Consider the following 64118-nt stretch of genomic DNA (forward strand, 5'->3'; position numbering starts at 1 on the left):
TTGTCACTGTCTGATTTTCATCTTCTTTTTCCATCCACAGATCATCGGCCTACTAAATGTATTCACCCCACAGAAAACTTTAGAAGAATTCCAAGACGTGTAAGTTGGCCTGCTGCATGTCAGATACAGTGGAAACCACTTATATTGTAGTGACCACGGTTACAGTGATCAACCGATATGGATCAAAAAGAAGAATCATTCCTATACAAATACTGTTTAAATAATTTGCTTATAGTAATCAAATAATCCGTTAACAGTGTTCATTATGGGTCTTTTCATACATGACAATATTTGGAAAACATGGAAAACTATGATAAAATTCCCATGATAGCCTACTTTGCCTGGTGGTAACCCGCTTGCTTTTGGCTGGCTAGTGCTGTGTAGCCTGACTACAGACCCTTTTCAAAATGCAAAGTTAAACCAAATGGTAATTCAGTCTGAGTGCCAGGCTGTACAGTAGGTGCTGCATGTACTGAAATCATGAGGGGAAAAATGATTTCATTCATCTCAATTTCATTTTCTCTCAATGAAAACCGTCTCCTCTCATCAAACTGCCAAGAACGAGCCAACGAGATAGAGCAGCAAAACTTTCTTGATTGCGCACCTGTGGTTGATCAACTTGAGCCGCTCTTTCAAGTGGATTGATAATTCCTGGTCACTTAATGCCCCCTTGAGCCCTTCAAAGGCAGAATAGTTGGCAGAGAGCCTGGGAGAGGACGTTTCCATAAGATGGTTTGAGCGATTTATAAAGAGAGAGAACGTTATTGTGTTTCTGCACCGGGAGGAGGCTGACGCGGTGTCGCGATGTAACATTTGGTTATAACAATCAGCAAAAGGACATGATCACTATAAGCGGATTCCACTGTAAGAGAGTTGACATAAACATGGTAAGAACCGAGTAGATACAGTCAAATAGTCCAGCGTTAGTTTGAGCCTAGCGCAGCTGGGTGTAAGTAAGTAGCCTTGAGAACCTATTGGCCCATAGGGCAGGAGCCCATCTTCTGATTCCTTGGCATAAGGCAGCTTGTGCAACAAGTACACCTCCCTGGACAAGACGCTAGTATGTCGCAGGGACCTACCCCCAATCCAACCCTTGATGCCGAGTGCCAAGAAGGGAGGCATTGGGTACCATTTTTTATAGACTTTGTATGACTCAGCCAGGGATCGAACCCCCAACCTCCCAGTCTCAGGGGAGACACTCTAACCTCAAGGCCATTGAGCTGGTATCCCAGCTGGCTGTCCACTGTGTGCAATTATTTGATCAGTCATTTTAGTGAGGCAGGATAATCTATACAGCCTTTCTAATCTATGAGAGAATGACTCAGCCAAGGAGAAGATAGAATATTCCAAAGTAACCTTGTGGGCGCTCAATTCGCTTTTATCAAACTTGTCAATCTACATTACCAGACTGCTTTCACAGTTACTGCATGTGTGTGTGTGTGTGTTCATCTCTCTCTCCCCTCTCCCCCTCTCTCTCTCTCCCCCATCTCTCTCGCTCTCTCCTCCCCATCTCTCTCTCTCTCTCTCTCTCTCTCTCCCCCCCATCTCTCTCTCCCTCTCAGGTACCTGGTGATGGAGCTGATGGATGCTAACCTGTGTCAGGTGATTCAGATGGAGCTGGACCACGAGAGGCTGTCCTACCTGCTCTACCAGATGCTGTGTGGCATCAAGCATCTCCACGCAGCCGGCATCATACACAGGGTGGGTTGGAAGTGTAACACACACACACACACACACACACTCCACATACACTCAACACTTACACACACGCTCCACACACACAAAGACCAGTGACCTATCTCCCCTACAGGACCTGAAGCCCAGCAACATCGTGGTGAAGTCAGACTGCACGTTAAAGATCCTGGACTTCGGGCTGGCTCGGACCGCCGCCACGGGCCTGCTGATGACGCCGTACGTGGTCACGCGCTACTATCGAGCGCCCGAGGTCATCCTGGGCATGGGCTACCAGGCCAACGGTCAGTACCTCCCAGTCAATCTCGCCGTCCCGTCAAGTCAAATATCCTAGTGACTTTGAACGATTATGCAGGCGCTGTCAACATAGTTGCATGTTTTAACACGCATGCTACTTAAGGGGCAGAAAACGGTGCTGTGTTTTAATTGTGCGGTGCTAACCTGTCGCTGTGTCCCCCACCCCCTCTCCGCTCTACTTCCCTCCTCGCGGCCAGTGGACATATGGTCAGTCGGCTGCATACTGGCCGAGATGGTGCGCCATAAAATCTTGTTCCCCGGACGGGACTGTATCCTTGTGGCTCTGCCGGTGGCTCAGTGCACGCACACGCACACACGCGACTTAACGCTAGCTAGCTAGTACGAGCTAAACACTCGGCTGTCACGGTCCCGTCTGCCACGGGACCTCTCTGGAGACCAGCTGCTGCATGCTGGACATGTGTGGACACCTTTTCGCGCCCGACCCTCCTTCTCTCCTCTCCTCCCCTTTCTCTCCTTCCACTTGCCATGTTTGCATGCTGACATCCTTGCCATACGTCATCACCTCTTCCCTCTCTTCCTCCCCGTCTCTCCACCCTACGTTCCCTACCCCCCTCCTCCCCCCCCCCCTTCCAGTGGACGTCTGGTCCCTGGGCTGTATCCTGGCCGAGATGGTCAGAGGCAGCGTGCTGTTCCCTGGCTCTGACCGTATCCTTTCCCCTCCGGTTTAACCCCCTCCGCTGTCCCCTCCGTCTCCCGACGCCCCATCATCTGGTACCTCATTACCTTCTCTCCATCACCTCCTCACTCCTCCATGTCCTCCACTCCTCCATGTCCTCCACTCCTCCGTGTCCTCCACTCCTCCATGTCCTCCACTCCTCCATGTCCTCCACTCCTCCATGTCCTCCACTCCTCCATGTCCTCCACTCCTCCATGTCCTCCACTCCTCCATGTCCTCCACTCCTCCATGTCCTCCACTCCTCTGTGTCCTCCACTCCTCTGTGTCCTCCACTCCTCCATGTCCTCCACTCCTCTGTGTCCTCCACTCCTCCATGTCCTCCACTCCTCTGTGTCCTCCACTCCTCCATGTCCTCCACTCCTCCGTGTCCTCCACTCCTCCATGTCCTCCACTCCTCCGTGTTTTCCACTCCTCTATGTCCTCCACTCCTCTGTGTCCTCCACTCCTCCCTGTCCTCCACTCCTCCATGTCCTCCACTCCAAGCAGGAGCCAGTTGTAGAACACGCCACAGCCCCTAGTTCTACTTCTAGAATGGTCACACTAGGTTCAGAACACCTGGATTGTTCCACGGTTACTCCAGAAAGGTGTGTGTGTGTGTGTGTGAGTAAGAAAGAGAGAGAGACTTTTGCTTAGGCAATGTAAACGTATGTTTCCCATGCCAATAAAGCCCTTTGAACTGAATTAAGCGAGAGAAAGAGAGACAGACAGAGAGAGAGAGAGTACTAAACAGAGTGTGCGAGAGAAAGACAGAAGAAGCGTGTTTCCCTGACCCTGCTGACGGCCAGACATCGACCAGTGGAACAAGGTGATCGAGCAGCTGGGGACGCCGTCCCAGGAGTTCCTCATGAAGCTCAACCAGTCGGTGAGGACCTACGTGGAGAACCGGCCGCGCTACGCCGGCTACAGCTTCGAGAAGCTCTTCCCTGACGTCCTCTTCCCTGCCGACTCCGAACACAACAAACTGAAAGGTAGCGTGTGTGCGTGTGTGCGAGAGAGAGGGCGAGAAAGCACCCAATCTTCCGATCAATTCTCTATATACCTGCTGTTACCTAGTAATCTCCCCCTTCCCCCAGCGAGCCAAGCCAGGGACCTCCTGTCTAAGATGCTGGTGATCGACGCATCCAAGCGAATCTCAGTGGACGAGGCGCTGCAGCACCCCTACATCAACGTGTGGTACGACCCGGCGGAGGTGGAGGCGGTAAGATGTCGTCCGTTCTGCTGTGTTGCCAAGTCGTGAATCCACTAGTCTGACTCCGCAGATGCAGGTTTTGGGAATAAGCCTTGCCGGTCGTTTTATCACTGCCCAATTGGTGGCGCCCCGATTCATGCGGTCGGCCAATCCAGACAACGCCAAACAATTCGGCGCGGCGCTGCTGTAACCTAGCAACCGCCACGCCGAAGACGATTGTGATTGCGATCTTATTATTTATCAGTGTTAAGGATTTTCTGTACTACTTTGGAAACATAGGTTTTGCATCAATCATGCCAATAAGCGTATTTAAATTTGATTGGTTTAAAGAAATACAGCTTTTTTCCTCCTATTCCTGAATGGTGAGTCCAGCCAGACCTTTCTCCAGTGCTGGCACAATGTGGAGATAGGCCTGGCTATGGGAGACTAGGATTCCACTGTGGTGGTTGATCAACCATTTTACCCAGGAAAATATTTCATCTTACCCTTCTCTCTCTCTCTCCCTCCCTCCCTCTCTCTCTCTTTCTCTTCCTCTCTCTCTCCCTCCCTCTCCCTCTCTTTCTCCCTCTCTCTCTCCTCAGCCTCCTCCCAAGTTCACAGATAAGCAGCTGGAGGAGCGTGAGCACACAGTGGATGAGTGGAAAGGTGAGTAAAGGTTGTAGAACTCCTTCTCTTTCTAGCTGTTCTGTGTTCTAGAGACTCTGAAGACACAGACGACAGAGATGCATTAGCACACGTCAACTAGCCTAAACAGGAGAGGTCAGAGGAGGAGTTACTACAAATACAACTTGAAATGGTGCTCGGGGAGCACAGACCTCTGCCCATGAATGCATTCCGTGGCTCTGTGCGCACATGTGCGTGTTTGGTATTGCTGCGTTCGTTGAAAGCTTTATGCCAGTCCAAACCCAATGTGACAATGAATGGGGGGGGGGGGATTTTTCATTCCTGAGCCTAAGTTCCAAAAATGAATGGAAGTGAATGGGCGGCCGTGTTTGGGCTGCCCTATGGTGCCCCCCTTGGGCCGCAGCCGGCGAGGGGGCAGAGCAGTGCACTCCGGGCTCTCCTCCCGCACCCCCCGTCCAAACCCTGTGTCTTTAGCACCCTCACACAGGGAGCTGGCGATTTAATTTGTGGATCCGGCCAGTAATTTGGATCCGCTTTCAAATGTATTGGGTTCTAAGTCGACCCACGCTACACCCCTCCACCGAGTTCCCTGCTAGAGAACCAATCAACACACTGCACTGTCGCTGGGACGGTGGGAACTATGACTTTTCACTGGACGCTTTTCATGTTCTATACATGCAACCAATGTTACCAATATACATGCACGTATGCTTAAATATGCACACACACACACACACACACACTCACTTTCTCTCTGTATCACACACACACACACACACACACTCACTTTCTCTCTGTATCACACACACACACTTTCTCTCTGTATCACACACACACACACACACACACACACAATCACTTTCTCTCTGTATCACACACACACACACACACACACACACACACACACACACACACACACACACACACACACACTCACTTTCTCTTTATATCACACACACACACACACACACACACACACTTTCTCTCTCTGTGTGGAGCCCAGTGCTGTGCAGCAGACTGGGGTAGAGATGGTTTGTCATTTTCGCTGGCCATCATGCCAAGATGAGGTCACGGCAACCCCTGCCAGGCGATAATGGGCCAGTGGCAGCGCCAGCGCCAGCCTAAAGTTAGAGACACCCACACACATGTATCCGTATCCTGTTACTCCCAAGCGTGACAGAATGGTGGAAACGATGTCTTGCCTGCTCGACTGACGTGTTTATATCCTCTACCTCCCCCGCTCTCTTTCTCGCTCCTCCTCTCTCTCCCACCCCTCCCTCTCCTCCTCTCCCTGCCCTTTCGCTCTGCCCATCCCGCCCTGTCTCCTCTCTCTCCTTCCTCCCTCTCTCTCCCTCCCTCTCCCTCCCCTGCTCTTCTCTCTCGCTCCCCCTCCTTCTCTCTTCCTCCCTCCCTCTCCTCTCTCTCTCCTCCCTCCCTCCAACTCCTCGCTCTGTCCCTTTTCTTGCTCTCTCTCTCTCCCTCCCTCCCTCTCCTCTCTCTCTCCCCCTCCCTCTCCTCTCTCTTTTTCTCCCTCCGTCTCCTTTCTCTCTCCTCTCTCTTTCTCTCCCTCCCTCCTCACTGTCCTCTCTCTCCCCTCCCTCCCTCTCCTCTCTCTCCCCCTCTCCTATCTCTCCGCCCTCTCTCTTCCTCCCTCTCCTCCAGACATGATCTATAAGGAGGTGTCCGACTGGGAGGAGTGGATGAAGAACGGAGTGATCAGAGGACAGCCAGCCCCTTTAGGTTAGTTAGTACTGTTTTGCCAGTCCTGTAAAGAGAGAGAGAGGGAGGGAGGGAGGGAGAGATAGAGGGAGGTAGGGATAGAGGGAGGGAGGGAGAGAAGGATGAGGTGAATAATGCAACAGGGCTCACCCGTTTCCTGCACAGCCTCAGAGGTGGTCTTTCGCTGTGAGTTTATGTGTGTGTGTGTGTGCGTGTGTGTGTATATGCGTTGGAGTGCGTGTGCGTGCGGAGTCAGACGCTCCTCGTTTGCGCGGGTGTATCAGCGATCCTGTGCGTTTCTCGCAGCACAGGTGCAGCAGTGACGGACGGCTCCCCTCAGCCCGCCTCCTCCTCCTCCTCGGCCAACGACGTGTCCTCCATGTCCACCGACCCCAGCGACCCCAGCAGTGACCCCAACATGACCTCTGACACAGACAGCAGTCTGGACAGCCACACCTCCCTGGGAGCCCTGGGCTGCTGTAGATAACACACACACACACATACACACACACACATTGATCTCTGCGCACCCCTACCCCAACCCCTACACCTCGGCATCATGGTAAAAGGTTTTAGACCACTTAGATATGCTTTGAATGTACAGCTTTTCTAATGTCCCTGTCCTCCGCCCGGCTGATGTTCACAATGTTACATGCCTGTGCTGATGTCCACACTGTTACATGGCTGTGCTGATGTCCACACTGTTACATGGCTGTGCTGATGTCCACACTGTTACATGACTGTGCTGATGTCCACAATGTTACATGGCTGTGCTGACGTCCACACTGTTACATGCCTGTGCTGATATCCACATTGTTACATGACTGCTGATGTCCACACTGTTACATGGTTGTGCTGATGTCCACACTGTTACATGGTTGTGCTGATGTCCACACTGTTACATGACTGTGCTGATGTCCACACTGTTACATAACTGTGCTGATGTCCACACTGTTACATGCCTGTGCTGATGTCCACACTGATACATGACTGTGCTGATGTCCACACTGTTACATGCCTGTGCTGATGTCCACACTGATACATGACTGTGCTGATGTCCACACTGTTACATGCCTGTGCTGATGTCCACACTGATACATGACTGTGCTGATGTCCACACTGTTACATGCCTGTGCTGATGTCCACACTGATACATGACTGTGCTGATGTCCACACTGTTACACGACTGTGGTTCGTCTTGGTATTCTTTTCTCGGGGCAGAATCAGAGGGTGTTGGTTACCATTGTGAAGCTGCGATGTGTTTGACGGAGAGAGGACGTTTGGAGCACATTCTGCTATTTATCGTAGACGCTTGGCAGTGTCTACCCATACTGCTTCAGCATTACCAAGATGATTTTTGTTATTTTTAATGTTTTATTTATTTATTATTTATCGACAAATATTTACTGTCATGTTTATGTGTGATTCTTTTTTGTGAATGGCTATTGGAACTGAACCTTTGAATGGCACCATTTTCCTTGTAAAAAGTTTTAGTTATCACTGTATTATAGCATTTAGATACAGTACACTGTACTGAGCCGATAGGGTAGTCATCGTTTATTTAATTATGTATTTTGTTGCAGTCACCAGTGTGAATGTACAGTACATTACCTTTTTAGTCACCAGTCTCTACCTTGAATACCGTCTGCTCTTTCTTTAACCGCTTCTATCCAATATGCTTTAAGTGCTCTTACTGTCGTTAGTGATATGAACATGGAGATGAATCTAACTACATTAATCTCTTTGGATTTGACACCCCTCTCCTCTTCCCATCACCTCTCCTCACCTCTCCTCTACTCCTCTCTTCTTCTCCTCTCTCCTCTCTTCCTCTTCTCTCTTCCTCCTCTTCTCTCTGTAGTATACAGTCATGTCCAGCTCGTAGTCCGAGTGCTTGGTTTGGATGAACTACCTCACATTGCACATAGTACACATACATTTCTGGAGATAATAGCACACAACAGCCCACATCATCCAAAAGAGATTGTTATGCATTTATTTATTTATCAATTGAATGCTTTATTTATTTTTTTATTTATTCATGTATTTATTTATTTATTTATTTGAACAATGCTAGGAGACGGCTAGTGTTGTTTGAAATGCATATTTCATTCAATAGATTTATACAATATATGCATTTTGTTTTTATTTTGTTCTCAGTTGATGTGAAATATGATTTGTAGGATATAATGTAGTAGTGCGTGGTTGAGCTGTACATTGTAGATGTATGTATGTTTTCTGGGAGTCTGGTAATCGATAGCCATGTTTACCTTTTATGGCTCGATCCCAAATCAATCCCACAGCCAGTATCCATCTCCCCTATAACTCTTGGTCCCCCTCTTTTGGTTTGGGATTGGTCCCCCCCTCCCTTCCTGACAGACTAGAGTGAGACTCCTGTACAGTTACCCCTAGCGTCAGCCCCAAGAATGCAGCTCGTCTGGGAATATCACGCATGGCCTGTGTCTTGCACAGAGATTGACACAGTATGGATCTGCAGTCTACTGTATTTATCTCTTTGCTTTCTTGGCTGCATCTCGACATGCTCAAGTGGCCTCCTCCTCCTCTCCTCTCCGCCGGAATCGATTAGAAAACAGGGATAAGTGAGGGCATTAGGATTGACGCCAGGCCAGTTTTAATCCATACGGTAGAACGGAGATGAAGGAGAAGAAAACCATTTAGTGAGATGATGCTCTAGTTTAATGGTTTGGCCAGATACACACAGTAAACAGTTGTCCTGGTCTGGGGGTGTTTGTCTCTGGTGAAGGCCAGTAGTGCGTTTTAGTCTTTGGATCTGATCTTGGCCTGATTCCAGACCAATATTGTATACACTGTACAAGGACAATGTCAACCTGCAACTCCTGAAAATAAAGGGTTGAATTTGATTGTGTTTTCTGTTTTGACTTATTTGAGGGGCAAGCAGCGAAGCTACGTGGGCGACCATAGGGATTGTAAATTATTCATTATCATCTTCTGATTCTGATTCAGATCTTAATTTGTCACATGCAACATACAGTGTACAGTCACAGTGAAATGTTGCTACTGGCTCCGAGATGTCCTCATTACAGATAATTACAAATACACAATTAACAGTACAGATTACACAATAAATACAAATCTATACATTATAAAGATATCAGTATGGATGTACTATGCTATAAATAAATATGGATATAAATAACCTGGGCGGGGGTCATGGATGTATTATGTATGCTGTACTGTAGCTACTTAAGATACAGTAAATATCTCGGAGGTTAGATATGTCATCTGCATTTACATGTATGGGGATGTTATATACACTACCTATTCTGGTTCTGTGTATACTAGATATAGTGACACTGTATACACTACTTAGAGTCATTCAGGTGTCGGAAGGCCTGGGGGAAGAAGCTCTTCCTGAGTCTCTCTGTTGTCAGGTGTGTGCAGTCCCTGACTGAGGCAAAGAGAGAGAGTAGTCTGTTGCCTCTGGGCATCTGGGCTTCTTCAGGTACCAGGTTCGATCCGGGCTCCCGGAGTGTGCTGAAGTGTCCTTGAGCAAGACACTTACCCCCAAAATCACTCACGTGCGGCACGGTGGCGTAGTACCTAGTACTGTGGTCTCACAGCAAGAAGGTCTCCAGGTCTTTCTGTGTGGAGTTTTAATGTTCTCCCGGGTTCGCAAGGATTTCCTTCCGAAGAACCCAGTATGAAAAACATGCAGAAGATATGAATATAAAAAGCATGCAGAAGAACAGCACTCATTTCAGTCTTCCTCTTGTCTTTAAGTCTTTCTCATGTTCTCACCATATGAGATATCTCACCTACAAGTGTGAAACTGGCCTCATTTTCATGAGCTCAGTGAGACCACAGAACACCAAAGAACAGCTAGAGGATGTGAGAACAAGATGCATTTTCCAAGGGCTGCATTTTCAATTGCTGTAAATAAGCATGCAGAATCTGGTCTGAGCGGTTTTTCACCCAGGGGTGAATCTATTTTATAAAAGCATATACACCCTATATTCTATACCCCAATCCAGGTTTGTATCCACTGTGCCAACCCCCCTGCCTAACCCATTACCCTTACATTTTATGTGTATGAAGGGAAAAGAGAAAAAAAATCCTCTTCCTTTTTCTAGCGCTGTGACTGCTGATGTCACTGCTTATACTGTATAAGGCTTTGTTTGCACGTTTTTTTGTACTGTTTTGCACTGTCACGTCTTTGCACTGTCCTGTCCTGTCCTGCACCTTGTCCTATGTCGTTTGCAACTGTGTATGTCTTAACCCTAGTCAAATTCCTAGTGTGAACCATATACATGGCTAATAAACAGATCGTGAATCTTGAATCTCACTACTGGGATGTAGTCGCTTCACTTATTCTAGACAATGAGGCCTATGAGGATGATGAAGACTATTGGGGTTGACCACCATGATAGGACAGGACAGGACAATGACTGGCCACGCTAGAGGATGTTTGTTTACACTCAAATCCTCTGTGCTTGTTCATAAAGGCTCTTGTGATCTGGATTTGCAAATTGAGGTATTAAGCAGAGGATAGCTGACAAGTGTGTGTACTGTATTTGTGTGTACAGTGTGTATGTGTACATGTGTGTACACACAATATTATAAAACATCTTTATGCTCAGCTGCATAAGTGGGATGTGCAGACAGATTAGCGCTCACGCTGTCTCTTGTTGCCAGTGCCGACGGAGGAAGACAGGAGCGGTGCCACTGAGAACTGGGGAGGCTGTAGCTCAGGAGGTAGAACTGGGGAGGCTGTAGCTCAGGAGGTAGAACTGGGGAGGCTGTAGCTCAGGAGGTAGAACTGGGGAGGCTGTAGCTCAGGAGGTAGAACTGGGGAGGCTGTAGCTCAGGAGGTAGAACTGGGGAGGCTGTGGCTCAGGAGGTAGACCTGGGGAGGCTGAAGCTCAGGAGGTAGAACTGGGGAGGCTGTAGCTCAGGAGGTAGAACTGGGGAGGCTGTGGCTCAGGAGGTAGAACTGGGGAGGCTGTGGCTCAGGAGGTAGAACTGGGGAGGCTGAAGCTCAGGAGGTAGAACTACGGAGGCTGTAGCTCAGGAGGTAGAACTGGGGAGGCTGTAGCTCAGGAGGTAGACCTGGGGAGGCTCAGGAGGTAGACCTGGGGAGGCTGTAGCTCAGGAGGTAGAACTGGAGAGGCTCAGGAGGTAGACCTGGGGAGGCTGTAGCTCAGGAGGTAGACCTGGGGAGGCTGTAGCTCAGGAGGTAGAACTGGGGAGGCTGTAGCTCAGTTGGTAGAGCGGGTCGTCCAATGATTGTAGGGTTGGCGGTTTGAATCCTGGCTCCTCCTGACGACATGTCAAAGTGTCCTTGGGCAAGACACTGAACCCCAAAATGCTCCCAATGAGCAGCTGCTGCCATTGGTGTGTGAATGTGTGTGTGTGAATGGGCGAATGAGAGGCCTTAATTGTAAAGCGCTTTGGATAAAAGCGCTATATAAGTGCAGTCCATTTACCAACTGTGTGTGTGTGTTGTCATACCCACTGGGGATAACGCTAGTCTGGGAAACAAGCCATGTTTTGTATCAGTTTTGCAGCTATTTTCCAGAACCCTTAAAACAAAACTGACTCTTATTTGTGTCAAATTGTGAATACTTTTTCTTACCAGATCTTCTCAAAAGCAGTCCAGTCAGACATTATCTGTATTTGACCCTCCTATTATGCAGATGGAGAGAGTTTTTGGAATGTTAAATGTGACTCAATGTGGAGGTTCACCACAGTACCGTGTAACACACCGCTATGGGAACTCCTGACCCTCCTGATACTACAATTATAATGAAATAGACTAAGAACTAACACTGAAGGCTGGTGAGGGCATAGCTAGCGATGGCAGCGCACCCCCTGCTCCACCTCCTCTCAGTACCCATACAACTTTGGCTGAGGAGAGACTTATCATTCCTATCCTGGTTGGGGCTCTCTGTGTTTGCTTGTGTGTTTGTGTGTGTGTGTGTGTGTGTGTCTCTCTCTCGCTCTCTCTTTCTCTCTCTCTGTGAATTTGAGGCTGAGAGCCAGCGTCCCGGACATTTCCCTATCCTCCTCGCCCAGTGACCGGGGTGACCGAGTGGGCAAGGTGCCCTCAGTCTTGAGGGGCATCGGCACAATTGACTGTGGTAGTCACTAAACCACGCCCAGTCGTCACTCTACCCCCATGCCATATAGCATTTTAACAGGAAGAAGTAAGTTGTTCAGTTGTTCTGAAATGTAATCAGAGTCACACTGAGATTTGCATCTCTTTTTCAGGTGAGCCCTGGCCAAAATAGCAGCACACACAGCTGCATACAGATGAAATAGCAATATGTTGAAATAAAGCGACAGACATCGGTTAATAGTGCAGAAAATGTGTTTATTAAACAATTGCAAATGTACACATTGTATAAACATATTCACACATGACAAATAATAAATAATAAATAAATAATAAAATAAAATTAACACCTCAGTACCATCTTATCCTCTCAGCCTCCATAAGTGCCATCTCTTTCTTATCAATTGTCTCCCCTTTTTTCATCCTCACTGCTATTTCTTTCCATGTTTTCACGCAGTTTAGGTGTTCTTGATTGGTATCATGTGAAGTCAGCAAAGCCCTCACCTATGGTCATGAAGGATGGGTCATGACCGAAAGAACAAGATCACGGATACAAGCAGCGAAAATCTCCAAATTTCTCCGGAGGGTGGCTGGGGTCTCCCTGAGAGAACGGGTGAGAGGAGCCAGTTGAGGTGGTTTGGGCATCTAGAGAGGATGCCTCATGGGCGCCTCCCTAGGGAGGTGTTTCAGGCGTGTCCGGCTGGGAGGAGGCCGCGGGGTAGACCCAGGACTAGGTGGCGTGACTACATCTCCGCACTGGCCTGGGAGTGGCTAAAGATTCCCCAGGCAGGGGAAGGTGAGCAGGTGTGGAGGAGAGAAGGAGAGGGATCAAGGAGGACAGGAAATGTCAGTTCAGACAAGGCCAGAGCCTCTGGGTTTGAGGCTGTAATGTGTTCAACTGGACAATTGACATCATTAAACATGAGTCCTGTCAGTAATGAGAAACAATACCATGCAAATCCATGATCACAAACATGTCATATAGTGTTCAAGGGTTAACTAGGCCTTAAGGGTGTCATAGCCCTGCACAACAGTGTGATTCCAGTCCTCTGCAGTTTGTCCTCTGAGTACGTAGAAACACCGACCAGAGACTTCACACTCGTCTAGTTCCCTGCATTGCTAGTTAGTTGACCACAACACCTCACCCTTCTTCTCTGTAAGTACCATCGGCTCGACCGTGTCCTTAAATGATTCTTATTTTGATCAATTATTGTTTACTTTTAAAGATGTGATGTTTATGTTGTTGTTGACGATGACTTGTTGCTGTATAAAGTCTCAGGTTGCAGGCTAATAAGCAGTGCAGTACATCTGGGTGAAGGCTGTTGACTATAAAAAATGTACAATTAGGGCTGTCAATCGATGAAAAAAATAATCTAATTAATTACATGATATGTTGGTGGGAAAGGCCTCAAAAGTAAGATAATTCAATTAAAATACATTACATTATTGTGGCAGACGAGTAAAGCATTAAATATACATTAGAAAAGGTGGCTTAAGAAGTCAATATATCGTTTTATTAAATTATTACTTGCAATATCTTATGTGTAAGGCTATCAATCAATCTGAGCAACATATTCAGCTTGTACCAATATGCCTGTAGATTTTCTAAACTATTGTGTCTCTTGATGGAGGCTTGTACTGGAGGATGTAATTTGCAACGCCTCCTTTAAGCCCTTGTCTTCTACCATAGCAACTGACCTGCAGTCCATAGCAATTCATTTTGTGACCAAATTTGTCAATTTGTCAGAGGTAGACTTAAGCCTACCATAGACTAGAAGACTTTGAAAATACTTTTAAAAGATGGGTCTGACACCCTCTCACATCTAAAGAGAAATGTGTCGAGTTTTTGGTCACAGACTATAAGATTTCATAAAGACTGGGATCTTGCAGGGTCATTGTGTGCAAGACGAGCTTCATTTTGAGGGATGCAGCAATTTCTGTCCAATTCAGCCCCCCTAAAATAGGCCTAACGACGTCCCTGGTCCTAACTCTTATTCCCTAACAAATGTATGTCACTGTGTGTCCCTTTCCTCTGTCTTTCTCCCTCCTTCTCCCTCTCTCTCTAGTGCTGTGGATCATAGTACGATCATTGATACGGTTAACCACATGTTAAGCCTGCGCCATCACAGCGTCTTTATTGGTGTCTAGTCAGTCAGGCTTAGAGACACGCAGCATTGGTTGTAGAGAGGGTGGAGGGGTGTTCATGGTTCAGGGTTGGTTGCAGAGAGGGTGGAGGGGTGTTCATGGTTCAGGGTTGGTTGCAGAGAGGGTGGAGGGGTGTTCATGGTTCAGGGTTGGTTGCAGAGAGGGTGGAGGGTTGTATCACCACAAGACCACAAGGTCGTCACTGACAGTCCTTCCTCCTGTTCAATCTTCTCTCTCTATTCTCTCTGTTTCTCTCTCTGCTCCCCCTTCTACATCTCTTTCCTCTCCTCCACTCTTTCTTTATTATTCTATTTCTCTCACTCTTTCTTTCTCTCATCCTATCTCCACTATGCTCTCTTCCTCTCTATACCTCCGTCCAAGGGCGTAGGTTTGCGTATGGACGGTCGGGACATGTCCCTACCAACATTTAGGGAGGCCCAAATTGTCCCTACCAACATTTAAGAAACCTTGTTCGCATTATCTTTGGAGTGCAGATTAGATCATTTAGATGGCCATCCCATAGTTTGGAAGGATAGAATTGGCCGTACCATTTTGAGTGAGTTAGTTTGCATTATGTTCGGAGTTACATTACACCGTTAACTCATGTTTGATTGGCTCATTTGGCTGAGATAGATTTTTGCATTTTCGTTGGATCTGAAGATCAGCAGCCTTACAGACAGACGCTGACAGCAAGCCATACAGTTGTGATTCTGACAGCCGTTTAAATACATCCACCACAATGTCGCCTCCCCCTCAAAAGAGGATGAGGGATATCAGGAGCTTTTTCTCCGCAACTGTAAGTAGCATTAGCTAGCTACTGGTAAACTAAGTATCTAACGTTAGGCATTAGCCACATGAAAACCAGCTAGGTTGGTGCTAGCTAACTTTACCTTAAACTAACATCACTTGTCTTTCCATTGTGGCAAATTATCAACTGGTGATATAAGCTGGCTAGCTAGCGAACTGTTGGCTTCTATCATCCTGTAACATTAGGATAGCAGCAGCCATTACATTATTATACATTAGCGGCCCACCAGAGATTTAATTTAATGGGATATCACGGCATCCTCACAACTAATGACCGTTATAGCGCTGCAGATAAGTTCATATATGGAAAGTATTGTGCATTTTATGACTAAAGCATGAAACTTTCAGAATATGATCTATACACACCAAGGATTCATTTCAGACGTAGAACCACTTCAGGAGGTTGGAAATCTAAGAGGCTACAAAATGTAACGAAAAAAAAATCTAGTGGGGCCTCCTAAACTCCGGGGCTCCCGGTACGCCAGTGGTTGTGGAACATATGATGCTGACGCCCGGAGAAAACATTTCTGTTGAAAAGGAGTTTTCACAAGTTGCAGTAGATGTCCTCAAAGATAAGGAAAGGGTAGATGACAATGAGTAACCTCAACTCCCAACTGAAATCACACGTGTGGTAACCGCTACATTGACATAACTTCCTTTTTCAGTACGGCGGCCATCAAACTAAAAACACACCACTGCATTTATGCCTACAAAGTGAAAAAACGAGTTGATGATGACCCAAATGTGTTCGTCCTCTGACAAGTTCCAGAAGTCCCTCTTGAAGTGGTTCCACATCTAAAAACAGACTTCATGATGTGTAGAAACATGTATAGAAACACTGGAGAAAGTTTCATGCTTTAGTCATAAAATGCACAATACTTATCTGCCGCACTATAACTGCTCCACTAAGGTGGCGCCCATCTTGAAAAATGGTCGCCATCTTGAAATTTCAAGTGGCTTCTTGTCAAGTGACCCATGGAGACAGCTCATCACAATTTTCGTGCTTGTATCACCACAGCACCACTAGGCCTATATATGCCCCCTGCAGTCAAAATAGACTGAAGCGCCCACCATTTTGATGGCCATTTTGGGAAAATGGCTGCAACACCCGTAAAAGGTCATCATATTATCATCATATTAAAGAGGCATGTGAAAACCACAACAATCCCTCGCCCTATGGAAGCACAACTAGCGATTCATAAAAATAGATTGATGAAAACAACCGTTTCGCGGCAGAAAATATTTTTTTTAGAAGCTGCATTCTCGGTACCCCGTCCGCTGCCATCACATGGATATACTTGGCTCGCGCTGGATTTTAAATTTCTTCTACAGGCCTCCGAATTACACCAAAGAGCCTCCTTTCCTCTCCCTCTCCTCGTCCCCAGCAAAAATTGTGTATGCAGGCTACACTGTTATATGGTCCCTACCAATGTTGAAACCAAACCTACGCCCTTGCCTCCGCCTCTCTTCCTCATCTTTCTCTCTCTTCCTCTCCCTTCTCTCTCTCTCTCTACCTCTTGTGGGTTGGAAATTCACTCACAATTCATGTTGCTCTTTTATTGATTCTGTCTGTCGTAAAACTACTCTACAAGTGTAAATGACACGTATGTTTTTATTGATCTCTCTCTTTCTCTCTGTCTCTCTAGCTCCCTCTGTGTCTCTCTAGCTCTCTCTCTCCCTTATATGTTACGTAAGATGGCACAGCTGACTTGTTCTATACTATACTGACTGTCTGTTCACCTGTAGACTGGACCTTCTGTGCTTTATTGTACTGCTTCTTTTGTCTATCTATCTATCTATCTATCTATCTATCTATCTATCTATCTATGGGAGGGCTACACTCTTACTGTAAGAAACGTCAGAGTATTGTTATTTCCTCCTTCCTGCCAGGGTGGGGACTCAGCGATGGCGTTGAGAACAGCAGGAAGTGTGTTTGTGCTCTTCCTCTGCTCTGTGGCAGGTATCTATAACATCATTCATCATCCTTTAACTCCACAACTGTATTTCCTCAATACAACTCAACTGATGTAATGGAGGTTGTTACTTAGCTGACCTGTAACCTTGCTTGAGACCAAGGCCTGTCTTCACAAACCGCCTCAGAGTGGAGGTGCTGACGTTGGATCAGTTTCAACTTCTCTATCTTGATGACTGAGACCATATAGACAGGAGTGACCTGATCCTAGATCAGCGCTCCTACTCACTAGAGGCTTTGTGAGTACGGGCCCTGAAGACCAGAGTTCATACCCAGGCTTTAGCTTAGTGGGCTAATCCTGGGTTTGGGTGGTGCTGTAGACCTGGGCTGTGTCTGAATGTATACACTATATAGTAGGCGAAAATTTAGTAGGCTGTGGTCGAATGTGCATACTGCATCTGGCATACTGTATAGTAGGTACTACATTTTGCCGAAATGTAGTGCAAAAAAGTAGCGGATACGGATAGACGAAAACAGCCATACGTAGCGACGCACCACCGTCACACTGGAGACTCGAAGTAGTATACTACATTTATTTTGCATACTGCATGGAGTAGTAGGTACTATACAGTGAGTACTATATAGTAGGCAGTATGCACATTCGGACACGGCCCTGGTACTGTGTCTTTGGGCCCACTGCAATGCTTTTCACCCCTACAGTCATCTGACTGACGGGATCTGAACCCGGTCTCATCATCATGTTACAAGACAGTACTAGCCCCCTGAGCTAAAGCCCTGGATTGACCTAGGGGAGCTAACCCAAGTCTGCAGGTTTCAGGCAAGGTTACACACCGAACCACCTCTACTACCGCTGCATGAGCCAGTAGTTTGTGCTTAATCTAATGTCCTGGTGATGTGTGACTGTTGCAGTGGTGCTGGGTCAGGATGGCTTCACAGTGTCTCACACCTACCAGAGTATCTGTGTCTTGAGAGGCTCATCAGTGGACCTGCCCTGCTCCTACACTTATCCCAGAGGTCAAGCAGTCACAAAAACAGGGTGGTTTACCTGGAAGTCTGGTGGGTGGAGCAACATCCAGGACCAACCAGAGTACGCAGGTGGTGTGGAGTACCGTGGGGATGAGAAGAGAGACTGCACCCTGAGAATCACAGACCTGAGAGAGACCGCCTCAACGACGTATTTCTTCTGGTTTAAAACAAGCTCCTCCACAAAATATAGAGGAGTCAGCTCAGACGGAGTCTCTCTCTCAGTCACAGGTACTGAAATCTTGTAGCTACCGTGTCCCGTAGCAATGCTGCCTGTTATCGAGGCGTCACGATGAACCATGAAAACAGAGAAGATAGTCTATAGTTGCTGTTCATCATGTTATCTTTATTTTCTTTACTTGTCTATAGTTTTTGGTAGTGACTATTTTTACGGCGGCCGGAAGTAATTATTTCAAACATTTTAGCCATAAATACCGTATATCTGGGTTAGGGTTAGGGTCATGGTTGGGGGTAGGGTCATGGTTGGGGTTATGGTCATGGTTAGGGTCATGATTAGGGCTAGGGTCATGGTTATGGTTAGGGATAGTGGTAGAGTTGGGTAGGTTTTGAAAACAGAAATCCCTGTTATGGTTCGGGCCGGGTCCGGACTGCTCCCAGTCTGCACCCTCGCCCCTGCCCCGCCCCGGACCCCTGGTTCGCCCTGCTCGCCCCCTGCTCCCGGTCCAGGCCCTCGCCCCTGCCCCGGACCCCTGGTTCGCCCTGCTCACCCCCTGTTCCCGGCCTGGATTCCTGACCCTGTGCTCCTGTGCCCCCTGGACCCTCCTGGACCCTGAGCACCTCCCCTCCCAGTGACTGCCCCTGCACCACCCCTAGAGACTGTTGTACACGTTGGTCACATTGTCACTTGGTTTTGTTCGGCCTCCTTATGTGTTTGGTCTTGTGTTTGTTGTCTTGTCTTCTATGTTGGTTTGTGTCCTCCCAGCCCCTGCTCTAGACACCTGTCCCCTCACTAGTCTCATGTCACTCCAGTCACTCCAGTCCCTCCTCTCCTGGCCCTCTAGTTCCCCCCTTTAGTTTTCTGCCCAGTCCCATTCCCTGTCCCAGCCTTGTTCCCTGTTCCCTTCCCTTGTGTCCTTGTTCCTCTGTCCTTGTGTTGGTGTCATGTTGGAATCCCTCCATGTCCTTGTCTGGGTGATTGTCTGCACCTGTGTCTCGTTATGTCTTGTTGCACATCTGTACGTTGTTCCTTGATTGTTCTCCCAGAGTATATATGCCCTCCTGTTTCCTTTCGTCTCTGTCGGTTCATTGTCTATGTTAATGCTTGGCTCCCCTTGTTGCCTTTTTGAATTTCGTCATTAAATCACCCTTTTGAACCTGCACTGCCTGCTGTCTGTATTTTGGGTCCAACCTCCACCACCCTACCCTAACAATCCCCTCAACAAGATTCAGCACCGTAAGAATAGCTTTGGCGTCTATTCTTCCAGCCGCCGAGATTGTGAGGCGGTTGATAGGGCGCCGTGAGAATAGACTGCGCCATACCTTTTATATAAGGTCAGACTCATTAAAATATAAATTGTCCTTTACAAGAGAGACCTGTGTCTCAGACCCCCAGCTGAATGTAACAACAACTAGAGAGACAAGATTAGAGTTGTGAAGTCGTTCATTCACTGGAAAACATGATGAGCTCTGTTCTTGTTCTCTATCCTTCAAGACCTGCAGGTGAAGGTGCCTCCTTCCACCTTGGAACAGAGGGTGACCTTGACCTGTAGCTCCACCTGTCCTCTGACTGGTAATCCCTCCTACATCTGGTACAAGAACGGACAACGTCTACAAGAGATCACATCCCAACATATCCCTGTCACCAGTCGCCTTTATCCCACATACTCCTGTGCTGTAGAAGGCCATGAGGATCTCCACTCTCCTGTAGTGTGTGAGTGCGGATCTACCTGCTGTTTCTAGAGACCATCACCATGCAGAGCACTCTGACTGTATCTGCTACAGTATTCCTGTTTCATATCCTCAGTAACATATAGCTTCTTTCTATTCACAACTACATTAACTACCCAGGATGCACTGCACTACAGTATGTGACATGTATTCTTATTACTGTACCTACACAGAAATGGGAAATAACAACTAAAATAGAGTATAACATGTTTGTGCTTCTGTATGTCTTTGTGTTGCAGGTGTTCATCGTCAGATCTGCAGCAGAGTGACTTACTCCAACAGGAGAGTGTGCGTCTTAAAGGGCTCCTCAGTGTACATCTCCTGCACCTACTTCAGTCATTACACCATCAGATCCTCCCTCTGGTTCAGTCCTGAACGGAGAGATAGATGGAGGGATAGATCTACACCTGAGGACCTCGCTGGAGACCCAGCGTTTGCAGGTCGTGTGCAGTACTCTGGAACAAAGAGACATGACTCCACCCTGAGAATCACAGACCTGAGAGAGAGCGACTCAGAAGAGTATCGCTTCATATTCAAGACAGGCGATGAGCTCACCTCCTGGGGGGATGGTTTCCCTGGAACCACTCTGACTGTCACAGGTAATCATGAACATACCACGTACAACATGACACTTTATCTGAGCTTAGAAACAGAATAGTTGGAGTAAAGGTCACACATGATGGTGGTGTTTTTCTAGACTCCTCATTCAGACCTGCAGGTGAAGGTGACTCCTGCTTGTTTCTGTCCCCAGGTCTTCAGGTGAGGGTCACAGGGACAGAGGGACAGATGATGACCCTTACCTGTAGCTCCACCTGTCCTCTGACTGGTAACCCCTCCTACATCTGGTACCAGAACGGACAACGTCTACAACAGACCACATCCCAACAGGTCTCTGTCCACAGGACATCTGAGGACAGCTACTCCTGTGCTGTAGAAGGTCATGAGGATCTCCACTCTCCTTCAGTGTGTGAGTGTGGATCTACCTGCTCTGTTACTAGAGATCATCACCAGTATTGCATACCAGCCACGGCGTTATGGGTGGGCCTGACGGTCCTAGGGCCACCCATTTTTCAACAAGCCCACCCGGAAGCTAGTCATGCCACTGAAATAGCTGTGAATTGAAATTACATGAAATAATGTCTGATAAATAAAGATGGGTCTTGTCACCTGGACACATCAACAATGACAAAGGGAGAAAGGGAGCGACAAATAGGATTCCCTCTTCATGGTGTGTCGGCTTACAGCCAACACACAAAAAGCAACAGCTGCCACCACTCTAATCCCAACTGACACGAATGCAAAAACTATAAATGTTGCAGCTTATATATTGACAGCATAGGAATCCTGAGAACTTGCAGAACATTTCTATGTATAATATGTCCGTATAGCTTAGGCATGGCGACAAGTTAGAAAAAGGGTAAAAATGCAAAATTAGCAGCTCAAATGTTAGTGCGGCACCATATGTTTCAATGGGGAGCGCAGTTGCCGAACAAATCGTCATACCTCGTCATACCGTGAAAACTAAGTCACACAGCTTAGATACTTACATTGTACAAATCAGCACAGTTGTGTGAATGTTTTGATGTATAATATGTGTGAGAGCTTTCAAAACTGTAGGAGTGCCAGCAGTTTACAAAATGTGTGAATATTTTCAAAGCCACAGCTGCCAACACTCTAAAAACATAATGATACTGAACATTCCACCAGCAGTTTCAATGGCACAAAAATTACAATTAAAAGTTAAATTACTAATAAACTATAAAAAATATCAAAAATCTGAATACATCTGGGAAACAGCTAAAGACGATGAACATTTTAAAGTTTGAATGAAGTTTCTAGCACAAAGTATGAAGAAGAAGTTAAGGGCCAAAACAAGTGTGGGTAATGTAGATTCACCCACATTACAATGAGACTGTTTCGTAACCAAAAATAAACTCATTGGGGTCCCTTTAAATAGTTTTTATCCATCATTAAATCATATTTATAATGCCCTTTTCATTTGAAACAAATGTCAAAATGCTACAGAGAAAAAATCATGACCAAAACATGAGCATGAAAGCAGAGAAACATAAAAAACAACAAAGTATTTACAGATAAGTGAAGTGATTTAAAGTGAATTAAAAGTGGAGTGGAATGTCTTATTGCATGTGTTATTGATAAACCCTCCAGCAGAGTGACTGACCTGTACTCCAACAGGAGAGGGTGTCTCATAGGGCTCATCAGGGTTCATCTCCTGCACCTAGAACATTTCTCTCTCACCTCAACATTATACATTCACTTTCTCTGTTTTTTGTTTGTTCTTTTGTTTGTTTGTTTTTGTTTGTTTGTTTTATCTGTACCAGATAAACCAAAGAGCTTAAGAGTTTCAGTCAGTCCCTCTGGTGAGATAGTGGAGGGCAGTTCAGTGACTCTGACCTGCAGCAGTGATGCCAACCCACCAGTGGACACACACACCTGGTACAAGGAGGAGGTCACCTCATCTAAAGAATCTGGACAGAGCTACACCATCACTAACATCACATCTGAGGACAGTGGACAGTACAGCTGTGAGGCTCGGAATGGTGTTGGAGAAAGTATTTCACACAAGGTCCCCATCAATGTTTTGTGTAAGTACACACTCTTTGTAATGGAACTAACACACACACAACATAGCTAGTTCAGTCAGTAAAGTCGATGGAGGTACGGGCGTCATCAGCTGTTAGCCGTTTAATGCACACAAGTAACCGCTGATGTGTTACATCAATCTGGTAGGCTGCTACCTACTATGGGGGCTACTTAAGCCAACAAGCACACACACACACACACACACACACACACACACACACACACACACACACACTGATTCACTCACTCACTCACTCACTCACTCACTCACTCACTCACTCACTCACTCACTCACTCACTCACTCACTCACTCACTCACTCACTCACTCACACTATACATTGCATGTCTATGCTGCTATGCTATTTGCCTTGCTTCCTGACTCAACTATACTGTAGTTAGCTTGGTAGTCTGGGTTAGTTCTGCAGATACTATGGTTGTTTGCTAATCTGCATAATTCCCTGTGTCCCCCAGTCAAACCAAGGAAGCCCACAGTCTCAGTCAGTCCCTCTGGTGAGATAATGGAGGGCAGTTCAGTGACTCTGACCTGCAGCAGTGATGCCAACCCACCAGTGGACACACACACCTGGTACAAGGAGGAGGTCATCTCATCTAAAGCATCTGGACAGAGCTACACCATCACTAACATCACATCTGAGGACAGTGGACAGTACAGCTGTGAGGCTCGGAATGGTGTTGGAGAAAGTATTTCACACAAGGTCCCCATCAATGTTTTGTGTAAGTACACACTCTTTGTAATGTAACTAAAACACAAACAACGTAGCTAGTTCAGTCATTAAAGTCCATGGAGGTACGTGCGTCATCAGCTGTTAGCCGTCTGACGCACACAAGTAACCTCTGATGTGTTACATCAATCTGATAGGCTGCTACCTACTATGCTGGCTACTTAAGCCAACAAGCACGCGCGCGCGCGCGCACACACACACACACACACACACACTGATTCATTCATTCACTCACTCACTCACTCACTCACTCACTCACTCACTCACTCACTCACTCACTCACTCACTCACTCACTCACTCACTCACTCACTCACTCACTCACTCACTCACACTATACATTGCATGTCTATGCTGCTAGCTATGCTATTTGCCTTGCTTCCTGACTCAACTATACTGTAGTTAGCTTGGTAGTCTGGGTTAGTTCTGCAGATACTATGGTTGTTTGCTAATCTGCATAATTCCCTGTGTCCCCCAGTCAAACCAAGGAAGCCCACAGTCTCAGTCAGTCCCTCTGGTGAGATAGTGGAGGGCAGTTCAATGACTCTGACCTGCAGCAGTGATGCCAACCCACCAGTGGACACACACACCTGGTACAAGGACAATGTCACCTCATCTAAAGCATCTGGACAGAGCTACACCATCACTAACATCACATCTGAGGACAGTGGAGAATACTACTGTGAGGTTCGGAATGAATTAGGATCAGCAATGTCAGACCCGTTTCCTGTTAATTTTTCATGTGAGTATCACCAATTTTATTAATTTCACTAATGACAACTTCAGCATGATCTATAGATTAGAATTAGACCCACAGAAAACTACGCGTCCAGATCACCAAACATTGCTTGCATTGACATGGTCCCACAGTAACTTTCTACTTCCTACATGTGTGTGTTTGTGACTGCAGCCGGTTCCTCCTGGGCTCCCGTGGTGCTGCTGGTGGTTGTGGTGCTGTCTGTCCTGGCTGCTGGAGCTCTTCTAGTCCTCCTCTGCTGCATACTGAAGAGGTCAGCATCTCCTGGCATCAGCTACACACCATTACACCATGCATGTAGTTTGTTAGACTATACAAGTAGTATCATGTAGAAGGTATCAATACTGTACCATGAATATTTATGTATATGCCTTTGTAATATGGGTGGTAAATGTAATTATTTCCCAAGTTAAGACATGGCCACTATTGGACACCAGTGTCCAAGTTTAGATTTATAAGTCTGTGTGTAACATCAGTTTTGTTATGTCCACACCACTAGAGGTCCCTAGAGAGCAGAACTCACTCTATCCCTCTCTCCAGGAGATGCAGCAGAGGAAGTGACGTCACTGGGGACACTCAGGTGAGGGAACATACAGATAGATGTGATCCAAGTCTTTCCTTGTTTAAATGTTTAAAGCTCAGAAGTATTTCCTTGTTTCCATGTGTCCTGTCTCCTTGCTTCCTCCTCACTAGCTGTCCCTCCAAACTCTCATGTAGAATCACCAGGATGTTTCTCCCTCTGTATTAACTACTTATTGCATCTCCATCAGATTCCTCTCTCTCCACAGAGGGTCCAGCCTGACCCCAGCAGTGACCCCTACACAGCTCTCCACGTGAGGAACAGGTCCGCTGACTACGACACGCTGGCTGTGAGTCTCTTAGTGTCTGTTACACACACATTCACTTTCACCAAGATGCTGCCTGTAAATTCAATGTTCTGTGTGTGTGTCTGTGTGTGTGTGTGTGTGTGTGTGTGTGTGTCTGTGTTTCAGAATGTGAGGGACTCCAGTGACACATACTCACGTCTGAACATGAGGACCAGGTGCACTGATTATGACACGCTGGCTGTGAGTCCCTCAGGATTTACTCAGCAGTGTGTTGCTAGTCAGGATAGTAGTTGAATGTCTGGGTCTGTGAACAGCGAGGAAATGATCTTTTGTTGTGTCTCTCTCTTTGTTTTTTGTTTTTCTCTCTCACTGTGTGTGTGTGTGTGTGTGTATGTGTGTGTGTGTGTCAGATTGAGAGTGTTCACATCAGGGAACCTGATGGTGATGAATACGATGATGTGGACCAGGACACGCACACAGGCCTCCAGAGAGATGCCGGTTCCTATGAGAATGACACCATCCAGGAGAGAGTCCCATATCATTGAAGCTATAGTCCTTCTTCAGTCAAGTCAGTCAAGAGTGTTCATCTACACTATATTTGTCAAAAGTATTCGCTCATCTGCCTTTACACGCATATGAACTTAAGTGACATCCCATTCTTAATCCATAGGGTTTAATATGACGTCGGCCCACCCTTTGCAGCTGGTGCTCAACTCTTTTGGGAAGGCTTTCCACAAGGTTTAGGAGTGTGTTTATGGGAATTTTGACCATTCTTCCAGAAGCACATTTGTGAGGTCAGACACTGGTGTTGGACGAGAAGGCCTGGCTCGCATTTTCCACTCTAATTCATCCCAAAGGTGTTCTATCGGGTTGAGGTCAGGACTCTGTGCAGGCCAGTCAAGTTCTTCCACACCAAACTTGCTCATCCATGTCTTTATGGACCTTGCTTTGTGCACTGGTGCGCAGTCATGTTTGAACAGGAAGGGGCCATCCCCAAACTGTTCCCACAAAGTTGGGAGCATGGACACCTAGCCCCTAGCAGTGTTTCGGTCTATATCACAAATGTATTGAATTTCGACACCCAGCCCCATCTACAGTATCTGGTAGTATGTCTCACCAGATGGAGGTTTTGGGGAAAAGCCTTGTCATTTAGTTTTTACTGACCAATCAGTGGCGGCGGAATCGATTCCCCGCCCAATCAGATTCAATCCAGACTGTGTGAAACAACAACAATCTAGCAACCACTCCGCCCAAGATGTTTGTGATTAGTTTAAGGAAATCCATTTTTTTCCCCTTCCTATCCCAGGATGGTGAGGAGTCCAGCCAGACCTTTCTCCAGTTCTAGCACAGCGTAAATGAAGTGTGGAGATGGCTAGTCTCACATAGCCAGACCTGTCTGGTGACGTGTGCCTCGCTACGCACTCAGTAGCCAGAATACAAAGCCAGGTCCTCACTTCTCAAATCATAGCGCTATCTGTGATGTTTCATCTGATATAATGAGCCTTAAACATTTGAGCTAAAGCTGGAGTTGAATTATCATTCCTTAAAACAAGCATCAGTGTGAATTTTTTTGTAAATGTCTTTAGATTTCCAGCTGATATGATGTATTATTTGAAGTAGTTTCATGTGTTTTAGAGAGACGGAGATAAATTGTTGTTTTGTTTCTGGTGATAGATTTTGGTTCTGTTTTTTTCATGCGTTTGATTATATAAAGTTTTTTTTTTTTTTTTTTTTACTCTTTAGGAATAGCTACTGTAGTATATACAACGTTGTAATATTATACTGAGCGTATTAGTTTTAACATATGTTTTAATAGGGAGCATTATGGGTGATTTTGAAGATCTTTAGCAAGTGCACAGTGAACATGTTGTCCCCCACCCATGAGGAATACTCCTTTGTGGTAATGATGGAGTGGACAGATTTTCAATTTCTTTTTGAATTAATATGATACACTATTAACCTGAGACCCCTAACATGTAAAACAACGAGTAAACAAGCCAGGAATATTTTCTTTTTATCTAAACTCTGGATTTGAAAAGTAGAAGTGTCCCTCAGTAGAATAGACTACACTTTTACTGAAATACATAGCATACTATTGTCAGTCTTCAGATCTTAATGTACTGGCAATGGGAAAAACAACTTCTAACGAGTACTACTATGTGAGCTCTAACCAGCTCAAGTGGTTGATGACGCTGGTCAAGCTAAAATGGCCCCTGGCTAGAATGGACTGTGCCTACACTGAGACACGTTTTTTGTGTAGAAGGCAATGAGGGATGAGCACCGTTTTAATAGCTAACAAGTCCATGCACCTGTATGGTCTTAAGTCATATAATGAATGTTGAAATGGACATATCTAGCGCTACTAAACACCTCAAGCTTTAATCTCTGCGGATGTAAGAGGCCTGGTATAATAATAATAATAATTAAGAGGCTTCATTTCCCTGTAGTCCCAGAGTGATATGTGATATCATATCTATACAGTAGACAGTACATCCTGCCGATGTAAGAGGCCTGGAATGAGAACGGTATCTGGGATCTAATAGAAGACTTGTGTCAGAGTTGATTGACATGGAACCATTGAATTCACTTTTCTGTTTTTTTTTGTCTTTCACCTTGGTTAGTTGTGTGGTTTTCCTTTGTGTTTTGTTGTATGGTCCAATTGGATAACTTTCAAATGCAATCGCCTTGTAAATGCTGACTATGTTGAAAATCCAATATACAAAGTGTGAAGAAAAAATTGTCCTCTTATTGTTAAAATTCCACAAACTAAAACTGTTTCACAGGGTTTCTGTTGTCAAACCATGATATTCCTATTTACAGGATCTCATTCTCCATCACTCCCTCTTGGTCCTTCTTTCTCTCTCCCTCTCTCTCTCTCTCACACAGACACTCCCCCTCTTTCTCTCTCTCTCACACAGACACCCCCCCTCTATCTCTCTCTCTTTCTCTCTCTCTTTCTCTGTCGCTCACACACTCCCCCTCTTTCTCTCTCGCTCACACACTCCCCCTCTTTCTCTCTTTTTTTCTCTCTCTCGCTCACAGACACTCCCCCTCTTTCTCTTTCTCTCTCTCTCTCTCTCTCTCACACAAACGCTTTCAAAAGTTCACTTAAAAAAGGTTGGTTTACCGAAAGGTCCCAGTTTGACTGCAGATGAAGAAGACAGTGTGCATGAGCTTTGTGTTTGATCACACTGTAGTCATTCAGACGCTGTTATCCTAATCCACTTACAATATGTACAATATTGTTTTGCCATTGTTTTGCAGACTGCTCCTGACGAATGCTCACTGTAGCCTATGCACAGGCCTATTATCCCACTCACAACATGCAGTACAAAGCTGGAAATGCAGTGTAATGTCCCGCCCCAAATTATGTAATTGGTAGGGGAGAGCGGGGCGCGTCAGTCCATTTTTTGCCTTAAGCTTATTTATTTAAAAATTATTTCGGTTTTATTATGAATTTTGCTATACATGTATACCTATATCTGTTGGCTACAAAAGGACATCAAAACGAGGTTTCCAGCACTTACCAGTTTCTTGCAGTTTTGCCAAAAGTGGCGGATGTGAAAACGGTCCAACGCGCCTCATGGGTGAGGTGCGTTGGACCACGTAGTGGGACGCATTGGACCAATATTGTACATTGCCTTAAAAACCCATGCAAATAACATTATCTTCTGACAACTATATGTTATGTGCTACATACATGCTTTTTCACTACCTGCATGCATTATTTATACTGTTAGGTATTTATTATGTATAGGCCTAATAATGTCATGTTCTATACGATATTTGCTCCTATATTTAGTATTTTATCTTGTCTATTCAGAGTAATTCATTGGTTTCAGAATGATCTAATTCGAACTATTATTCTCATTGGTTGGTTTAGTCATGTGCCAGGTTAAAGGTGAGACATTATGATCGCCATATTGGTTACTCCGCACATGCAGCTCATGCTGCTACAAACACACGTGAACGCTACACACACATTGGGGACAGGATAAAAGAAGTTAAAGCATAAGTTAAATTATGAAGTTAAATCATAAAGCCCCAGACGAAGAAGAGTCTGACACTAGCGTTTTGAAGTACACCAATTGTTTTAAATGGCCGATCACGCACCAAAAGCTTCCAGTGCGTTTGCGGCTTAACCCGTTCTAGCCATAATGAACCTATTAAAATCGTGATAAATGCACATGAATAGCCTATCTCAATTGCAAGTGAATAAAATACAGTATCCCAGTACCTAAAAAATGCAAAAATAAAACAAGTGGGGGTGTCTCACAATGTCCCTAACTTGACTAAAGTCCCACAAATGCATGATTGTTGAATGTGAGGCGCGTTGGACCACAGTGGTCCAAAGCGCCCCATCTACCAGAGGCTAGCTATCTGGCTAGCTGTCACTCAGTGGTATGTAGCATGAAACACGAAAATTATTCTATCTTATAGCCACTAAAACAGTGATTAAAATGATATATGTTTGGATTCTGTGACATGTATACACAAGGTATAAATCAAAAAACACTAGCATAAAAAAAAAACACTTACATGGGGTAAAAATAGATGATCGCCAGGAAAATGTTTAAAGATTTTCAAATACCCCCGCCGACTTCAGGATAGGTTGACGTGACGTAGAGAGGTGTGTTCACCAAAATATGTCCTTGTAGCTACAACAGATCACCTTAAAAGCCCAGTGGTCCGACGCGCCTCATGCTCCAACGCGCCCCGCTCTCCCCTATTCAAATATCTGACATATCAATCCGGATAGCTATAAAATGAGCCTACCAGAGGACCTCGGAGTTCGCTGGAAAAACAGTAATTTCAGCCGTAATTAGGCTACCGCATCCCCGGTGAAAATCACTGACGGGTAGGCTACATGGGAAATACGTCTTTTTAAGGCTCGCCATATAGCCTACTGTCAGGACTCTGGGACACAGGCGACTCAGTTTTCGGAGTGGCAGACCTATTTTAATTTTCGGAATAGGACCCTTTCCAATAAAGAGAAAGGGCCGCCATTCCGATGAATGGAGTTCAATCATCGGAATGGGGAACCTTCGGAAAGGCGGTCGGTTACCCCCCAGGTCAAACCCTTTGTCTCTAGCACCCCCCACACGAGCTGGCTTCGTTATAAGTCTTGTTTTCATTTGTGGATCTGGCCCGTGATTTGGATTTAAGCGATTAGTTGGCCTATACTGCACCCCTCCACTGAGTTTCATGAGAATCGGTCAGGTAGGTTTATTATAATCCTGGTTCAAAAAATGAATGGAGGTGAATGGCTGGTCGTGTTGGGGCGGCCCGTGGACCAGACCCGGAGTTTCACTGTGAAAATTGGTCCAGTAGTTTTTGTGTAATCCTGCTAACAAACTCACACACACACGCAAACACACACACACACACGCACGGCACCGAAAACATTAGCCTACCTCTCGCCCTATGTACCGTTGGATTCCTTGGATCAAGCCTGGCTCAATGCTTTGACATAATTTCCACCATATTGGATTATCAGCCATATTGGATTTTATGAAAAAGTAAAAAAAAAAAATCACAGGCCACAATTTTTCTCTTTTCTCTTTCAATCTTCACCAAGATTTGAACAGATGATCTTCAGACCAAACCTCACAAAATTTATGGGATGTTTTTTTGATTGTCCAAAGTGTTCGCCTGTCAGCCAATGGAAGAGTGGTCATATCTGTTAAACCCAATCTTTGCTCAATTGACATAAAACTTGATATCAGTGTTTACAGCTGTAGGCCTACTTTTAACATGATCACATCCATTTTCCACAGTCTGCCTTTCTGGACTGCTTGGCCTCCTCATCCCTGCTTGCAGGTAGCCTATATTTATTCTTATTTCTTGAAAGAAGATGAGTAGTGAGAGCAAATGAACAAGGACCTCCCACTGCAGACCTCCGTCTGTACAGCTGCCTGGCTAGCTCAGTCGGTAGTGCGTGAGACGTTGGGCTTTGCCAAGCATTTCATTGTTGTTTCATGATACTATAAACAAATATACAAGATTTATTTATTCATTTTATTTAGTATTGAGAACTACTGTATATTGTACATGACATATATGTCTGATCAATAAGGCATTTTACTAAAAATGTCTATACTGTACATTAATGATATAATGGCATACATCAATTTCAATCTACTGTACAATATTTCCGTAGGTTTGTGGAGAGGCCAAAGTCACCTGGTTCAGGTAGCTCCACATTAATGTGTGGTACTGTATGTAGGTGCCACCAGCCATGCTAGACAAGTGTTGGAACTGTCTAGCATTGGTCTTCAGAGCTGTTGATGTTTTGGATATAGCTGGACCACATGTCCCCCAGTGTAGAAAGGAACATTTCTGATACAGTGTAGGCTAATGTAGTAGGAGGACTTCTGCTGTTCTCTGATAGGCTAGTAGGAGTTCTGCTGTTGTTTGATAGGCTTGGAGGGGTTCTGCTGTTCTCTTATAGGCTTGGAGGAGTTATGCTGTTCTCCGATAGGCTTGGAGGAGTTATGCTGTTCTCTGAGGGGTTAGTAGGAAGAGTTTTTCTGTTCCCTGACAGGCTAGTAGGAGGGGTTCTGCTGTTCCCTGACAGGCTAGTAGGAAGAGTGAGGAGTTCTGCTGTTCTCTGATAGGCTTGGAGGAGCTCCGCTGGGCTAGGTACAGTAGGTGTCTGGGGTCAGGTGGTTCTTGGGTCGTGTCCCGGTCTAGGTGGTCCGTCCTGCTCCTGTGGTCAGGTCTCCTAGCGTGGTGAAGAACTCCTCCATCTCCCTCTGCAGGAGAATGTTCCGGTTCTCGGCGTCCTGGCGCGCCCTGTCAGAGTTCCTCAGGCGGATCTCCAGCATGCAGAACCGCTTCTTCTCCTGGTCCAGATCCTCCTCCAGGCGAGTCACCTGGTCCTGGAACCCAGAGCACGACTCCTCCAGCCTGGGGACAGAACCGAGGGGGGGGGTGGGTGTAAAGAGACTTGGAGACAGCATATCTCTGATTTTGATACCAGCACATACAGTATACTGTGATAATAACATTGTTAATCGAAGACTTCTCTATGGAGCCATCTTGATTTAAGTCCATCTAACGGTGACTAGCTCTGACTGGGTCTTACTTGGGGTATACCAAGATAACTGTGATGACATTAAGCTTTGTGCAGCCAGTTGGCTCCTGTTGCTCAGCCGGAGTCGTACTTGCGTATGCGGGTCTCGTAGGCGATCCTCTGCTTCTTCAGGTCCTGCTTCAGCTCCATCACCATGCCGGTCAGGTCCTCATTCACCTCTGACCCCTGATGCCTGATGAGGACGTCCCTGGGGTCAGCCTGTCCGCAGTCGGCGCTGCTCGAACATAGATCTTGAACCTCGTGGCTGTCCCCCTGACCCTTCCCCGACTCCCAATGCCCTTTCCCATGGTCCAGTGAGGTTGGTTCACTTCCTGCCGACTCAGCCAATGAGATCTCACAGGAAGCCCAAGCAGAGGAAGCAGAGGACTCGATGGATGCGCCCACACTGGAGGGAGTGGCCGTGACGTTGTCGTAGGCGGAGAGTCTGTGCGAGTGGGAGTTTCGGTGGGAGGGGCGTATGCAAGAGGGGGGAGGCTCTTCTAGAGAGTCTTTCTGGGAGTTCTTTAGCGAGGTCTCTTTAAGAGAGAGGGTGGAGTCCTTCAGAGAGAGGGAGGAGTCTTTGAGTCTCTCCCCGGACGAGGCGGTCCGCCTGTGGCCGCGTAGCGACGACAGGCCGTTCATCAGCCAGTTTGCCCCGGCGGCGACCCCTGACACATCCCCCGCCGACCCGCCCATCCTCCCCTTGGCCCCCCCGGACCCAGGCATCGACCCCGCCTTGAGGGAACACCTCCAGGCGGTCAGGGCTTTGGACTGTTTGCTAGGGCTGAGGGCCGCCCCCCCTTCACTCGTTCCCTCGTTCTTTCTATCCATCTGTCCATCTGTCTTGGTCTCTGCTTTGCCCTCCTCTCCCCCATCTGTCTGTCCAGGGACGGTCAGTTCAGTGGGTTTAGTGTCCAGGGAGATGGTGTTGGGGGGCCGGGGGGGCTGGAGGTTCTCCTTCAGGGATCTGGACCCGGGCTCTGGCGAGGGAGAGGGGGGCTCCTGGCGGTCCACCTCCTCCTGGGAGGACCACCCCACCATGAAGCGTTTGGTGGAGCTCCGCGGGACGTCCGCTGGGGTAAGTGTCTCTGTCTCTGTGGCCTCCTCATCTCTCTCGTACAGGCGAGCGTGCTCACTGATGAGAACGGTCATCAGGTGCTGGACCTGGGTGCTGCCTGTCAAGGGATAAGGAGACACACACACACACACACACACACACATTAACAGTCTCAGCCATTTCAGACCAAGGCATCATGATATAACTTCATATTAGGGCTGTCTTCGACTCAGGATTTTGTGATTCGACTCAGACTTGGTGTTCAAAGCGACGCGTCGAATCGTCGATGTGTTTTTTCTCTTCTCCTGGCTATCAGAAAATCACTTGACATCAAGTTTCCGTGATTATTTTGGTTAGGCCTATATTGGTAGCCTATAGAAACAATCAATTGTTGCCAAGGCACATTTCTGAGTAGGTTAGGGTATTTGAAATCAACGAGAATGACAGTTACATAATTACAGCATTTTAAATAGCTAGAATAGCCTGGCTATCGGTTTGTGGAATAAGATGGAGGGATGCTTCATTTTGTTCAATCTTTTTCTGAACGAACTTTCGTCCATTTAGGTTATGCTTGAATAGCCTTTATTGGGCTATTTTACCTTGATTGGTGTTTATTATTTTCCGTTTAACAAAAAAGTAGAATAAAGTTTCAAAATAAATTATTAGCCTTGCTCATATTTCCGCTCCTCTAAAATCCTCTCCGCTGCCTCCGAATGTGTTTGATAGCTTGTTTCAAGTGCAGCCCATCCCTCTTTCTTGCATTGTCCATAGTTTGGACCACTAATAATCGAGATAATTAATAGACAGGTTATCAATATCTTAAACATTTTGTCTTCATATCCATTTTGTGACATGTCGGGAGATTCGTCCCCCCCCCCCCTCCCCCATATGTCTAGGCTGAGGGGAGACCGCCGGAGTCGGGAGAGCTGTGAAACTTTCAACTCAAAATTGCAGGCTGCACAATAAAATACACCTGTTTTCTTGTTAAACATGAATCATCTAGCATTGTCCATCTACTTCGGATGCCCCATGTTTTTATACAGTTTCACATATCCTACATTAGGGTTGGGCAATTTGACGATAGTCTCCTCAACTGCGCATTTGAATTCTTGCGCGAATCGGCTCGGCTCATACGTTGGGCAGCAGTCAACAAGGAAATGTTTTGGCTGTCACTAAAGCATTTTCACAGACGTTAGAGCTCAAGCTGTCTATGGGAGACCCGATTTTTACCATTGGATATACAAGAAGATTGATTTAGGAAAGCAGTGTGATATTCCATTTGGGAAATGCACGTGATTGCTGGCGCATAGTAGGCTAGGCTAGGCTACACGCTTAGCGGAGGGGAGAGGGGCTCCCTGCCTTCTTCCCTCTGCTATATCAGTCTTAACTCTTCTTTTACAGCCCAACAAATAGCTACGGTAATAGCCTAGGTCTAAAACGAATGATTGGCCTGTCCTTGATCTTAGTCCACCTCCTAGTCCTTGACAGTGGAGCAGAAATCGACTTAAAGAATCTCTGTCGACTTAAGGGTCTCCGACTGACGCTTCGACGCGTCGACTTTCAGGGGGCAGCCCTACTTCATATATAGATGTTACAAGGCTCATGTTTTGGGGGAGTTGAACAGATGACCACTGAGTACTATCTAGTACTGTAGAAGAACAGAAGGTCATGTGCTCCGTATCTACCCTCCATCATGGTGACTGGATCCTCCACCCTGGGCCGAAGGATGTTGGGTCCAAACACTGTAGCCAGGTTCTGAACCCCCATCTTGTTCTCACTGGAGTGGGCCTGGACCTCATCCAGAAACCTACACACACATGCATGCACACACACACACACACACACACACACACACACACACACACACACACACACACACACACACACATACACACACACACACACACACACACACACAGGCATGCACACACATACACACACACACGCACACACACACATACACACACACACATACGCACACACACAGCAATCACATAACACACCAGTCCAAAAATAGTCTTTCATAATGAGCATGCCATTTTCCCAAATACACAGCCTGACAGCCAAAGTGCCTCCTGCATCTCGTTCAGTGGAACTTGAATAGTGTGACTGAGCATCTCCTCACCAACAGTCTGCCAATGACGGACATAACTGTAGTTGTAGCGTTCACACAGATGGTAGAAGGAGGGAAAGACATGCATCACAACACTCTGAATCACAGTGTGTCACTTCCTGTGAGGCAAACGTGGGTGTTGAGACTGCCTGGATAGCTTGACAGTGTTTCAATACCCGGGTTACGAATTTTCTCTACACTAAGAACGTCAGACGTTGTCTTGATGATGGAGGTAGCGCCATCGTCGGTGGTAGGCCTATTCCTTATTGCCATGTAAGAGAATAAGCCGTTTTTCACATTTTGCATCAGACAAAAGTGCCTTGGATTTTTTGTAGGTTTCTTTGCTTTACATGTTTGTCTATTTCTCATCAGTTACTCAGAAAAACTAGGGTTAGGGTAGTGTTAGCCTAACCCTCAACCTTTTTTCTCCCAGTACTCTGATTCCTGACAGTAGTCTGTTACCTTATCCATACAGAGACACCGGATTCCGACTATTGTACTATTTTTACAGGGCCAGCCCAAGGTTTTTGGGGGCCCTAAACAAAAAGTCTATATGGGGCCCTCTGTTTTTGTAAAAAAAACAATGTTGGGGGGTCATGCCCTCACGCCAACATTCATTGGGGCCTGCAAATTTTGTGTTATCATATGCAGGCCCAATATCAGTAAACACCTATCTACTGCTGGCAGCTGACAAAGCCCTAAACGCTTTGTTTATAGGGTCGGGCCGGGTCTGCTCAGCCAAGTAGGCTGTCACCTACGGGGGATGTGCCTGGGTCTGTGGGTGCGTGACACCAGATGCAGTGCCAGTGTGTCAGGACTCTTACTTGCAGATGTATCTGAGGAGGTTGTAGTTGACCTGTGGAAGAGCTTTCACCTGCTTGATAAGGTCCTGGATCCCCTACATACAGACAGGACAATGCCATGTTATTGTTCTCACACACACGAGCATGCATGCACACACACACACACACACACACCCATACACATGCACGCACTCATGCAAACATGCACACATATACACAATACACGCACGCACGCACGCACGCACGCACGCACACACACACACACACAAACGCACACACACCGTCTCCTGGTCCTTGGTGAGCAGCTGGGCACAGGAGAGGAACTGAGTGAATTTAGTGAAAGGGATGACCGGCTCTGGCAGCTCCCTGAGGTACAGCTTCAGCAACGACGCCACTGTGTGGACATCCGTGGTACTGCAAGACAGGAAGGAGGACTGAACAACAGAAGTTGTCAAACTGTACATGCAGCGCGTGTGTGTGCGAGTGTGTGTGTACTGTATATTTCGGTGGGTGCATCAGACCTTGCTTGTCCAGATGTGTCTACAGCCAGTGGACTAAGGAAGTGTGCATTGCATATTGTTCGTACTAACTATCATGAGTTATGAGTCTAGGTGGATGTGTGTGTGTGTGTGTGTGTGTTAGTGTCTAACGGGCATCTCTCACCTGTCAAACACTGGTTTCTCTCCCCGGTCGAAGGCGTCCTGCAGCTCTCGGACATGATTGGTCTGTCCGGGCGCCCTGAAGAGCCCCTCCTCTGCCAGGCCGTGCTGACGTATGAAACAAACGCACTGCTCCACCAGCACAGGGACCCGGCGGTGAGGGACACACCCTCCCTCGCACATCATGGTCTCCTCTAAGTGCTGCCCAAACACTCCTGGGAAGACGACACACACACACACACACACACACACACATACACACACAGGGGCAGATACAGGCAGGCACACACATGCATTCACGGCACACACACATGCACAAAGGTCACTATACATACTGTAGCGTGTGTCTGTGCGTGCGTATGTGTGTGTGTGTCCACGTGTGTGTGTCTGTGTGTGTGTGTCCTACCTCCCCCCAGCATGGCCCATATAGCTCTGCGTATCACCCTGACCCACTCCTCCATGTCACTCTGAGAGCTGGCCATCAGCAGGAAGGACTCGTGGCTCAAACCTATACGGTCCTTCTCCCCACCTCCTCCTGCAAACACAAACACACACGCACACACACACACACAGACATTACAGTCCCTGTTCTATTTCACGGAGCTCCGCCCCACAGGGTAAGCTCCTTATTGCTTATCCAATCGTAGCTACGTTGCCTGAAAAAAGAAAATCATACACGCCCGTGCGACCTATCAGACCTATCCTTCTCCTAGAAACTTTCAGCTCCTGACGACTGAAGCTAGCCTCGCGTCACCAATCTCTCCCGAATGGGCCGAATGAGTTGTCCCAGGGTGAGGGCTCGCTTTGTGTGCCTCAGATACCGGCTCGGCCGTTGATGGCCTGGCTACTGAATGGCGGAGATTGTCTGGTAGACGCCTCTATCCGGCTGTGATCAGCACTATTCAGAGTGCGCGGGCGGTCTCCACTGCCACAGTTTACTCTGGCAAGTGGGCCGCTTTTGCGTGCTGGTGTGAGGAGAGGGATGTCGAACCCGAGTCGTGTTTGGTCGCGACGGTTCTTGAATTTCTCCAACTCCTGGTGAATCATGACCGTGGTTTAGTGGGCGTCCATTGTTCAGTGTATGCGTGCGCTACTTCCGTGTGTCATGAGAGTTTTGCTATAGGACCATGTTCTACGGGCTTTCGCTGATCAAGCGTCTTTAGGCTGGAGTGCGACCTGTGCATAAGGCTACAGCACCACCTTGGGATCTTTTGTTGGTTCTGAACGTGCTCTCTGAAGTTAATTTCAAGCCAATGGTGCAGACTTCCCTCAAGTGGTTTTCAGTCAAAACCTCTTTGCTCCTCGCTTTGACGTTGGGCAAGCGGGTCAGTGACTTGTGCGTGCTGACCATCCTTCTGAACACTGGTGATGGGAGTAAGGCTGCATTGCGCACGGACCCTTCTTTCGTGCCGAAAGTGGTTCAGAGCACGTTCAGCATGCAAGACTTGGAGGTGTGTGCTTTCTATCCTCTGCCTCATGCAAGCGAGGAAGATGCTCGCTTGCACCTGTTGTGTCCTGTGCGAGCGCTGGGTATGTCAAGCATATGGCTGCGGTCTGGACCCCAACTGTTGGTTTGTAAACCCACCGGGCAAGTAGTTTCACCACTGTCGAAACAGGGCATCTCCCAATGGATATGAGAGAGCATCACCAAGTCTTATGAGACTGCTGGTCGCCCTCTACCTGGGGCTGTTCGGGCACACTCTACGAGGGGCGTGGCCACGTCGGTTGCCCAGTATAATGGAGTGTTGGTGGTGGACATTTGTGCGGCGGCAACTTGGTCGTCACCGTCCCCTTTTGTCCGCTACTATCTATCGAGCATGCCCTCTGTCTCCGTCAGACAGCTGCCAGTGAGAGTCAGCATCGGGCATGAGTGGCCTCTCTTGGCCTGTGACGGGACTGGTCGGGTGAGCGACGGTCCATCTCTGTCCCTTCGTGGGTTTGGGCGAAGCCTGGCGGGTTATGTTACGGTGTGTAACCGCGCCCTGTCCAGCTCTCTCCTCGTGCCTTACCCTGCCCTCTGATGGCTGAGTGCGTCAGTGCTTGGGTTGTGCTAACTTTTGGTGTCGTCGCACAACCCAAGCTGAGCTCTGGCTTTGTGACCTTGGCGGCCTTTTGTTAGTGGGTTCAGCAACAGTGTATGGTGCGGTTGTGTAGCTCCACATGCCAATAAGGAGCTTGCGCTTCGGCGCGGAGCTCCATGAAAAGCTCACTAAATGTTTCAGCTTAGGAGGACATGAGCGGGTTTGGTTCCCTTAAATAGTGGGGCATCTCTTCTGATAGGTCGCTGGTGTGTGTATGTTTTTCTTTTATCAGTCAACGTAGCTGGCTACGATAGGATAAGCCAATAAGGAGCTTGCTCTGTGGGGCTTCGCTCCTCTCATAGAACTGTAGTTACTATGCATGACCAAACAGATCATTTTCTTATTGGCTCAGCTCAGTTTTCACTACCAGCCTTACGGTATCCCCACCAGCTCACCTGTGGTGTTCAAACAGACCTACTACTCACCCACCCTGCCACCCCTGTGCCCACAGCAGGACACCCCTCACCAACCATGCCAACCCTCATTTACCCTGAACCAGTAGAACCTCAGTTAGACATTGAGCTTGTTTCTAGGACAGAGATTCGACAAAAAAACGAAGAGGCTATTTCTAGAGAAAGCATCACCAATGTGATTTTGAGGGAGTGTATCATGGAACCAGGTTATAAATCTGCAAATGGACACCTGGGTGAGCAGACGGGGGCTCTCATCCATGATGGCGTGACGGAGGGGCTGTATGCAGCCAGGCGCTGCCTGCAGGGCGGCAGGTACAGGAGTAGCATGTGTGAGAGAAAAAATGACCCAGAAACGGAATGCAGCTTTGTTTCTCTGTGCGCGCGCGGGCACACACACACACACACACACGCGCGCATGCGTACCCACGCACCCGTGCACCCGCACTCTCTCTCTCCCCCCTTTTTCTGTGTTTTGGCTGTAATCGATATGCCAAGATGACACTGCACCCCCCCTCATCCTCACTCCCTTTTTTTTATAACTTAAAAAAACCCTCAAAAGCACTTCAATAAAATCAAACGTAGCAAAGTGTAATGAGGAGGTAAGAGTAGAGTTGTCATCGAGTAGTAAAATGCACTCGCCTATAAATACCATCCAACTGCGTGATCAAATGGCTACCTGTAGCTTTTCCGGTGGCGTAGCGGGATAGAATGGTGTATCGCTAAAGGGCGAGCTCAGAAAAACATTGGTTCGAATCCCAACCTGGGCAATCCCTTAAGATGGGTCAAATGAACGACAGACAAAGGAAACAACGCAGAGGGCAGAATGAAGTCTGTCACAATAGTACGTATCCCTCTAAGCTCTTCTGGCCTGGGGTTTTAAGGGTTCACTAGCTAGCCAGATGCATGGAGGATGGAGATGGCTGGAAACGCAGATGGAGGGCTTGTCTGAGGACGACCTAGAGAGAGACTGCTCTAGTCTGAGAAAATGGGATGCAGAATCACGCGCACACACACACGTACAGTACATGCACCTTACCTATAGGGTCATACTATTGTAAAATTAGGGAAAGCCAAAGCGTGAAAGTACATTGCATTAGACTCTTGCCAGCCCAATGTCTCAATGTACAGATCAGCGCCAAACCAACCAAATTAGACACAGAAAATCCCCAACTCTATGAAATTCCAAAACCCTCCAACATAACAAAGCTATGCCCTCCACCACCAATGTCTACCCTCTGCCATCTTAACTACAAACTCCCTTCCTTACCCTGGGGACAGACCTCTGCTGGGGTGTGGTGCTTGCAGCAGTCTTGGCCCATGGTTGACTCCAGAAGACAGGGGTGAGTGGGTGAGGGTGAGAGGGTGAGGCGGTGCCTGTGGTGTACCCAGCTGATATAGTTAACGGAAATCTACAGCTGTGCCATGTCAGTTACCCTCACATAAGTGTGTGTGTGTGTGTGTCTGTCAAGGGGACATGCCATGCCAGGACAAAAACCTAGAATGAGACATTACCATCCCAGCCAGACACAGTCTAACTACTAAGTCCACTAACGATTGCAGAAATTAAACCATTTTGGTTGTAGTTCTCTTGCATTTCAAAGGCCACAGAAATCCTCTGATAAATCCTTTGATAAATCCACTGATAAATCCTCTAGCAAGTTCCTCCAAAGGTCCTTCATATTCTAGTCCTTCAGTACAGCCATACTGTAGTGGTCTTTTCTCACAGAGAGAGTGGGAGACAACAGACAAACAGACGCTCAAGTGCACAGTGCACACGCACACGCACACACACACACACACACACACACATACAATACCACCCCAGGCTGCATGTCCAGAGTAGGAACAAACAGCACTATTGTTGACGTTTCTGCCATCTTGTCCATGCACGCACTGTCATGGAATAACTGCTTTATGAGACGGACCACACAACATCTGAATCAAATCTGCTGCTCTGAAAACCATCCACTTTTCTATATACTCGTAGTGTTCAAAGATCAGATGTTCTCAAAGACCAGACGATCATTTCCCACTAGAGCTACACAATTAGTAGCCTGGCTTCGCCAGACCCAATTTGCAAGAATGCAGTCTGGAAACTCTCAGTTCATTTTTGATTTTGGTCGCGTTTCCCGATAAAGAACCTTCTTAAGGAACCTTTCTTAAGCAACCATTTTTATGGAAGTTAAGAAGTACTTTGGAGTTAAGTGCTTCTTAACTCATTCGGGAAACCTGGTCAATATCAACGGTTGCAGATGAGAAATGCCTCTGCACGCAATTGGATAGACCTACAACCAATCAGAGTAACGAAACATGGGTTAGTCATCATATCAATCCCACCCCATATTAGATATATTAGAACGGTTGTGATTGGCCAGACCAATATCTGGTTGGTTGGAGATCAGTTTGAACGGATGCGTTACTGATATGTGGAGTGAAACAGAATGTGAGCTTGTGTGATCAGGCTGCAGGTTCAGGCTACAAAATTAGACCTTCTGTTGGGCTGGGAAGTGATAGGGTGACAGGGTGTTGTCACCCTGCCAACTCACCTGGAACAATCTCAAAGAGGTGGCGGCCAGGTTCATCCTGATTGGCTGGCAGCTCATTCACTTGACTGCCGTGTAGAGGAATGCACCCCTGGGAGAGAGAGAGGGGGGGGGGAGGGAGAGAGAGAGGGATGGAGGGAGAGAGAGGGACAGAGAGAGAGAGACATTTAAAGAAGAGAACGAGTATTAGAGAACCCTCTTCTTGATGTCAGAATCAGTAAGCGGTGAGAGCCAAGGACGTGACTGGCATGTGTAAACTGTTCCAGACTCCAGCCTCTCCACTCTGGGCTCTGGGCAGCTGGGAGGGGTGTGAAGACAGGAGGGGTCGGACCAAGACGCAGACAGTAGGGGCAGGCAGAGCAGGTTCAGGAGGTTTAACGGAATACAACAACACATTAACAAGAAGAACTACAAGCAACATGACACCACACACAACCGGACACAACAACACGGGGACAGCGATTTGTCGGCGGGGGCAGGGGGGAGTGCTAGCGATTTGTCGATGGGGGGGGGGGGGGGGGTGGGACAGGCATGTACAGTAGAACATTACCAGACAGATAGACAGTTAGTACATGACCATAGACAGTTAGTAGGCTACATTACCAGACAGAGAGAGAGAGAGAGAGACAGACTGAAACGGTGACGGTGGAGATTGAGATGAATACATATTCCATATTGGACAAGCACTATCAGCTAAACTATTTTTATTCACATGAAGGAATAAATGAATGAATGAATGAATGAATGAATTAGTTGGGAGTGGATGGAGAGTCTGATATTTGCTGTGAGGACCACGTCATTGAGTTGAGTGATGTTCTTCGTTCATTTGAATTCTCAGGATCATTAAACCCATCCCTCAGATGGACAACAGATCAATCAACCATCCCCAGGAGAAACTTATTGATCAGACACGGCATACAGTATGACGGATCATCACGCGTCCTTCCATGTATGAGCTACTCTGCAATAACACATGAACTTGTGTCATCTTGTGTCCCTCTGCTATATTCTTCGACTTGAAAGAAGATTAAAGGGGTAAGGATCCTTTGTCAACTTTATAACTCTGCAGACGTATACAACATGAGGTTCTCTCACTCCAGGACCAACCAAGGAAAGCTTAAGCTGACAAGGGCGATGTAATGAACATGTAACTACCCGCCTTCTTTTATCTGTTCCTGCATTACTGTGGGGCCTCCAGACGAGAAGTGTGACGCAGATATGGGTCGGCTGTGGCTCAGGAGGTCGAGCGGGTCGTCCAATGATCGTAGGATCGGCGGTTAGAATCCCGACTCCCGCTGACGACATGTCGAAGGTTCCTTGGGCAAGACGCTGAGCTCCAAATTGCTCCCAATGAGCAGGCGAGCACCTTGCGTGGCAGCTGCCGCCATTGGTGTGTGTACTGTATGTGTGTGTGAATGGGTGAGTGAGAGGCCTTCATTGTAAAGCGCTTTGGATAAAAGCACTGTATAAGTGCAGTCCATTTACCGGATATGGGGTGGAACTCTAGTGGCGTTCCGTCACGTTACGGATTGCCATCAGAATACCCCCCCCCCGCCCCCTCCCCCCCCCCCCGGGCTTGGAGTGAACAGACAGAGGGCGGTGGAGTGCTGCAGACAGGCCCTCTCTCGTACCTGTGCCTTGGCCTCGTCCTGGTCCTTGTAGAAGTACAGCGCCTCGGCGCGCAGCACGAACCAGCGCAGCTGCCAGTTCTTCATGATGCTGCGCTGCCTCTTCAGCCAGCCAGCCCGCAGGGCCCTCTCCTGGCCCAGCGGGGAACAGGGCCGAGACACGCGCGACAGCTCCCCCAGGACCACGCTCTTAGACCGCCCTGGAGGGAGACGGATGGAGAGAGACCAATCAGACAGACAGACGGACAGACAGATGGACAGAGAGAGAGAGAGAGAGACCTAATCAGACAGACTGATGGACAGAGAGCGAGAGACCCAATCAGACAGACAGACAGATGGACAGAGAGAGACCCAATCAGACAGACAGACAGATGGACAGAGAGCGTGAGACCCAATCAGACAGACAGACAGATGGACAGAGAGAGACCCAATCAGACAGACAGACAGATGGACAGAGAGCGAGAGACCCAATCAGACAGACAGACGGACAGACAGACAGATGGACAGAGAGAGAGAGAAAGAGAGTCCCAAACAGACAGACAGACAGACAGACAGACAGAGAGAGACCCAATCAGACAGACAGATGGACGGACAGACAGACAGACAGAGACCCAATCAGACAGACAGATGGACGGACAGACAGACAGACAGAGACCCAATCAGACAGACAGACAGACAGAGAGAGACCCAATCAGACAGACAGATGGACAGGCAGACAGATGGAGAGACAGACAGAAGGACGGACGGACGGACGGACGGACGGACGGACTGACTGACTGACTGACTAGTGGAACTATACATCCATTCAGTTCATTGGACAATTAAAAAATGCATTTGCAGCAGATCGTAGCAGTAGATAAACAGACAGATGGACAGACAGAGCCTTAATCAGACAGATAGACCAAACGACAGAAAGACACAGACCCACGCACAGATACTGCAGCAATGATGATTTCTCCTTCAGCATTTCTCTACAGACACACACACGTACACACGCACGCACACGCACACACACACGCACACGCACACACACACACACACACACACACACACACACACACACACACAGAACAGATACAGTATGGTCCCGATCAGTTTTCATTGTGACAGCCCAGAGTGGGCTCTGATTAAAACCATGGATTATATATCAGGCTGAGTGTGTGTGTGTGTGTGTGTGTGTGCGTGTGTGTGTTTGTTTGTGTGTGTGTGTGCATGCGTGTGTGCCCGTGCCCTGGTTATAGCTGAGAGTCAGGGACAGCAGGACAATTCTTGCTGGCTGAGAGAGAGAGAGAGAGAGAGAGAGAGAGAGAAATCAATTGCTTCTTTCTCTTTCTTAATTGCATCCCTCTTTCTGCTGAGGACAGCATGGGGAGAGTTCCTGTAAGAGGCTGGGCCCTCTCTCTATCCTCCTTCTCCTCATCCTCCATCTCTCTCTCTCTCTCTCTCTCTCTCTCTCTCTCCAACCGCTCACTCTGCTATCTCATACTGTATCTCGTCTGGTTCTCTCTCTCTCTATCCCCTCCTCTCTGTGTGGGATTCATTTGCTGAGTCATGCCTGCTAGGAAAGAGACCACATGCACCCTCATCATCATCACTCTCCTCCCCCTCCTCATGATCACTATAATCATCACCCCGTCTACTGGAGCGTTAAATCCCCCCCTCTAAGACCGTCCCATGGTGAAGTGTACCAGTACAAGTCTCCACACAATTAATTTTTGAAATCCTTGTTTTCACATTCAGCTACAAGGTCGATTTTAATGCTGTGATTCAGATTTCAGAGCAACTGAACCGATCCTCTCATGGCTGCAGTTTGGTTGAAGACCTCCACATTCATAATATGAGAACAGGACGAGATTAAGAAACGGCATGAATATTTCAGCTCACTTCGCCTCATGTTTCACCTCAAAGTCTACAGTACATCCAGCCCAGCTCAGAATAAATAAGTTTATTTCTGCATCATAATAATCTCTGGGACAAGTTTGTTCTTAGATTTACAGCTTCCATATCTGTTTCCACAGAGTCATGTGAAAGGCATGTCTACAGACAGACAGACAGACACACACACACACACACACACACACACACACACACACACACACACACACACACACACACACACACACACACACACACACACACACAGAGGACAGAGACATGATCTATGTTTGACACCCAGTTGTTCTGTGACAGCAGCAGTAAGCCATGCATGCCACTACCTTGTTAAAATCAACTCCTTGTTGGTATCAACAATGATCCAGCACCAACCCAAAATAAAACCATTTCTTCAACTGCAGGCTGAACAAAACAATCACCTGGTAGACACCTAGAGACAGTCCAACAGTTGGCCAACAAGCCTACGACCTTGGACATTGTTAAACAAGCATCTGCAAATCGATGTACTTAAAATATCAGAAAATCGTTCCTGTGTATGCCGTCTTCCAGCCTTAACGAGCAGAATGTTCAGGCATACAGTACAGATATGACATCATGCATCAAGTGCATGCTCTCCGCTACACTCCAAATGGGCCCTGGTTAACCTGCTTAGGAAAGGCATGACATTCAATGATGCCGGTACAATATTTAATTAGACTAGTATCGCTGAGAGATGCACACATCTGCTGCATGCCTGGGAGTCTGTACTAGGGAGGAAACAGCTGGTCAGCAAGTCAGTCAGTCAGTCAGTCAGTCAGTCAGTCAGTCAGTCAGTCAGTCAGCTGGTCGGTCGGTCAGAACCAGGAACAGTGCTGCCGGTACTTCACTGTATTACCGTACTATCAGCCTCTCGGCTCACTGCTACACACACACACACACACACACCCACAACCACACACACACACACACACACACACACACACACACACACACACACACACACACACACACACGAGCGCGCCGGTGTTAGCTACTGTATGCAGAGAGAGACTGCAGAATAAGAGGAGGGAAAGGGGGTAAGGGTAAGAGAACAGGAGAGAAGAGGAAGGGAGAGGAGAGGAGAGGAGAGGAGAGGAGAGGAGAGGAGAGGAGAGGAGAGGAGAGGAGAGGAGAGGAGAGGAGAGGAGAGGAAGGGAGTGGAGAGGGATGGAGGGGGAGGTAAGGAGAAGAGAGGACAGAAGAGAAGAGGATGGGACAGTAGAGGCGAGGAAGGGAGAGGAGAAGAGAGGAGAGGAGAGGAGAGGAGGAGAGAGTAGAAGGAGGAGTGCTTACCCCTGCGTGTCTGTTTTATCTTAGGGCTCAGCATGGCTAGCGTTGGTGAGCTGCTTCCTCTCTCACAGACATGTCTGCACTCTCTACCGCTTGCCTCCCGACTCACACACACTCACACACACACACTCACACACACACACACGCTCACACACACGCCGCTTTTCACTGCCGCCTCGCCCTCTTATTCCTCATCCTCCAGCATCTCTCTCTCCCTCCCTCCCTTTCTGTCCCTCTCTCCCATTCACTCTCCCTCTCCCTCTCTCTCTCCCCCCTTGCCGTTCAGTCACGCCCTACACTCACAGACTAGTCTCCGGCTTGTACTACCTCACTCTCTCTTTCACACACACACACACACACACACACACACACACACACACACACACACACACACACACACACTGAAACTCACGCACACCCTCTCCGCTCTGCTCCCAGACTCTCTCCCCCTCCTTTCTGTCCTTCTTCCTGGTCTCTCTCTCTCTCTCTGTCCCACTGTGTGCTGTTCTCCTAGCCTACCTACAGCCCAGACCACTCCCTTCCTCTCCTCCCCCCCCTCCCTCTTTCTCTCCGTCACTCTCTCTTGCTCTCCGTAGTCTGCACAGTGTCTCAGAATCTATTTGTCACTGTCTATAAATATTTCTGGCCGCGTGTCCTCTGTCATCTCTCCCCTCTCCCTCCCTTCCTCTCTCCTTCCCCTCTACGGCCCCTCGGAGCATATCAGGTCTACGGGTCCGGGACCACGGAGAGGTTCCGGTTCCGTTTGGACCTCAGAAGAGAAGAGATCGTGCAGGGACACAGGCAGCACCCCTGACCCAGCCCCGCAGCTGCCGACGGTACCGAGCATGGATATTAAGTATCACCGGGTGTCACTTTTCCGCTTGGTAAGAGAGATGCTTCAGCTCCGACACACAGAGCAGCGTCCCTTTGCGCCGGGACGACAGTGTGGTGCCGTATGATATGTGACACCGCGTGACTGACAACGGAAGCGTTCGAGATACATCTGACAGTGTGGCCGATCGCTCAGGTGAACGTCGCTCCGAGAAAATTAGTATAGTATCGTATAATTACATATGATAACGTAGTAAAGACACGAGGATGACGTGCGCACGGACCCGAAGGCAGACAGGTGGCGTTGAGGAGCATCTTGCCGCTTCCCTACCTGACGGTCTCCTCTGTGTGTCGCTGGGCCACGGGGTTCTGAACCTGGCGGGCTTCATCACGGCGCTGGACCCATCTACCTATGGGACCGTAACGTTCTCTGGACCCGGGAACAACAGAATGGATCGAGAGAAAGGGAGAGAGAGGGAGAGAGAAAGAGAGAGATGTCAAACTGACATCCACACCCTCTTTTTCCAGAGGTAACACAGAGATCTCAGTCCTATAGATAATGCTAGATAATTGATAATTGCAGGGAGACGAGGGAGATGATGCCGGTAAGTCACAGAGAGAGAGAGAGAGAGAGAGAGAGGCGGGGGCATAGTGAGGATGCCTTCAGGACAGTGGCAGCAGTGAGAGAGTCAGGACGAAGAATGTCTGAGGTCATTCTGCTTACCCCGTCATCACAGATGGACAGACGCCTCTTGGCCCGGCTGAAGATCCCACTATGCCGGTGGTAACGCTCACACACAGACACACACACACACACACACACAGTATGAGCACTGGGCTGAGAAACCAAGCTGCAGATCTTCCCCCATTGAGGAGAGAAGTCTGAGTTGCTGTCTCTTCCCCTTTCTCCTCTCTCTCTCTCTACCCCTCTGTCAGTCTGTGTGGCTCAGGGTCGATGTCCGGATGTGTGTTGATACAGAGAAGTGAAATACGCTGACATATGGCTAAACACATTATACATTTCCTCTTTAGATGTAATTACACCACTTATACAAGCAACAGGACAAACTGCTCTTTGATTGAGGCTATTATTGGTTTATCTCCATAGCAAAATGAGACATTCTCTCATTCAGCAATCTGATGGACTGGAAGAGTCTGGTTGTTTCAGGTTGAGTCAAAGGCTCATATATAGACATTCATTTCCTCCTGGTCTGTTCAATTCTGCTTCAGTTCTGTACAAAAAAAAGGGAAACACAATATTGTTTCCCATGCACCAATGTGGTCACATTGTAGAGAGCATGTACTGAACACATCATCTAAAGAGAATGGACATACTGTAGAATATCACAATCAGACACAGTCATACTGTAGAATACCACAATCAGACACAATCATACTGTAGAGTACCACAATCAGACACAATCATACTGTAGAGTACCACAATCAGACACAATCATACTGTAGAACACCACAATCAGACACAATCATACTGTAGAGTACCACAATTAGACACAATCATACTGTAGAATATCACAATCAGACAGTCATACTGTAGAATACCACAATCAGACACAATCATACTGTAGAATACCACAATCAGACACAATCATACTGTAGAATATCACAATCAGACACAGTCATACTGTAGAATACCACAATCAGACACAATCATACTGTAGAATACCACAATCAGACACAATCATACTGTAGAGTACCACAATCAGACACAATCATACTGTAGAATACCACAATCAGACACAATCATACTGTAGAATATCACAATCAGACACAATCATACTGTAGAATACCACAATCAGACACAATCATACTGTAGAGTACCACAATCAGACACAATCATACTGTAGAATATCACAATCAGACACAGTCATACTGTAGAGTACCACAATCAGACACAATCATACTGTAGAATATCACAATCAGACACAGTCATACTGTAGAGTACCACAATCAGACACAATCATACTGTAGAATACCACAATCAGACACAATCATACTGTAGAGTACCACAATCAGACACAATCATACTACGTATCAAAGCACCATATGCCTGGATACGGTTCCAGGTACCTGCTGTGCGGACTGAGGCTGGAAAAAGGAGCCTTTTTTATTCTGGTCCTTGGTCTTGGAATGACCTTCAGTCAAGCCTCAAACTGATGGCACTTATTCCTTTAGCCAGCTTTAAACTGAAATTATCAGAAGTCCTTACCACCAGCTGCTCATGTAGTAATACACCTTAATTTCTTATTGTTCCCACATGCTCTACGCCTTTTGTGTATTTAGTTGTGTTGTTCTCTGTATTTTATATGTCCTTGTTGTGTCTTTCAATGTGAAACTTTGCTGCCTTCTTAGCCAGGTCAGTATTGTAAAAGAGATTTTATCTCAATGCTTTTATCTGGTTAAATAAAGGTTAAATAAAATGTAAAAATATATATAATACCACAATCAGACGCGTACAAGTCATGAAATGCACGTGGGATTGATCAGTAGTTAGACCTTGGACCAGATCTGCTCAGCACAGGAAATTAGAAGGAGGTGATTAGCCAGCGAGATGGTTTCATTGGCTAATGGACAAGGAGCAGCTGGTCCTTCAGGAACTATAACATTGATTCAGAGAGATGGAGAGAGAGGGAGAGAGAAAGAGAGAGAGAGGAGACAGAGATAAGGAGTGGAAAAGAGAGAGTGAGAGAGAGAGATGAGCGAGAGACTGAGATCAGGAGGGGAGGAGAGAGAGCGAGAGAGAGAGATGGAGAGAGAGAGGGAGAGAGAAAGAGAGAGAGAGAGGAGACAGAGATAAGGAGTGGAAAAGAGAGAGTGAGAGAGAGAGATGAGCGAGAGACTGAGATGAGGAGGGGAAGAGAGAGAGAGAGAGAGAGATGAGCGAGAGACTGAGATCAAGAGAGGAGGAGAGAGAGAGAGAATCTGCCACAGCTCCCCTCTAACCCGGACATGCTGTTTTCTCCCATGTTAACCACTCAGTATGCAGAGCGAAGCACGCAGGGACGTGTAAATCACCTCCCGGGTGACGGACCAGACAGCGACCTGCCTGCCTGCAGCCCCGCTACTCAGGCCCAGCGGGGCAGCTGGGAGGGGCAGCCCTGTCAAATAGTAGGGCTGAGCAGACCTGCTCCATTCTACAGGAGAGAGGAGAGGGAGAGAGCACAGTACAAAGAGAGAGAGAGATGTACAGCAGGAGATGCAGTAAGAGAGACAGAGAGAGAGAGGGAGAGAGGGAGAGAGAGAGAGAGAGGAGAGGGAAAGAGAGAGCGCACAGTACAAAGAGAGAGAGAGAGATGTACAGTAGGAGATGTAGTAAGAGAGACAGAGAGAGAGAGGGAGAGAGGGAGAGGGAGAGAGAGGAGAGGGAAAGAGAGAGAGAGGAGAGGGAAAGAGAGAGCACAGAACAAAGAGAGAGAGAGATGTACAGTAGGAGATGCAGTAAGAGAGAGAGAGAGAGGTACTGTAAGAGATATAAGACAAGGTCCCTGTTAACACAATCTTTTCCTATGGCTCATGTTCGAATGCGTCTACGCTAACCCCAGTGTCACCTACGGGATCAGTGTCAATTCTTCGTCGGAGGGACACGCCGTAATCTAGGATCAAAAGAAACGACACAACACCGTGCTTATAATGCCGCCATACTTTTATTTCAAACAACAAATACAGGAGTTAGAAAGCTACTAAGCGACAGTAGGCATACGAAGACACATCAGTGCTGAGACGGGAGGACGCTCAGGAAACCGCAAGCGCTCAATGACGGCTAAAACAGGTTGTGAAAACAGTTCAGTGCAGAACTCCTCTGGGAACACAGTCCATCAACATCTTCCTCAGTGCCTCGTCTGAATACCGCAGCTAGCTAGCTCTCTGCCTGGTTGACATTAGAAGTTAACTAGATAATATACTACCACAGGCACATTGGACTGTCCAGTTTCTAGTCTATACAGTTTATAATAAAGTGTTGTACCAATATAGAAGCCTACATTCAAGTAGAACACTGATTCAAGTAGAACACAGTCTGGTGGTTCAGTGGGTCACAGGGGAGGCGTGGAGACAAGGTTGTAGCTCACCAGAGAGGGACAGGGCGGATGTCTCTTGAATGTGCAGCACAGTACAGACCAACAACACCGTGGTTAAGGCAGAGCCATGTACAGTATGTGAATATTTCTATTTGTATTAACATATTCCCAGGGTCTGAGTTTTCATCCACTACCTGGTCAGAACAGGTTCCGATTGAGGGAACAGTGGTTGTGACCACTGACCAGTGTTCTACGGGTGAGATGTGGAATGTACCAAGTCCCCAGGAACAGCAATGGGCTGTGAGGTGATTTTGGCTTAGTGGCCCAGCTCGATATTGCCAAGTCACGTGACGCCATGCGACCCAAACACTTTTCCCCATAGACGTACATGGGGAATGAAACGGCTGGGGAAAGAAAGAAAGATTTTCTGGGTATCACTCAGTCAAAAACAACTCTTTAGATGATCAAGTTTTAAATCATTGGGTCCATTTTTGTTTAGAAGCCATCAAGAGCCAGAGTTTACAGCCGTTTCTGCCTATGTCAGCGCCACACTGGTCTATGGGGAAAAAGAAACATATGGTGCCAAAAATAAAATACTTCCCATGTGCTGTGGGCTGCACAAGTAGGAAGTGAGTAAGGACTGTGGAAACGTTTTGGGCTTCATGCACTGGGTGAGCAACTTTCATTGGAATGAATGGGCGGCCATCTTTCAATGCCCCATCCACATGAAATGGTAAATGGACTGCACTTATATAGCGCTTTAAAATGGCCTCTCATCCACCCATTCACACACACATTCACACACCAATGGCGGCAGCTGCCATGCAAGGTGCTAACCTGCTCATTGGGAGCAATTTGGGGTTCAGTGTCTTGCCCAAGGACACTTCGAAGTGTAATCAAGGGGAGCCGGAATTCGAACCGCCGACCCTACGATCACTGGATGCTCTACCTCCTGAGCCACAGTCGCCCCAGTTTTAAAACATCCATGACAAAACACGTCATGATCAGACACTTTTTAAATATCTATGGAGGGCTTGTCCTGCTCCCCTGTGTAGCCCCCGCCCACACGCCGCCTCCCCTCCAATAGGAAAGACAGCACGGTGACCCAGCGCTGCCCTATCGACCGTTGCCGGGCGGGGATCTCGCCCTGCCTGAAGTAGGTGGTGGTTCCCATGGCGATGGCATCAAACTGTTCCGTCAGCAGCCATGCCTCCCAGAGGAGGGTCAGCGCGTTCATGGTTGCCATGATGGCCACCCAGAACTCTGTCCCCATCACCGAGAACCATGACGACAGCCCCCCCTCGCCGACGGCGAACTCAGCGTACAGGTAGCGGGTCGCCATGGCGATGAAGAAGAGGTGGGCGGTCACCATGGAGAGGATGAAGAGGATGAAGAGGCGGTGGTTGCCGTGGCCGACGCAGACGTTGAGGAAGAGGCAGTGGTGGTCGTAGTTCCTCACACACACATCACACAGCTTACAGTGTTTGGTATGGTCTGGCTTGAACAGCTAGATAGAGGAAGGGAGAGAGGAAAGAGGGATGGAGAGAGGGATGGAGAGAGAGGGAGGAGAGATGGGGGTCAGAGGGAGACAGGAGAGAGGGATGGAGGGAGGATAGAAGAAGCGAAAAGGAAAGAGAGGGAAGGATGGAGAATAGAGGGAGAAGGAAGGACAGAGGGAGAGAGCGATGGAGAGAGAGGGAGGGGAGGATGGAGGAGAGAGGGATGGAGGATAGAAGGAGGGAGAAGGAGAGAGAGGGGGGGATGAGAGAGACAAAGATGCATCTTTTCCAGATGTGCTGTGGCACGCAGTGACATTTAAATTTCCTGTCAATAGGCCCGAACAATACAGAACAGAGTCGGTTCAAACAGCTGAGTCTAGTGCGTTCTGCGTTCTTCTGACCTCACAGTAGATGCAGAACCGCTGGGGGTTCTGGTTGCTCTCCACCAGGTCAGCTATGCTGGAGAACCTGGGGTCTGCATCTCCCGGCCCCAGAGTCCCCGGGTCCTGGCTCAGAACCTTACAGAACAGAAGCAGAACCAGAGAGAAGTGGACCACGGACACGTGCATCAGACCACTGGCCGGCCACATACGTTGCAGGGTTAAGGGTCAACATATATGAAGCAGCGTTAAGAGCTGTGGAAATGAACTGAAAATTAACTAATCTTGAACTGAATCTGGGTTTCCTGGACACGTATTGTCCTAAAATAAAATGGAGTGTGTGTCAGTGAACGTTCATCACTGCAAGGGCTAGACGAGGTTTAATCTGTCTCTGGGGAACCCGGCTCCTACGCTATGGAGACAGAGGGCTGTTGAGTTGATGAGGTGTGTGTGATAGCTAGGTGTTGTACTGTATGTGTGTAGTAGACAGAGGGCTGGTGAGTTGATGAGGTGTGTGTGATAGCTAGGTGTTGTACTGTACTGTGTGTGTGTAGTAAACTCGAGGGCTGGTAAGTTGATGAGGTGTGTGTGATAGCTAGGTGCTGTACTGTATGTGTGAAGTAGACTCGAGGGCTGGTGAGTTGATGAGGTGTGTGTGATAGCTAGGTACTGTACTGTACTGTATGTGTGTAGTAGACTCGAGGGCTGTTGAGTTGATGAGGTGTGTGTGATAGCTAGGTGTTGTACTGTACTGTATGTGTGTAGTAAACTCAAGGGCTGGTGAGTTGATGAGGTGTGTGTGATAGCTAGGTACTGTACTGTATGTGTGTAGTAGACTCGAGGGCTGGTGAGTTGATGAGGTGTGTGTGATAGCTAGGTGCTGTACTGTACTGTATGTGTGTAGTAAACTCGAGGGTTGGTGAGTTGATGCACACTACACTCTGCACTCACACTGTGTACAGTACATACATGCATTGCACTCCATTCTGTATATAGCACATACATTTCGTTTGTGCCTCCCTTTTTTTTTAACAGCATATCGTAATTTGTTTGCACTGTATTTTGTTTGCTGTTTTTTGTACTGCATTTGCACTGCTGTGTCTTTGCACTGCCCTTTCTTGTCCTGCACCCTGTCCTATGTCCCTAACCCTATCCAAATTCCTAGTATGTGTGAACCATATACTTTACATGACTGATAAACATCTTAAATCTTGAATGTGTGTAGGCACAGACACAGAGGGCTGTTGAGTTGATGCGGTGGATGTGAGCTGGGTGTGAGCTGGGTGTGAGCTGGGTGTGAGCTGGGTGTGAGCTGGGTGTGAGCTGGGTGTGAGCTGGGTGTGAGCTGGGTGTGAGCTGGGTGTGAGCTGGGTGTGAGCTGGGTGTTGTATGTGTGAGCTCTGAAGGATATTGGGCATGATCTTGCCGTAGAAGCAGAGCAGAGTGTGTAACAGGCCGGCAATCAGAGTCCCCAGGTAGATTGGGTTGGGCAGCCTGGAACAGAACAACACAACCGAATAGTCAGCCTGAAGAAAGATACAACAGAGATGTCCAGACATGGAGTAATACAATACATTACTGTTGGCAAGAGCATGCCATGAACAGTGAGTGGTGGGTGGTGAATTATAATGACTAGGGCAGTGCCCGTCGGGACAAGTGCCCGTTCTGCCCATGCCCGTATAACTCATAATTATTAAGGTTATTGCTATGCATTACTCCCCTTCCCGTGTTTTGAACAAATAAACTCAGTAAAGATATTTGATCTGTTGATTGATTGATTGATTTGTTCATAAGGCATCGCAACCTGCTTCGCTGTCCACTACCGGTGGTGAGGGTGAAGCTGCGGTTTTGGACAAGCTCCATGATCTTGCTCTGGGTATGAAATGCGCTATACAAATAAAGCTTTGATTGATTGATTGATTGATTGCTGACCATGTGCCTGTCCGGCAGCAGGCAGAGCAGCTTGCAGGTGAGGCCGCGGTGTCATACGGTGTCGTAGGCAGCCGTCAGGTCTATAAAGATGGCTCCGGCCTTCTTTTAGCCAAGAAGCTGTCCTCAATGTCTTGAGTGATCAAAGTGACTTGATCTACGGTTGATCTCCCACATCGGAAACCCGGCCTGCTCCTGTGGGAGTGGCGGGTCCATGATGAGTTCGACGCGGGCGTAGATGAGACGCTCGAGGATCTTGAAGGGGATACATAGCAGAGAGATGGGGCGGTAACTCTTGGGGTCCCCTTCAGGCTTGTTCGGCTTAGGGATCGCGACAACTATAGGGCTCTTCTCCCGATTTTGGGGATCTTGAGTTGGTGCAAGCAGGAAGAGAGGAACGCTCTGAACCAGGACTTCAAGGCAAGCGCGGCATGGCGTATAAGCTCTGGGCAGATAGAATCAGGTCCCAGAGCCTTCCCTGGCTTTATATGCTGGAGGGCAGCAGTGAACTCCTCAGGTGTGAATTCACCAGAGATGTAACCGCCGCTAGGAGTTTTAGCCTTCCAGAGGTCAGACACTTCTTTTGCCACGAGACGTGACGATTCGTGGTCTTTGCCCTCGTATGTCCCACTTTTCACAAATTGTGATGCGATTTTGTTTGCAGAGATGGGGCAGTGACAGGGGGAGTGTCTGGACCTACCAGTGAGGTTGTTAAGGATGCTCCATGGCTTGCGGCTGGAGTGTGAGAAGTCGATGGAGATAATGGCCTCTTCCCAGCGCTTGTCTCCTTGGGCTGAGTCTAGACAGCAGCGCTTAGGCAAGTCCGTCTGACTCGGCTCCTGGGGCGGCCCGGAGGAAGGCACAGTAGAGACTCTCACACTCACTCCCAACACGGTTTGTAGCTACTGTATCGCGACGTCCACGTGGGTTGGTTTTTTTAACCTCTTTCACCAGTATGCCGCAGAGTTCCCGGTACTTGCCGAGTGTCAACTTCACACGGTGCCCAGTTCTCGAGATAAGTGTGCAGGTTCCTGCTATTTTAGTTAAGTAGCTGTGCTGTTTAGTTAAGTTACTGTGCTGTTTTATTTAGTAACATGCTTTTATCCAAAGCAAATTACAATTATGAGTTAGTGTTGAGGGTTAAGTGTCTTGCTCAAAGGCACAACGATAGGCAACGATTGCTGATAAATCACATGTAAAATGGCCTGGACCAGTCTTGAACCAGCGACTTTTTGATCACCAGTCGGACACTCTGACCACTGGACCACTGACCGTCCGACTTTCTGTCCTGTGGAGATTGTGACCGATCGGGTTTAAGTTCAAAGGTTATGGTTGGGGTGTGGTTACCTCTGGTAGTTGGTCATTCGGTGGAACTGAGTGAAGATGCTCCTGGCCAACCAGGGGAAGAGCAGGCCACAGACCACGCCCCCGTATCCCCTCAGCACCGCCGCTATCAGGAAGATGACAGCTGCACTCACAGACGGAAACAGCAGAGACCAGTAGTACAGGACTGGGGAGAGACACACACACACACACACACACACACACAGACACACACACACACACACAGGTTAGCAAACACACACATACGGCTGTAGACTCAGGAGGTAGAGTGGTAGTGGGTCGTCGGTCGCGTAGGGTCAACGGTTCAAATCCCGGCTCCCCCTGTCCAGCTCCCCTGGTCCACATGTCGAAGTGTCCTTGGGCAAGTCAGACACCGAACCCCAAATTGCTCAGAAAAAGCAGGCTAGCACCTTGAATGGCAGCGTTATACACATACAGTACAAACAAAGGTTAGCAAACACACACACACGCACACACACAAACGCACACACACACACGCACACACACACACGCACACACACGCACACACACGCACGCACACGCACACAGATAAGCAAGCAGGCATGCAGGCACACAAACACACACGCGTATACTCACATTGTGACTCTTTGAATGTGTGGTGTATCGGCTCCTTCATATACTGGCTCAGTAGTTTGGTCAGCTGCAGATGTCTGTGGAAAACAAAACACCAAAGCATAGCACTGATTATATGATATGACATGTATATATTATACATTATATGATCTGACATATACGTAGCATATGATAAACACTATACACCATGACCATAGTAGCATGTTCGGTGAGTGGTCACGTGAGTGCTAGTTCACACAGCCCACGTTTGAGCCGTCATAACCGCAGGAGTGTTCCAGTGACGCCAGAAGTGGAGGCGGAGCCAGATCTCGTTTGATCTGACCAGCATCTCTTGTACAGCCTGCCCGTGGGCGCACACGCCTTCCCTGACACGGCGTGTAAAGAACAGGGGGAGGAGTCTAGAGCCCTGACCTGAAGGTCTTTCCCTGCCGGCTGATGTCCAGGGGCGAGAGACCGCAGTGGTCCCTGATGTGCAGTAGCCTGTACCCCGCCCTCTGCAGCAGGGTCCAGCACACCTCCACGCCTCCCCGCTCCGCCGCCACGTGCAGCGCCGTCGCCCCCTGCTGGTCGACCGCGTCCACTGCGCACCGCTGAAAGACGTGATAGGAACACCCCTGTGCACCCGCCTCGATTACACACACACGGCTACACACATAGACACACACGCAACATGCCTATAAGAGCTCCCTAAATCCTTTTGTCTGTGTGTGTAAGTGTGTGTGAAAGTGTGTGTGTGAGAGAGAAAGAGACAGAGAGACAAAGGGTACAGTATTTGTATGTGTGTGTGTGTGCATGCTGACTGCGTGTGTGCCTATGATGCATCCATGTGTGTGTAAGAGTGTGTGTGTGTATGTGTGAGAGAGAGAGAGAGAGAGAGAGACACACACACAAAAAGTACAGTATTTGTGTGTGTGTGTGTGTGTGCGCGTGCATACGTACGTGCATGTGCATGCATGCATGCGCGTGTGTGTGTGTGTGATCCACCTGGTCTCGGAGCAGGTAGCGCACCACCTCAATGTTGCCCGTGGAAGCAGCCAAGTGTAGCGGAGTGACCTGGTACTGGTCCCCGTCAGAGAACCGGAACATCCCCGTCTCCCACAGGTAGTGAATGGCAATGCTGGGACAGAGAGAGAGAGAGAGAGAGAGAGAGAAGCAGAGAGAGAGAGAGAGAGAGAGAGAGAGAGAGAGAGAGAGAAGCAGAGAGAGAGAGAGAGAGAGAGAGAAGCAGAGAGAGAGAGAGAGAGAAGCAGAGAGAGAGAGAGAGAGAGAGAGAGAAGCAGAGAGAGAGAGAAAGAGAGAGAGAAGCGGAGAGAGAGAGAAGCAGAGAGAGAGAGAAATAGAGAGAGAGAAACAGAGAGAGAACAAGTTCCAGCCAGGAGACAGTGTGAAAAGTGTGGGAGAAAGAGAGAGTGGAAGAGAGATATTTGTGTGTGTGTGAAAGAGAGAAATAGAGAAAGACAAGACCCAGGAGACAGAGTACGGAAGTTTTGGAGAGAGAAAGTGGAAGAGGGATGTGTGTGTGTGTGTACGTGTGTGTGTGTGTGTACTCACATGCTGCCTCCGCTGACAGCGTGGTGCAGAGAGGTTTTGCCCTGCAGGTCGATGATGCGTAGGTCTGCCCCATGCTGAATCATCTGGTGCATCACATAGACGTTCCCCTGCCTGGTGACACCAACACAAGCACTTGAGATACGTTCAGAGTTCGGGAGGGATTCGAACCGCCAACCTCCCTCATGGCGGCCCAAACATCTGCTGCTACTGTAGATCAAGGCGATTGGACTGGACTGCACTTATAGAGCGCTTCTGTCCAAAGCGCTTTACAATGAAGGCCTCTCATTCACCCATTCACACACACATTCACACACCAATGGCGGCAGCTGCCATGCAAGGTGCTAGCCTGCTCATTGGGAGCAATTTGGGGTTCAGTGTCTGCTCAAGGACACTTCGACATGGGGACAGGAGGAGCGAGGATTCAAACCACCGACCCGACCCGCTCTACCTATGTCTATGTTCCCCTGCCCCTGTCTGTGTGCTTGGAGATGAGAGGACTGTATGATATGAGGAAGTAGACAAGCAGGAGGGGTAAGTGAATTATGGGAGTTGCAGTCCCACTGACCTGCAGGCAAAGTGGAAGGCTGTCTGCCCCGCGTCACAGGTCAGGTTAGGGTCAGCTCCGTTGCTTAGCAGCAGGTCAACCATGGCACGGTTACCATGGAGAGCAGCATAGTGCAGGGGGGTGAACCCACCCCAGCCTGTAAAACACACACACACACACACACACGCACGCACACACACACACACACACACACACACACACACACACACACACACACACACACACACACACACACACACACACACACACACACACACACACACACACACACATACAGACACACACAAACACAGACACAGACGTGCGCAGACACGCACAAGCACACACAGACAGAGACAAAGAAAAACACACACGCAGACACACAAACAAAGACACACGCATGCACATACACACACACACACACACACACACACACACACACACACACATACACACACACACACACACACACACACACACAGACACATTGAAGACAGACATACACAGACAGACACACGTTACCTCAATTATACAGTCTTTGACTTTGGGAGGAGCAGTCCCTTTGCCACAGAGGTAAAACACAACCTGATGCCCTGCTGTCTGTCAGTCACAGGAGCTGAGTCTGAGTCTGAGCCCAGGGTAGACTGACACCATCTCAGTTTACTGTGATAACACCGCCAGGGGGTTTGGTATCCTCTGGCTTCCAAACCTGGCAACCTCATAACAGAATCACATCTAGAGATAGGCTGCTTTGTAGCTGGATCTTTCTTATGTAGGCCTAGCTATAATAGCTCACAACTAGATACATGGTAGTATGCTACTGGTTGACTGTCAACGTTGAGGTTACACATTAACAACATAGCATTATGTTGCTAAAATGTTGCGAGACGGTGCAGGACAGATGGCAGGAAGGAAGGCAGCCGACATCAAAGCTCACTATCTGTAATACCTACAAATAAAGTAGGCTATGTAGCCCTAAACACAGGTCTACATAGAGAACCAACCCATTTCAGACTAGAAACACATAGCCTACCTTTATGTTTGAGGATTGATCGATCAATTTGAATGAAGTGTGCACACTGTTCGATATCTCCACTCTGTATGCTGTCAAATATGTCCCCGGCGTCCTCCGAGGACCCGTCCATCGCAATCATGATGAGAACCAGTAATCTAGCGAGCCTACCGTAGCACAACGGGAATATAAACCAGCATATGCATTACGACGTGATTAGAATGCAACATAAATCGATAGCGGGAGCCGTTTTCGTTACAAAGTAACAGGATCTTTCATTGTGTGTAACCCTGGCGTCACCAGCGTTAAACTGATTGCGGCAGACTACGCCTGGCGCACCGGATTGGATGTCGCCTAAACACGTGACTCCACAGTGTCGTCCTCGTCACCAAAAACATGCAAGACATGGAACTACAAATAAATAAATAATGAAATAAACTACAGCCCGTCTTCTCCGGCTGGTTCAGTGGTTCCGACTGGTAAGCAGTACTCGCCCTGGAGATTCACTGTAAATCTTCTGGGGGGTCGGATCTAGGATCCCTGCCTTTTGCAGGCTATATATATGCGCCAATGTTTCTCCTTAACATATATCTTCGCAAATATACCCTATAGGTTATTTGACACCACACCATTTAGGCTATTTTAATCAAAGTTTCAAAGTCTCTCTGCGGAACCTCTCTCTGTGCGCCATATCGCAATTTGGTATCGAATATTTTAATTCAAGAGTAGTTCGTTGGTTCCGAATAGTCGTGAGAGGTGATGGCATGTCACGCTGCTTTACGTAGATAAATGTTTTCCTGGAACGTTTTAATAAAACATCTGTAGCCTGATGAACCAGACTAGATGGGTCATAATAATAGCCAAATACAGTAATAATAACCTAGATGTGGGTATAATTTCCATTGCGAAATACAGCCAATTCTATGTGAATGCCAACATGTTGTTATACCATTGTTTTGCACCAGATGGCGATGTTGACTTATGATTGACCACCCCCACATTCCTCAGCTATTATTGCTTTGGCCCTAGGACATAGGCATACTGATGGTCAGAGTAATCAGTTTTCATCCCATTTGATGAGTCAGTTATTGCAAGATGTGCCTCCAAATATTATTTCTTCTTCTTTAAGATTCATTTATACAAGTACCACTACAGTATTCACTGTGCTTGAGTATGTACTGTTTATCCTCACATAGTCTCCTGGAAAAGATCTGGATAGTGAAACAGAGCCGTGCCGATCAATGATGAAAACGCTTGAAAATATGATTGATTGAAGTCAGAGCAGGGGAGGGGCCCCTGACTGGGCTAGCAGAACAACAGTTCCTCACTTCTGCTTTCTGTGCTCTTAGGAAGCGGAGCACATGACCCGGGCCAGGCAGCTGATGTAAGAGCTTCTCCCTGTGCTAAAGTTCAGACAGTTCCCTCTGGTCTGCTCAGATTAACCACAGCATGCCACAGTCACAGACGCAGGCTCCCGCCGGCCCTACCGGCATGTCCTGACATGGGAACAGAGAGAGAGAGAGAGAGAGACCACTGCCTGTTGGGATATACTGTGATGTTGCAGCTTAGCGCTCGCCAGTCTGGGTGTGAGAGAGTGGACAGATGACTCTTACACAGCTAGAGGTAAGCACAGTGCCGGAGTAACTTCTACCGTCTGTCCGCTCGGAGAGAGCAGGGGATCCTGTGTGCCGCGGCGGCATGGTGTTGGTGTTATGGCATGTTTTGCTTGTGCCCGTCACTGTGTTGGGTTTTGTTTGTGGTGGTGTGGTGTTGGTGTTATGGCATGTTTTGCTTGTGCCCGTCACTGTGTTGGGTTTTGTTTGTGGTGGTGTGGTGTTGGTGTTATGGCATGTTTTGCTTGTGCCCGTCACTGTGTTGGGTTTTGTTTGTGGTGGTGTGGTGTTGGTGTTGGGGCATTTTTTGTTTGTGCTGTCACTGTGTTGGGTTTTGTTTGTGGTGGTGTGGTGTTGGTGTTGTGGCATTTTTTGTTTGTGCTGTCACTGTGTTCGGTCCTGTTTTTGGTGGCGCATTTCTGTGTTTGGGAGAATACAGTAGTTTCAGGAAGAGAAACTGGCAGTGCCTAGTTGTGTGTGTGTGTGTGTGTGTGTGTGTACTGTATGTGTGTGTGTGTGTGTGTGCGTGGGTTATGCGTGTTTGTGTGTGTGTGTTTGTGTGTGTGTGGGAGGGGGTTATGTGTGTTTGTGTGTACGTGTCTCACACTTCATGTGTGTGTCTCACACTGTCTGTGTCACTGTAATTGTGGAAGTATGTGTTACCTCCTCTCTAAATATCTCTGTGACTATAAAAACCAGTTTGTCATGATGGCACGAGGATTATAAACATAGTGAGAGAGGTAGAGTGAGAAAATGTGGACAGACAGACAGACAGACAGACAGACAGACAAGACAGAGGTAGAATGAGAGACAGATAGAGAGAGGTAGAATCAGAGAGAGAGACAGAGAGGTACAGTAGCATGAGAGAGAGAGAGAGAGTGTGTGTGTGTGTGTGTGTGTGTGTGTATAGAGTCCCTGATGTAATTAAATATCCATATGAACTGTGTTTAGGCACTGTGGTGAGAGGACATACATGCTTGCACACACACACACACACACACCACACACACACACACACACACACACACATATACACACACACACACACACACACACACTGATAAGAGCAACAGCATGACTCCCTCCCTCTCCTACTGAATAAAACTACAGTATAAAAGAATCTGACATCACAAGACCTGCTCAGACTGTTACAGGGCTGTGTGTGTGTGTGTGTGTGTGTGTGTGTGTGTGTGTGTGTGTGTGTGTGTGTGTGTGTGAGGGGCTGGCTGGCTGGTTGAGATGAAGATGAGGGAAGATAAGACAGTAAAATCAGAACAGATTCCAGAGAAATGATCAGCACCAGAGGCCCATTAGACTCTCCAAAGGGAGAGTTCACCCAAATATAAATACTGTATACAGTTATCTAGACCAGAAAACCATCTCAGTGGCCTTGTGGTTAGAGTGTCCGCCCTGAGACTGGGAGATCGTGAGTTCGATCGCCGGCCGAGTCATACCAAAGACTATTACAAAAATGATACCCATTGCCTCCCTGCTTGGCACTCAGCATCAAGGGCTGGAATTGGGGGGCTTAATCACCAAATGATTCCCGAGTGCGGCACCGCTGCTGCTCACCGCTCCCCTAGGGGATGGGTCAAATGCGGAGAACTAATTTCACCACCCTGTCATTGGAACTTTAACTTTAGACGTCATTCAGGCCACTTCCAACTGAAGATTGCGCTAACATGACTGAACAAGAACAACGCGAAACAAACAACCTACTTGGTTTAGATGATTCATGTTGTGTCATGCTGGAAACCGGTGCGTCGGCGATGGCAACACTGCAGCCGCAGAGTCGCTGATAAAGACTGGACCACCTGCAGCCAGGGAGGATGCGGACGGCTGTCTAGTTTGTGGTCCGTCTAGTTTGTGGTCCGTCTAGTTTGTGGTCTGTCTAGTTTGTGGTCTGTCTAGTTTGTGGTCTGTCTAGTTTGTGGTCTGTCTAGTTTGTGGTGCTATAGTATCTCTCTGAGCTGGTGGCCCAGAGTGGAGATCAAAGGTGAAGTTAAGACGGGAGAGATTGAATCCGCTATAGCACACACACACACACACACACACACACACACACACACACACACACACACACACACACACACACACACACACACACACACACACTGGTCAGGGCAACAGCATGACTCCCTCACTCTCCTACTGAATAA

The 64118-nt window shown here is 47.7% G+C and overlaps 3 protein-coding genes across 4 annotated transcripts in view; 1 reads left to right on the forward strand and 2 right to left on the reverse strand.

Annotated features, from left to right (window-relative positions):
- The window catches only part of mapk8a (mitogen-activated protein kinase 8a), a gene marked incomplete at its 3' end in the record, with an annotated part of 7507 nt that extends 802 nt beyond the window's left edge, over positions 1-6705 (forward strand). Inside the window, exons 3-11 of one of the 2 annotated variants that reach the window (XM_084458842.1) lie at positions 41-99; positions 1563-1701; positions 1811-1976; positions 2187-2258; positions 3472-3654; positions 3760-3884; positions 4457-4520; positions 6162-6239; positions 6530-6705. In XM_084458842.1, the coding sequence (XP_084314968.1) occupies positions 41-99; positions 1563-1701; positions 1811-1976; positions 2187-2258; positions 3472-3654; positions 3760-3884; positions 4457-4520; positions 6162-6239; positions 6530-6705 (1062 nt within the window). Of the gene's footprint in view, positions 1-40; positions 100-1562; positions 1702-1810; positions 1977-2186; positions 2259-2583; positions 2656-3471; positions 3655-3759; positions 3885-4456; positions 4521-6161; positions 6240-6529 lie in introns of both variants that reach the window. The other variant, XM_084458843.1, reaches the window with a different exon arrangement.
- A 25039-nt stretch (positions 6706-31744) lies between these two features.
- arhgap22a (Rho GTPase activating protein 22a) lies at positions 31745-46665 on the reverse strand (the record flags this gene model as incomplete). The annotated part of the gene is made up of 10 exons (XM_084458761.1): positions 31745-31964; positions 32222-33305; positions 34873-34994; positions 36125-36198; positions 36385-36517; positions 36767-36977; positions 37169-37297; positions 41803-41890; positions 43431-43627; positions 46632-46665. 10 exons carry the CDS (start codon positions 46663-46665, stop codon positions 31745-31747), a joined length of 2292 nt encoding a protein of 763 aa, XP_084314887.1.
- A 4507-nt stretch (positions 46666-51172) lies between these two features.
- On the reverse strand, positions 51173-60631 carry LOC311325747 (uncharacterized protein). Its single transcript, XM_084458502.1, has 10 exons — positions 60368-60631; positions 59356-59491; positions 58791-58901; positions 58224-58356; positions 57651-57853; positions 57243-57316; positions 56649-56811; positions 54784-54866; positions 53394-53584; positions 51173-53000 (listed from the first exon to the last, which is right to left on the reverse strand). The coding sequence occupies exons 1-10, from the start codon at positions 60486-60488 to the stop codon at positions 52509-52511; spliced, it is 1707 nt and encodes a 568-aa protein (XP_084314628.1). The 5' UTR covers positions 60489-60631; the 3' UTR covers positions 51173-52508.
- Positions 60632-64118: the final 3487 nt, after the last annotated feature.

The sequence above is a fragment of the Borostomias antarcticus genome, assembly GCF_949987555.1.
Source record: "Borostomias antarcticus genome assembly, chromosome: 25".
In the NCBI taxonomy this organism is placed as follows: Eukaryota; Metazoa; Chordata; class Actinopteri; order Stomiiformes; family Stomiidae; genus Borostomias; species Borostomias antarcticus.

Coding starts and splice junctions, on each gene's coding strand:
- LOC311325747 (XM_084458502.1), bottom strand. CDS start 60,488: ATGATTGCGATGGACGGGTCCTCGGAGGACGCCGGGGACATATTTGAC. Junction 58,357..58,790: donor GCTGTCAGCGGAGGCAGCAT/GTGAGTACACAC, acceptor TCTCTGTCCCAG/CATTGCCATTCACTACCTGT. Junction 57,317..57,650: donor CGGCAGGGAAAGACCTTCAG/GTCAGGGCTCTA, acceptor TGTTTTCCACAG/ACATCTGCAGCTGACCAAAC.